The sequence below is a fragment of the Prionailurus bengalensis genome, chromosome E1, assembly GCF_016509475.1.
Source record: "Prionailurus bengalensis isolate Pbe53 chromosome E1, Fcat_Pben_1.1_paternal_pri, whole genome shotgun sequence".
NCBI classification, from domain to species: Eukaryota; Metazoa; Chordata; class Mammalia; order Carnivora; family Felidae; genus Prionailurus; species Prionailurus bengalensis.
Genome location: NC_057347.1, coordinates 38,387,700 through 38,453,963, shown reverse-complemented (window position 1 = coordinate 38,453,963; position 66,264 = coordinate 38,387,700). Strand labels below are relative to the sequence as shown.

Genomic DNA, 66,264 nt, shown 5'->3' with positions numbered 1-66,264 from the left:
CTCTGGGGGGTGCTCTCCAGAAGGTTCTGCCCTCCCTGCCGCACTTCAGCCCCAGCTGCTTCTCTTGCTCACCAGCAAGAGATACTTCCTTTGGTTTCCATGAACACTACCTGCATCCCCAAAACTCAACTCCCCCAGACCTACAGGTTAAGAGCCCATTCTAGTGATGCCCAGAACTCACCCACCATACATACATGGTATCAGGTCCCATATCAGACCAGGGCCTGGGCTCAGGATCATTAAACCAGAACCCTAGCTGGACTGCTCATGTGTGACCTTGAGCAAGTCAAAGGACCTCTGGGGGCAGAGGCCATATCAGATTCATCTCTATGCCCAGCAGTGCCTGTGACTTAGTAGGCGCTCAATGACTATTTAGTGACCTGAACTTGGCTGTGAGGATGGGATAATAAAACACTAACAACTCTTACTTTCTGCAGAGAAGTTAAATGAGAGTTAAATGAGATAATGAATCAAAAAAGCAGCCTGTAAACATGAAAAGGCTTTGTAAATAGAACTGAGGCAACACAAACATTGGCTATAATAATTCTCCCACTCCTAGAGAGCACACACCCGTCGCCCTACATGGGCTCTCTTCCCAAGGGTGAGAAGGAAAGGTAGCTTAGCAAGAGATGGAGATGTCACCCCATAAGGGCTTCCCACAGGCAGAGGCAGAGAGGGGGAATCTCTTTCCAGATCATTTCAGCTCCCAGGGGCAGGCACAACTACTGGGGCTTTACTCTAGCCCCCCACTGATGGTTCCTCCATACTGGTTCCTCTTCTTCCAGTCCAGCTGTATCCCTCATTCCAGCCCTGCAGGGCCCCCTGACTTCCACCCTGTCCCTGCCCTCAGTCCCTTGCCATGCTTGGAGGGCCCAAGAGGAAGGCAGGCATGGGCTGGACAGGGAGGGAGAGGACCTCAGTGGGCCCCAGCTCACTCCACTTTCTATAGGCTAGATAAGGGAACTCACTTACCTGAATAACAGAGTAGCACCTCTACCCCAGTCTGGCCACCTGGCTGCCCCTGAGGGTTTGCTGACCCCATTCCTGTTGAATAGGATATGACTTTGACCAACTCTTAATGCCTCCTCATTAGACATTATTTTTGGGTCTACTAGACATATTGGGGTCACTAGGAAGCCTTGGATAAATCACTTCACTTCTTTGAACTGTGTGTACCCACTTCCTTGGATTGTTGCAGAGATGAAATGAAACCGTCGATGGAAAAGAACCTGGCACACAGGAAGCACACTGGACATTTTTCAAAAGTTCAGGCAAGGTGTGGGAGGGGAGATGGGCTAAATGGGTAAGGGCATTAAGGAACCTACTCCTGAAATCATTGTTGGACCATATGCTAACTTAGATGTAAATTTAAAAAATAAAGTAAATAAAAAAAGTTTTTCAAAAGTTCAGGCAAGGGAAGTTCATATAGCTGGAGTGTGGGTAATTCCAAACCAAGAGAAAATGAAAGATGACTTTGTATTTGGAATGAGATGTATTTTCCCTTTTCACACTTCATCCTATCGTTTCATTTGTTGCTTTTTTCCCCCTTGAGTATTAGAATGAAGTTACTTTCCTCAAGTAAGGTAAAAAGGAAGGAGGTTGTTAGAAGAATCGCTTGGGAATTAAAACAGGACCTCTGCAAGATAAGGATGTGTTTGCTACACTTGACAAAAGTTTGACCTCTAACAATGGATCCTAGCAAAATCCTGACCCTCTGGATCCTCCCTGTCTCCCCTTTCCCCCAAATTCCTGCCCTAGCCCTCAGCCCTGGGATATAATGGGGGTGCTAGAGGCAGCCGGGCGGTGCCCTGCCATTGCAACCATTCTCTGCCCGACACACCCAACATCTGTCTTTGCACCCAGCAGTGCAGATCGAGGGGTGAGATAGGCCTGAGGAGGCCCCAGTCATCGCTGAGAGAACTGACCCCTCCGTATCCCAGCACCGCAGCAACCCCGGCCACCCCCACCTGCTCAACTTACAGGCCCAGCTGAGGGGGGCAGCAGCTCGGCCTGACAGCGCAGCCTGGCCTCACCCATCGCAGCAGAAGGTCAGGGCTGCAGACAAGACGCCCACCTGGGAAACAGGGAGACGTATGGGCTCCCAGGAAAGTGGAACCTCCTTTGTCAGAGAGAAGGCGTGGGGCCACCTCCTGCTGTTTACAGCAGATCTGACCCAGCACCTTGAGGGAGTTCCTTGAGAGGGCAGAGTTCAGTCAAGTCCCTAAGCCAGCAGGGAGACTGCTGTTTGGCAACACAAAGCCCAGACACGCAAACACAGACCACACAACGCAGGAACACCCTAGCATAGACGCCCCTCAGAGAATACTGCAACGCTCTGACAGAGAGGCCCTCGGGCAACACACAGACGGGATGACCCCCACCCCTTCTCCAGACTCCCTGACCGATGGAGACCACCCACTACTCCCCAGAACACTCCCATTTTGTCTTCCCTACAGCACAGTGATGCCAGCAGCAGTGTCACCCATTGTTCAAGGTGGATTAATACAGTGATTTCGAATGTGTGGCTGGGGGTCGCACCGTCTGGGGGGGGTCCCATCTTGGACCCACTACTTCCTTGATGCGATGTAACCTCTTTAAGCCCAGGTGTTTACCTGGAAATGGGAATACTAGTAGGATTTCTCTTGTGGGGTTGGTCTGAGGATTTAGAGGGCGTGCATGCAAACCACCGCGCACCATGCCTAGCCCAAAGTATATCTCCAGCACACGGTGGCTTTAATTGTTAGTGCCTAGATGGGCCAATGGGGCAGAACCGGCACTACCCCCACCACCGTGCCTCCCCACACACAGCATGAAGAAAAAGGCAGGACAACCCAGCCCTCTGCAAACCCACATCTGGCCCTCTGTCTTTACCTTTCCTTCCCGCCCCCCACCCACCCCGCAGGACTGCCCAGGAATCCCCCGCTGGGAAATCTCCCACTCGATGCCCCAGACCAGGAAACCTACCACCGCCCCTCCGTGGCCCGTGCTCTCCAGAAGTCACAAAGCACACAGTCCCCGGGCTGGCCCTGAAGAAACTTGCTCAAAACAAACGTCTCCCCCTCCCCCCACCCCAGACTCCAGCATGAGGCAACTCTGCAGTCCGACCGGCCACCCTCTCCAGCCCGGCTCTGGCCGGACAGGTTACTTTCCCCACCACCCCCCTCCACACCGCGATCCTGCCTGAAGCTGGAGGAACTAAACCCAATCGGCTGCGGGGGGGGGGATGGGGGGGGATGGGACAGGGGGAGGGGCAACAGAAGGGACCCCCGAGGAATCCAGCTCAGTCCAGTCTGGAGGCGGAGGCTGCCAACTGGAAAGTCTTTGAGAAAGCTTGAAGGGGCTCAAGAAAGGGGAACACACACACACACACACACACACACATCATGCAGTACACCCTTTGATGGCAAACTTTCCGAACAATTTCAGAGAACTTTTTTGACAAGTTCCCATTGCCGTCGCCGAGTCTGGAAAGCGCCAGTCTTTTGCCTGGGACATCTAGAGCGGCTTGGGCGTCATCGCCCCCCTGCCCCACCTTCCTTTGCCCCCACCCCGGCGAGGCCGGCTGCTCGGGAGCGCCGACACCGTCCGAAACTTCGGACCGGGAAGTTCGTGTGGCCCCCCCTCTGCCCCCGCCAGCCCGGGGACCTTCGGCGGGGGCCCCAGGCTGCAGGGTCGCGTCTCTGCTTCGTGCCCTCCCCACACCAGACCTACCTTGGGTGCCCGTGGCTCCGGAGGGCAGGAGGGCGAGGAGGAGCCCCCAGCGGCACCAGGCCGCCAGCTCCATGGTGCTCACTGCGGCTCCGGCCCCATGGCTCGGGCTGGACCGGGCTGCGAAGGGCCGGGCGGCTGCCTGGGAGCTCTGCTCGGCTCTCGGGGCACGACGCAGGGGACTCTCAGCTCCACAACTTCATTCTTGTACTTCCTCAAGGCAGCCCTCCTCCTCCACCTCCTCCTCCTCCCGTGATTGGGAGCGAGCGTGCTCACGGCTCGCCCCCCCACCCCCTCCACCGCATTCCAGCGAGTCCCTGGGAGTGGCAACTCCCAGCTTCACTTTCTCCCTCGGCGCGCAGGCCTGGGGTGCGCCCCTCCCGGCGCCCGGACGCCGGGGTTGCCTGCGCACTTCTGGCGCGTTCCCATGGAGAACCCCTAAAGCAGGGGACGGCGATCGGCACCCCCTCCTCCACCACCGGGTGGAGTCTGGGGCAAATGCTTTAGGCTGCCATCCTTAACTTTCCTTGAAGTCGCAGGTTTTATCTTAGACATTCCTGGCGAGTTTGCACCCCTACTCCATCACATGCCTGTTTTTAAAAATATCTAATGATGGTTCTCCCACCACATCCTCAAATCAAATTGATAGTAAAGGAGGTGGATGTGTTGTGTTTTTAACTTGTGGCTTCCAGGACTCCCTGGCATAGCTTCTGGAATCTTTTAAGTATCTTTTTCCAGTCTGAAAAGCACAGTTTTAATCGGGAGAACCTACAAGTTTGGGGAGAGAGTCAAATTAGAGGGACTTCCACCTCAGTCTTTCCAAGAACATCCATTCGTCTGTTTCTTCACAGGGCCACTCAGCACTCAATTCATCCAAAGTTCCTTTTCTGTCCCTTGCTTTTTACTAGCCTGTTCGATTCTGCCTCCCCACCCTGCATTCCTTCTGGAGCCCCTGGCCCTGTTCTTAAGGCCCAGTGGGGGATGGAAGGGGGGGGGGGGGTGGAAGGAAGGTGTGTCTTTGTTGGAAATTGCAACCAAAAATGCAGGGGACATACTTAACTAACAAATTATTCGTTGTTTATCTGAAATTCAAATTTAACTGGGCATCCTTATTTTTATTTGCTAAGTCTGGCAACTCTAGTTGGAATGTCCCAGCCAAGAGCAGAGCATGCCTGTGCTGGTCAAGAGGGGATCAGAGGCATCTACTGAGCACTGAAGAATGAAGGACACTGGCATTTCTTAAACTGCTTTCATGTTCCTAGCATGGTTGTTGGTAGGCATTTTCACAGTAGAGGGGTTGGAATCAGAATGACCTGGGTTCAAAGTTCCAGTCTGCCATGTATTAGCTGTGCAACCCAAGGCAAGTGAGCAAGCCTCTCTGAGTCTCAGTTTGCTCACTACTGAAATAGGATCTGGCATGCTCTACCAGGGATTAAAGAAGATAATGCTCCTGAAGCACTACTCAGAACAGTGCGTAGCACATAGTAATTGCTCAATAAGTGGTCTCAGGTTTATGGATACTGGGGTAGATCCAGGTTTGGTGGTACCTGAACTTATGAAATTGAGGGGGGGACTCTCTTCAAGATAAGGAATACAAAGTTATGAGCACGAAATTAGACACATATATGCAAATGAAGGGCCTGAAGCTTACCCTTCTTTAACAGCATGGTGAGTCCACCTCTGGCTCTAACCAGCAATGTGCAAACTACAGGTTAAGTTCATTTGGAAGTTTGTTCATCGAGCCAATTTAGATGATCAAGACAAGTCTTTTTTTTTTTTTAAGAAATAGAATGCAATACGGGGTGCCTGGGTGGCTCAGTCAGTTAAGCAGTTGACTCTTAGTTTCATGATCTCACGGTTTGTGACTTTGAGCCCAGACTCGGGCTTCGTGCCATCAGTGCAGAACCTGCTTGGGATTCTCTCTCTCCCTCTCTCTGCCCCTCCCCCACTTGTGCTCTAAACAAATGAATAAATAAATAAAACTTTAAGAAAAAAGAAATAGAATGCAATGGAAATGATCTGTGTACATCGCATGTTAATGTGGGTAAGGGTATGTGTGTGTGATGGGTGATGATATACAATGGATTTATCCCTTGGATAATAGTCACAAACGTTCAAGAAATACCGCTGAGTATGGGGACACAGCGGCCCTTTGGGATGGGCATTAATATCTCTATTTTCTCTAGCATTAGAGTTGGAGTTGATTAAGGTGAGGGCAAGATCAAGGAAAAGAGGCTCAGATGAGTTAACCAATTTGCCCAGGAGCATCTGTCTCAGAGCTAATGAGGGAAAAGGTGAACACCTAGCCAAAACTAGTCCCTCACCCTCACTCATCACAAACCCAAATCCAGGGACCTGGTCAAGATGCCTCTCGGCCCTCAGGGAAAGGAGACACTAGACCTAGTCCCAAGAGTCACTTGTGGGTCATGCACTGGAGCACTTGCTCTTCAAGAGACCATCAGGGTGTTAGGATCAGCATCAGAGATGTCCCTTCCCACCCTCCCCTGCCCTGGTGTTAAGAGGGTTTGTCCAGCCAAGAAAGCTGCTGTGCAACCGTCCTTTACTGGACCCTTCCTCCATGTCCCTGTCTGTCCTAGAGCCACATCCCTCATCTCGCAGAGTCCTGGGTTGTCAGAAGGCAGATGTTCTCTTTCCCCATTTTGCAGAAGAGGAACACTGAAACTCCAAGGGAACGAAGAGAAACTGAGCCAGGAGTTTGGCTTCATGCGCTCTGCTCCAGGACTGGGAATCAAGGGTACCATGAACTCTCCCTCCCCCAGGGTGTAGTGGAGCCAGAAAGGCTCTCCAAGATATCTGAGTAACTACCAGTATTCTCCTACAAAGATCCCATGTCCCCCCACTGCCTCACTCCCACCCAGTCAACAAGTGCACCCTCTCGGCATCCCAGATTCCAGGGGAAAAAAAACCCAGACTGGGGACAATGCTCAGTCCCAGTGGGCTGCCCAGAGAAGGCGGGGCCAGAGGGAGTGGACCGGGAGTAGGGTTGGGGGAGGAGCGGGGTCAGAACTCACGCCCGGGGAGGAGGCTCGAGAGGGGCCAGTCTTCCAAAGAGAATGAGCCCATTCAGAGCTGGGAAGGAAGGGGAAAAAACCTTGTCTGGTGTTTGACAAGAGGAGAGGAAGGGGGGCAGGGGTGGGCGCTGCTGATTCGCTTCTCCCCTCAATTGCCTCTCCAGCAGGGCCTGGCAGGAGAGCCAAGGAAAGAGGATGTCTAAGGGACAGAGGTTGAAGGGGGGCCTGGGGTTGGTGGGGGGGAGGGGGAGCTGCTGGAGGAGCCTGAGAGTTTGCCAGCAGGGTCCAGTGAGGGGCCTGGGGAGAGGGAGACAGCTTCAGGGGAGAGGGGTGACTGCAGGGGAGAGGGGTGACTGCAGGGCAGAGGAGAGCCAAGAGAAGGGCAGAGGGCAGACATATGAGATCTGCCAGAGGAGGTGCTGGCCTGCGGGCAGTGGAGGTATCCACTGGCACTGAGGTGGCACGATGGGGCTCTGGCTTAGAGAGGTGACCTCTAAGGATCAACAGGCTGGGGTCTGGACCCAGCAGCCTGTGAAATGCCAGTCAATCATTGACCAGCCACTGAGACTGGGGAACACAGGAGGCCATGTGTGTGTGTGTGTGTGTGTGTGTGTGTGTGTGTGTGTCTGTTTGTTGGCACCAGAGTCTCCTCCCTTCTGCCTACCTCACCAGCCAGCCAGCCTGGGGTCAGAGGACTGAAAATAAACAGAAAAAGGGAGGAGACGGTCCACAGTCCGAGGTTCAGGCCACAAACTGGTGCCTACCCCATAGGGCCTTGAGTCTGGGGCATGAGTTGCTGGGGAAGTGTCTATGAATTAGTTATTTGGAAGGAGTCCCCCAAGAGTGGGCACAAAGCCTCCCTGGGGCCATAGGAAAGTAATCTGAAAGCTTCTGATGAGAAAATCTTCCCTTCTAAAGTGGCCCTTTAAGAACACTTGCTACCTAGCCACTGGGAGCCCAGGGTTAGGCGTAGGCCCTAGGTAGCAAAGAGCAGAGCCTAAATTGACATACCAGACACGCTACCCCTGGGCCTGCTGATCACCTCCCTCAACCCTTGTCACCCCATGTCAGGAATGCAGGCCCAAGGCCTGAGGAATCTGCCTTTCTCTCTCTCTAGGTTGCTTTGCTAAGACAGAATGCATTCTTGCGCCCTCAGCCTTCCCTGGCTTTAATGCCTATAGGAGAAGTACACGTGGTTTCCATCTTGGCCCATGGATTGTGCTCCCGTATCCTGTGCTGTGTGTTTGTGCTGGCCATCTAACGTGCGTCTCGGTTTATCTAGGGATCCTTTCTCAGATAGTAGCTGGGCTGTGTGGGCTTGAATAAGGCTTTCATTTTGCTGTGTGAAATATGAGAGTTGGACTGAAGAGTTCCTGGTTGCAGTGTTTTAGACGTCGTGTGGGGGCAGCGACTCCTTCAACCCCGTGCTTATTCCCTGAAAGCCCCCCTGAGCCGCCCCTCTGCCAGATTCCAGGTTCCAGATTCTTTGTTTCACAAACACTGAGTTTGCCTGCTCTACTCAACCCTTCAGAACTCGGAACTCACCTGGCTTGCTGCTAGAGATCCAGACTACTGGGATGTGACTGAGGACATTTTTGCCTCTGGCTTTTGGTTTGGGGAAGAGGAGGTTAGGAAGCTTCCAGAAGCACAAAACTGTGGCAATCATGAAGTCCTGATTTGGTGAGGCAGTGTCAGTTTCAGATGATTTCATTCACTGGACCCACGTTGTTGATTCTTCTTTTGTTGTTATTTTTCTGTTTTTGTTTTCGTTTTGTTTTTGGGTTTTTTTTGCCCTTTACGTCCAGTAGCTCTTTGAGATCTATCGAGTGATTTCACCTCTATCAGGTGAAAGCACTAGCCTTTGACCTCCCCGAATGCTGCTCTTGCCCTCTTTTAATCCTACCCCCTGCCCTCTTCACAGAATAAATGTTTTACTTTTTAACTTAATTTTTTTTTTTAAGTAACCTCTACACCCAACATGGGGCTCAAACTCACAACCCCAAGATCAAGAGCTGCATGCTCTACCAACTGAGCCCTCCAGGCACCCCTAAGGTAAATGTTTTCAACATAAATTTCATTTGTTCCAGCGCTAAAACATCTCCCAATGGCTTTCCGTTGCCTAAGCTCTTCACTGTGACCCAAGACCTGACAGAATCTGGTCTCTGGCCTTCCAGCCACATAGGCTTCCTTTCTGTTTTTCAAAGATGCCAAAATTAGTTCCTGCCTTAGGGCCTTTGCACTGACCATTCCCTCAGCCTAGAACAATCTGCCCCCAGGTGTTAACAGGGCTGGCTCCTTCTGGTCACCTAGGTTTCAGCTCCAACGTCACATTTTCAAAAAGGCCTTCTCTGATCACCCAATCCAAAGTAGCTTTCTGCTCCCTCCCCATTCCCTTACAACTTTTCCCGATTTACATTATCCAATTCTATAACTCCACACATGTCACTACATGAAGCTGTTTGTTTTGTTTTGTTTTGTTAACATTTTCCCTTTGTTTTTAACGGTTCACGTAATATAGGATGAGGCCTCCAAAATCGGAAGTGTAAAGGTTTTAAAAGAGCCCTATCTCTAGCTCGGATTACTCTCAAAGGGAGAATCCTGCTTTGTTAGGATTTCATCCTCTTTTCTAAATTTCCTATCTTATTTTTTTTTAAGACTTTATTTTTAAGTAATCGCTACACCCAACAGGGGCTCAGACTTACAACCCCGATATCAAGAGTTGCCGGGTGCCTGGTTGGCTAAGTTGTTACAGTGTACCACTCTTGATCTAGGAGTTGTGAGTTCGAACCCTAGCCCAACGTTGGGTGTAGAGATTACTTAAAAATAAAATCTTAGGGGCACCTGGGTGGCTCAGTCAGTTAAGCGTCCGACTCGGTTTCAGCTCAGGTTATGATCTCACAGTTTTGTGAGTTTGAGTCCCTTGTCAGGCTCCGTGCTGATTGTGCAGCGCCTGCTAGGGATTCTATGTCTGCCTCTCTCTGCCCCTCCCCTGCTGTCTCTCTCTCTCTCTCTCAAAAATAAATAAACATTAAAAAAAAATTAAGACTTAAAAAAATAAAATAAAATCTTAAAAAAAAAAAAAAAGAGTCGCATGCGCCACCAACTGAGCCAGCCACGCAACTTAAAATTTCCTCGTCTTTAAATGGACGTGCTCATTAAAAGATTCATCCCAGAATCATATTAAGGACAAAATGAAATAAGGTAGTAGGAAAGGACTGGTCTATCAGACGCAAAGTAGTATCAGTACTAGATTGTTTCCCTGTCAGCTCCTGGAGGGCTGAGTAGTTGTTTTGTTCTTTTTAGTTTCCCAATCCGTATCAACTGGGTGCTCAACTCCAGGGGGCACTATTCATGTTGTACTTAACTTGAAGAGGCACTAATCACAGAAAATACAATGTGAATGGTTCACCCCTGAGCGCCATTCACAGTAAATACAATGTGAATGGTGCCTCCTGGAGTTGTGCCTTGCCTAGCCTGGTGCTAGAGCTAAGAACTCAGGAAATGTTTACTAAATGAATAAGTGAATGGAATACAATTTTACTTCATGTTCATTTCACTTCTCAATCAATATAAAAAGTTGACCCGGGGTGGAGAGTGGGAGAGGAGGAAAGGCTGTCATTAATCTACACACACTAATTACGCATCTAGGCTACAAGGCTTCCATGCTTCAATGAGATGGGCATATTTGTGTGTGCTGTGGTGGTGTAGGCAGGAGGAGTGAATGTTAAAGCAAGTATCCTATTCCCAAAAGTCCTTCTCTTGATTTTCCTTGAAATGTTACACCTCTTGGATCTCAGCCTCATCTAAATCACGCTGATGGATTTAGCACCCAATTTTTCAACGTTGAATTATATTGTTCATTCATTTAAAAAGGAAGGAAGGAAGGAAGGAAGGAAGGAAGGAAGGAAGGAAGGAAGGAAGGAAGGAAGGAAAGAAAGAAGAGATGCGTTCTTAGCGCCTAACATGATACAAATTGTGTACTAGTGCTGGAAGTAGAGTAGTAAACAAGACAGCAGAGGTCCCCACCCTGCCTGGGGAAAACATACCACTGTATTTTATATCATCCTCCAGGTGTTACCGCCCTCGGAAGTGGTGTTTAAACTGAGCCTAGAAGGGGCGCCTGGGTGGCTCAGTCGGTTAAGCGTCCGACTTCGGATCAGGTCATGATCTCGTGGCCTGTGAGTTCGAGCCCCGCGTTGGGCTCTGTGCTGACAGCTTAGAGCCTGGAGCCTGTTTCAGATTCTGTGTCTTCCTCTCTCTGACCCTCGCCTGTTCATGCTCTGTCTCTCCCTGTCTCAAAAATAAAACGTTAAAAAAAAAATTTTTTTTTAACTGAGCCTAGAAGAATAAGCACGCCTGAGACTACAAATGATACAGATAAGGCAAGGCCGGGAGGGTTGAGAAACATGGCCCCTTGGCTCTGGCGCAGGGGCCAGATCGTACAGGGTTTGTGGAGTCATGATTTTATCCTGAGGTACTTGGGAGCCAGTAAAGAATTTTAACAAAAGTGGCAGGGTCAAATTTGAATTTGGAAACGGAACGCGGACTGGAGAGGACAAAGGTAGGAGGAGACAAAAGCCTCCCTTCCGGGAGACTCGGAAAGGGACTACTGCGGCAGTCTCGGCGACAGATGATGGTGATGTCTTTAACCAGGGTGGTGCCAGGGGAGATGGGGAAAGACATGGGCAGTTCCAGGTGCACTAGGAAGCGAAACCCGACAGGGGGGGCTGGTGAAAGAATAATAACCGTACTTCAAATACAGAGACCATGGAGAAGAAACAAGACGTATATTGATAGAAAAAAGAAAAAAAAAAACAACTATTTTGCTCCTTAAGCCACCTGGCGTCCCCCTTCTCTTAACCCTGCCGCCTCGATATATGCAGATGACAGTAAGATGAGGGGCGGGGCAGGCGCCCACAGCAATCCGGGAACTTTTATTTAAAGTGCGTGGACGTCACCGGAGAGCAGAATAAAGAACACAAGGCACTTCCTGTTACTCCGGAAGTGAAGGCTCTTAAGCTGCTCCGCCGGCGGAGGGCCAGATTGAAGGGATGGCCGGGCGGACCGCGCGGCTGGTGCTGCTGGCTGGGGCAGCCGCACTAGCAAGCGGCTCCCAGGGCGACCGCGAGCCGGTGTACCGCGACTGCGTGCACCGGTGCGAGGAGCGGAACTGCTCAGGGGGCGCACTGAGGCACTTCCGCTCCCGCCAGCCAATCTACATGAGTCTAGCAGGTAAGCCCCTCCCCGCATCAAGCCCCGCCCCTCGCCTTGGCTCCGCCCCTTGCGCCCCCAAACCACCTTTGAGCCTTACCTTCTTCCCCCGGGGTCCGTTGTTGTGTGTGTGAATGGAGCCCCAGGGTGGTTAGAGCTTCATCAGACGGTCTTACTTTCCCAGAAGCTTTCATGTTTCACTTTATTTATTCAGTCAAATGGGAAGTTATTTAATACTCCTGGGTACAGGCCCTAGAATGACACTGAAATCAGACCAGCATCCTGCCGTTCGGGGTCACAGTCTGCACAGGGACGTTAGCCTTCTCCAGTGCAAGGTAAAGGATGATTTGAGCACTAGAGGACCCTAGGGCAAGCAGTGGGAGCATATGGCAGGAAGGAATCGTTTCTTGCTTTGAGAGGGTAGGGACCGTGATCATCTTGGAACGTTCTGTGATGGAAGGGCTTCAAGATGGATACATTAAATTTGGACCTGTGGCCATAATGGTCACCTGTCGTGTGACAGGTGTCACAATAGGTCAGTTAATTTTCACAGCCCTATAAGGTAGTTTCTCTTAACCCAGTTTTACAATGGGGAAATTCGGAGAGGTTAAGTTCCCTGCCCAAAGTCACACAGCCAGTAAGTGGTAAAGTGGAATTTCCAGTTGCGGCCTGTCCGACTACAAGTTTGTTCTCTTTACTATCCCTTTGCGTTCCAGAGCGAACGGAGAGAGTGGAGGCCCTGGGCAGATGTGGGCATATCCAGTAGCTTGGTTTACTCAGGGAGCAGGGTGCGGGGTGCCTGAAAAGGAGTATAGAAAATAAAGCTGGGAAAGGAATTTGGGGACTCAAAAGTCAGAGTGAAGAATTTGGGCTTCATTTTCATAGGACGGGGGTAAGATGGCAAGAGTTCTTCCCTGGCAAGTGCGAGCAAAGCCTGAATTCAGAAAGAGAAAACATAAACCCACCTGTCCACTAATTAGTCCACCAGATGCCGAAGTTCCCTTCTTGGTGAAAGGAGAAGAGAAAAAACATCTCTGTTTGCTCATTGCACATCCCCGTCCCCTAAAACACATGCACACAAACACATACTTTTCTACCGTCTCTCGTACATCCTAGCGGAAAGCCAGCATTTTGAGACTTCTTCCGGTCCTCTCCACCCTGCAGGCCCTCTTAGCCTGCCTTTGAGCTTGAGTCCCATCTGCACTCTCTGTGCCTCCCGTGATAAGGAGTTCACCAGGTCACATTTCTCTGTTTCAGGCTGGACCTGTCAGGACGACTGTAAGTATGAGTGTATGTGGGTCACTGTTGGCCTCTACCTCAAGGAAGGTCACAAAGTGCCTCAGTTCCATGGCAAGGTGAGTTGGAGGGTCAGGAGAAGTGGATGGTGGCAGCGTGGGAGGAGTAAGACACCCCCCAGTTAGACCACACCATCCAAGCAGTCCGAGCTGTGGGGTGATGGGCGTGTGTTTGGGGCGGGTACCTGTCCTCAAAATCTGCGGGTTTTCGTATAATCAGATGGAACCAATGTATCCTGGCTCTAGATTTGGAATAACAAGGTCTGGGAAGCTTTGTGGTCTCAGCCATGCTGGAGTTCTTAGGGTGGCTGAATGTCCTTGCTACGAGGACAAATTTTCTGACCCTCCACAGCATGCTTTCTTTTGCTTTTTCAGTAGAAGTTCAGATTAAAATAGTAATACCCCCTCAGATTGCCCAGTGAGTCATGGTTTGCTCGTGCTTTTTCATCCACTGTGATTTTGTTCTGGACTATTGAGGTTGGCAAGAATTATTTTCCCCAATTTGTCAGAGTAAGCGGAGGCTCAGAGGCCTGTGGCCAGTGGTAGAGAAGGAGTATATTGGGATCTCTGTCTTCCTGATGGCAAGTCTAGGCTGTTTCTACCAGACCATACTGAGCCGTCTACACTGGCCCATCTGTTCTTCCCAGAGACCAGGCTTATAGTGCTGTGAGTGGTGGCCAAGATAGAGGGATGACCTTCAGCTAAGGACTGGAGGAGAGCTCATTGACCCAAAGAGGGACTATACGTGAGGCTTTGGCCGAGGACCAGAGCTAAGGAGCCAACTGAGGACCTGTTGATGTGGCATGTCAAGGAAAAGCATGTTGGGCTAGCGGGGGGTTGCTTGCTGCTCAGGCCCCCTCCATGTGCTCCCTTTTCAGTGGCCCTTCTCCCGGTTCCTGTTCTTCCAAGAGCCAGCTTCTGCCATGGCCTCTTTCCTCAACGGCTTGGCCAGCCTGGTGATGCTCTGCCGCTACCATACCTCCGTGCCAGCCTCCTCCCCCATGTATCCCACCTGCGTGGCCTTCGCCTGGGTAGGTAACTTGGCAGTATTCCTGCTGTACGCCATCATCTAGGAAGGAGGAACTCTTAGATCCCCATTCTCACGCAACAGGAGCTTCCCTTCACCTACCTTCCCCTCTGATTTCCAGGTCTAAAATTGCAGCTGTGGGGTGGTCAGGCCTAGGGAGAACACAGGGAAGGTGCTGAATCAGACTTTACCTTTCTAGCAGAGTCCTAGGCCAGGATATTTGGAAGGGAGGGAGGAGGCCACTAAGAGACCCCATAGGGCAATTTACAAGCACAGAAGGGAGATGGGTGCTAGGGAGCATGCTGGGACCACAGGTCTTTCCGGGCCCCCCCCACCCCGAAGACTCAAAGCAATCTCAATCCTAGTCCAGGTCTGGAGGTACGGCAGTCACAGTACTCTATGTAGAGCTCAGCCTGGTCTTAGACCATCCCTGAGAAGCCGAAATATGTTCCATGTGAGTATCCAGAGAGGGCTCTGAGCTTTACAGGTGACTGGTCAGAGAAGCCTGGAATTGTGTGAGAAACATGGACTAGGGTACACATATGAACTGTGACAACCTTGGGGGGTGGGTATGAGAGTAAGAGGTTGCAATCAGAGACCCCACTGTAAGCCTTAGGGAAACAGTCTGCTCATTTACCTTCCTGCCACCAAAGCAGCCATTAATTCATGTATTGAGCCTACTATGTGCTCGGCACTTTGCTGGGTGCTGGAGATCCAAAAGTATATAAAAACAGACAGGGGGCACCTGGCTGGCTCACTCATAGAGTGTGTAACTCTTTTTTTTTTTTTTTTTTTTTTTTAAGTTTATTTATTTTGAGAGACACAGAGAGCAGAGGAGGGGCAGAGAGAGAGGGAGAGACAGAATCCCAGGCAGGCTCCGTACTGTCAGCACAGAGCCCGGTGTGGGGCTTGAACTCATGAACCATGAGATCATGACCTGAGCCGAAACCAAGAGTCGGATGCTTAACCAACTGAGCCACCCAGGTGCCCCTCTTTTTTTTTTTTAATAGGCTTCACACCCAGCATGGAACCCAGTGAGGGGCTTGAACTCACAACCCCGAGATCAAGACCTGAGCTGAAATCAAGAGTCAGATGCTTAACCGACTGAGCTACCCAGGCGCCCTATAGAACATGCAACTCTTGATATCAGGGTCGTGAGTTCAAGTTCCACATTGGAGGTGGAGCTTACTTGAACAAAACAAAACAAAACAAAACAAAGACAAAAACAAAAACAAAAACAAAAAGGTTCCTCCAGTAGTAACCACACAAGCACACAATTGAACGTAAAAGTACAGTTCTGGGGAAAGTGCAGTGGAGATGTGTTGCAGGGGTGTGTGATGGGGTACTAGACCAGTACAGGGCAATCAGGGAAGGCTTCCCTGAGGAAGGGGCCTCTGAGGTAAGATTGGAATGATGAATGAATGTTAGCTAGGTGAATGCAGGGAGAGTAGGAGGAGTCATCTACATAGAAGACATAGAATGTGGACAGGCAGAAGAGAGTGAGAACCTGAAAGGCTAGGGGGTCGGCCATACAGGAAGCCAGGGAGTAGGTACGACAGGTAAGCAGGTAGGCAGTGAATGGGGCTAGCCCATGGAGAGCCTGGGGGGCACATTAACACTTTAGATCTGGACTTTCAAAGCATCAGGAAGCAATGAGGGTCGGAGAGAAGAGGTTTCATGAATAGATTTGCTTGGAAAACTCATTCTGGCTACTGTGTAGCAAACAGATTAGAGGGGTAAGAGTGGATGCAGGCAGCTAGTTAGTTTTCGCATAGGGCACAGTAGCTAGACTGGTGGGGGGGGGAGGGGGGGTTATTGAAGAGAACTATGTTTGAGCTATGTTTTGAGTTGACTTTAAAATTTTTAATTTATTTTATTTATTTAACAAGCCCATGCATAGCTCTTACTGTACGTCAGGCACCATTCTAAGCATTTTCTAAATATTAACCTTGTTAATCGCATAAATAGCTTATGAGATAGGTAGTATTATTATCCCGAGTTTACAGATGGAAACCAAGGGCTGGAAAGGTTAAGTAACCTGCCCTAGGAGCCAGAGTTTGAACCCAGGCATCTGGTTCCAGAGTCTGCACTTTTTTTTTTTTTTTAAGTAGACACCATGCCCAGCGTGGGGCTTGGACTCACTCATATCCCTGAGATCAAGGGTCACATGCTCTACTGACTGAGCCAGCCAGGTGCCCCCGGAGTCTGCACTCTTACTATCTTAGCTGTGTTGACAAGCCTCAGTCGTAGGTTAGATGAGGAAAGAGGAATCAGGAATAACCCGGTGTTCCCACTTATGAGAGAGTGATAGAAGCCATGAGTGTGCATGAGATCACCGAGGGGAGCTTAGCAAGAAGAGAAGGGATCTAGGATGGAGCCCTGAGGAGCCCCAAACATAATGATTAGATCAAGAAGGATGGGCCAGCGACAGAGTCAGGAGTGGCTGGAGGGGTAGGTGGAAAACTAGGATCCCGTGTGGTTGGGAAGCCCTGGGACAAGAACAGGGAGGAGAGGGTAGGCCGTCCTCTTGAATTCTGCTGGACAATCAAGAGAACTTTAGGACACCCTGGATCTGGCCACCCTGAGGTCTCTGAGGACCTTAGGAAAACTGGTAGTGTGGGGGTGCTAAGAAGTCCAGGCCAAGCCTCAGACTTAGGAGCTGGGGATTGGAAGGAGGGCAGGGGCGGGGAGGCTGTTAAGCCTCTGGGAAATGTTGATCCTTCGTAATCTTTTCTATTTAACAAATATTAATAATAAGTGTTATATGAATTGTGTAACAGGCATTGTCCTAAGTCCTTTACATATATTTTTCTCATTCAATCCTCATAATACCACCGTGAGCTCTGAGTAAGGCTCAGAGAGGGAAAACCTTGTCAAAGTCACCAGCTCACAAGTTGGTGACGGGTGGAGACAGGACTGACTCCAGGGCTGTCAGAGCACTTAGCCCCTCTCCTGGGCTGTCTCCATGATAAATGTCTGTTGAGCATTTGCTGTGGGTAGAGGCAGGAGTTAGCACTTGTGGGAACTGAGGCACCTGCCTCAAGAAGCTAAGCCTGGTGGGAAGCGCTGGTCCAGCTGGCCCAGGAGGCAGAATGCAGGCAGAGCCGAGGAGGGCTCTGGTAGAGAGCCCTCGAAGTAGTAAGGTGGGGAGATGTGTCCTCTAAGTGGAGAAGTCTTCCAGGGAAGCCCAGAGAGGGAGAGAGCCTCCATCGGGGACTCACAGGCCCGATAAGGCCTAGACGCATACAGATGAGGGGAGAAGAGGTTGGATTTCTGCATTCCAGGCTGGTGGCCCAGCAGCAGCAATGGGATGGAAGCTGGAGGATGTGGGCACCGGGATAGGCAGCCTTGGAAAGGTCAGCCTGGCTGTGGTGTGGCTGAGTGCAAGGCGGTGGAGGGAGGTGAGGTGGCACAGAGAGGGCCCTGAGTGCTGAGGCAGGAGCTCTCGCATAGGCAGGGGGCTGGCATCCGCATGTCCTGTCACCGGCCCGGGAGGGATAGAACCACCACTTCCTGTTTAGGCCTCTCTCAGAGGAAAGAATTTGGTCCTGGCCAAGAAAGCAGGAAGGGCAGAGAAGCTGAGGAGAGTACACCTGTCCCTTGGGGTTCTTCCAGGGGTCGCTGCTTTCTGGGCCCACAGCCTGTACCCCCCGCCCCCAGCCCTGCCTGAGAGCACTGGACAGCCCTGCCTGCCTGAACTCCCTGAACAAAGCTTAGAGCCTCCTTGGAGAGATACACAGGTCTGAGGGACCTCAGAGGGTCGCAGCCCTTGCCAGTGGTCACGTCACAACGCTCGTCTTGATCTCCCTGATTCGTGGGTCTTTCATTTCACTGGCATGTGCCACTCAGCTTCCTTCTTGGTGAGGGTCACGCCTCCCAGTACCCTTGTAGTCCAGTGTGACCGAGGACCCTGAGGGACAGAGCAGGAGAAGTTAGATTGAGAGAGGGCAGATACCTGGGGCCCGTGTCTTAGGACATCCTACAGAATATGGGGCTCTGGGACATAGAACCTCCTCATGCTATCACTAGGTCCTTGAGGGACAGAGTCTCAGTGTCCACACTCCCTCTGATGACCCAGTCTGGATTGTACACTTGATCTTTAGTCCTGTGCGCCTGTGTTTATAGGAGGGAGGGATCCTGAGCTGAATGGAGGGTGTGGCAGTGGACTTTGTCTTGGGCTGGGTCTTCTGGAGGAGTGGGGCTCCTGATTTCTGTTGGGATAGGACGGGAAGGCCTTTTCTAGGTTCAGTCTTGGGCAGTGGGGTGGGCAGGGGGTTCTCTCAGTCTTTTTTCCTGGGAAACGAGGAGACCCTGCCCCAGCAGGGCTGATGAAGCTGGCACCAGAAGGGAGCCTCTGCCTTGACATTTGGATCTGGGCTTGGGCTGGGAAGCTGCCAAAGCTCTGCACATCACAGACCTTTGACTTCAGGGAGCTGGGGGCCCCTGCTGTCTGTAGAGCCAGGAGGCCAAACCAGTTCCCCTCCCCTTTGCCCAGTGAAGAAAGGTCCTGAGAAGTAGAGGTGAGAGAATGAGAGTGCCAGCAAAGCCCAAACCGTCTCTGCAGGATGCTTGGTGGAGGTGGGGACTGACTGTGCTCTACCTCTGCTGAGGAAACTACCAGAAGAGACAGGTTGAGTCTGCAGCAGAAGGATGGTTAGACTTCAGGAAGGACTTCCCATTGGTCCGAGAATGGCAGGAAATCAAGGAATCTCTTTTGATGGTGGAAGAAGCCATCTTTCCCCCAACTCCATCTGCCTCTTCCCCTCTTCTCTCTCAGGAGTGAAGCGGAGCAGGGTTGCCCTGACTGAGGCAGGGGATGAGACACTGTGGCCTCTGGGAGGGGGGCAGGGTGGCAGCAGGCGTCATATTTAACATTCTGCCTCCCCCACTTCTGAGACACTGAGCTATTTAAAGACCCACATGTCCCCACCACCACGGTGTCAATGACAGCCCCGAGCACTGGGGCTTAGCACTGGGGTCGAATTCCTGACAGATCTGGCTCATTTGGCATCCAACCAGTTTCACGGCTGTGATATTTTTGTCTCAATTTTCTTATTTTCCAACAGACTGAAACAGCCTCCCGCTCTCCCTCACCCAGCCTTCCCTGTCCCCTTCCATTTCCACCCTGTTGGCACCCTGCCCCTGGCCTCCCCCTTTCCTCAGTGTTTACACAAAGCTCCTGGGGCCCTGCTGGGCAGCCCAGCACCCTCCTGGCCTGTCTGATTGGCCAGCTACCATCTACCTCCCCCCATTCTGCTCAAGCTTGGCTGAGGAGTCTGGGAGCAGCCATACACTTGAGGCTTGGAACCTTTCCCTTCCTTCCCCGTCTGTCTGTCCCCTTTGCTTGAGTCTTGGTTACAAACTCTGAGTGAAGAGAAACAGTATCTCTTCTGTGACTCCTGGGGGGAGACTGACATTTATGGGAATGCCTACTATGTGCCAGGCAGCCGTGTTTATTGAGTGGCTTCTTTGTGCCAGACGTTCTACAGACATCATCTTCAGGACCCTCTTATGCAGTGGGTATTATTATTATTAACCCCATTTGCTAGATGAGACAACTGAGACTCAGAGATGTTATTGGTTCAAGATCATACAGCTATTTAGGGGCTGAGGCAGAACTTGAATCCAGGGTCCGTCTTATTATGGAGGCTCTGGAAATTCTGCCTCTAGCACGAACAGTGGGGTGGGCCAAGGCAGCCGTGGGGAGACTACCTCTTCTCCCCCTGGACTCCTTTGGCCTTCAGGGAGAGTGGGAGGCAGAGTTGGCCTCTTTAGCTTCAGGTCTGTGGAGAGATGTGAGAGTCCCATTCTGCTCAACAAACTGGGAACAAATAACACCTAATGGTTTACCCTGTCCTGGGCACTGTGCTATACATTGTGTTTGTATTGCTCATTAAATCCTTGTCAATACTATGATTATTCCCATTTTACAGAGGAGAAAACCAAGGCACAGCAAGGCTAAATAACTTGCCCAAGGACACACGGGAAATGCAGAGCTAGGATTCGAACCCTGGTAGTCTGACCCTTGGCCCTGCATTCTTAATGACACTATCTCCCAAGTCTGAGGAGAGGGCCAGAAGAGGAGTCCCTCATAATGGGACACTTCCCAGGGGAGAGGGGACATTTCAGGGGTGCAGAGTCCAGGCTTCAGGTGGGTCTCTATAAGTGGGAGGCACCCTGGGGAGGCAGTTGGACAGGGGACCAAGCAGTTCCCATTCCATCCTGTAGAGCTAAGCCCTGACCCTGTGCTCCCTCTCCCCCGCTTCCAGTGTTCCAGCCACCACTTAGCTCAGTCCTCTTGTCACCTCTCCCTTCCTGCTGTGGGTGACAAGGAGGCCTGGTTGGCTGCCAGTCCCTGCTGCCTTTCCCTCCACCTCCCTCTCATACTGGCTCTGGGGCCATTCTCCTCCCCAAGAGTGTCCCTGTTCCTGGCCTTCCCTGGAGACCTGGCCCATGTGATCTCCTGGGCTCTGTCTCCAGCCCCAAGTCTGCTCCTCTCTCCATGCTGACCCTGAGCGTCACAGACCTCGTGGGAGCAGTGTCTGAGAAGCCACCCTGTTCTGTCCCATTTTCCAGCTTCCAGACCATGCCTCATATACCATCTCTGGGGAAGACCCAGGGATGGGACTGGATGGCCATCTTCAAAAGAGCAAGCAACCAGACTTAGAATAATCACCTGATGTCAGGGCTGGAAAGGGACAAAGGATCACTTAGGCTAGCTCCTGACTAGTCACAGGGGAAAGCTCAGGCCCAGAGGGCAGGGCCTTTGTCCAGGTCATGAGGAACATAAGCCGAGAGATTCAGCCTAGGACCCAGGCCAGACAGGCTTGCATGGGGCTACCTGAGCTTCCAGAGACCTCTAGTGCTGACTGGCTTTGCACAGAGTCTTGCCTGCCTCCACCCCTTTGCACTTCCCATTCTCTCATAAGCCCCTTCAGGCCTGCGATAGGGAACCCATCCCACTGTCTGACCCTGCTGCAGGACTGGATAGAGAGGCCTCTTCCCTGCTTCTTCTGTCCTGTGCCTGGCCAGTCTTCCTGCTGTCCTGGACCCAAGTGAGCAGCTCCTGGCCTTTACCTGTCTTTGGCAGGCCTGTCCCACCCTAGGGCATCCCTCTCTATCTCTAGGGCATTCTAGGGCGGACCTCAGGCTGCCGGTTTTTTTCCTCTGACCAGTTGTCACTAGTTTCCCGGCCCAATGTAGGGAACCTCCACCTTAGCCCGCCCTTCTTTCAGTGATTTGGGCTCTACCATGGATACAGCGCTGACTCCCACAAGGTCTAGGACTCATTTGCAAGATGTTTTGTACTGTCTCCTTGCAGTTAATTTCCAGGGAAAAGGCCTCGAATGGTCTCCTGGGCCCTTGCCCACCACAGCCCCTTCAACCTTCTGTTCCTCCCAGAGCCTCAGAGCAGCAGCCACTGGTCTGGCAGGTTGGGCTGGGCCACCCAGGAGGAAGCTGGGCTCAGTTGGCCAGCCTCCTCCATAGAGACTTGGCCCCAGTGGGATCTGCTTGATCTCCCTCCCTTGCTTGCTTTCCTCGGGACACACCCCAAGCTGGCTCAAGCCCCTCCACCCCACCCACTTCATTCCCGCCCCCAGAGGCTGAGGTCACTGGCTCCCCTGGCCAGGGTGGGGCTGTCATCACCTGCCAGTTGGGGGAGGAGGCAAGGTCCCCCCAGGGGCTGTTGTCTTAGCGATTGAGTAAGCAGGGAACTTGGATGTGCCGGAACTGGGAACTGGTTCCCAGGCCAGGCCGGAACCTGTGGAGGCTGCAGCCCCCATGGCCCAGGGGGTTCAGGGTTCTGGGAAGCTGAGGGCACGGGTTTGTTCTGTGGGCTTCAGGGGCAAGGGAAAGCATGTTTCTCTGCTCCAAAGAGCCCCTTCCCCAAAGAGAGACTCCTGTGAATGCTCTAGGGGTCCTCCCCACGTCGAGACACCATGCTTACCAGCCCCTCCCTACAGGTCTCCCTCAATGCTTGGTTCTGGTCCACAGTCTTCCACACCAAGGACACCGACCTCACAGAGGTGAGCACCCCTTCAGCCCCTCTCCTGCTTGGGACAGTCCCACAGGAGCCCAGAAGAGGTGGGGGTCAGCTCTTCAGTTTCATAGGGACTCCATTGACAGAGCACTCGCTATGTGCTAGGCATTTTTAACCTATTTGTGCCCTTGAGCGTCACTTGACCCTGGTGAGGTAGGTGTGATTATTGGCTCTTCTTAACTGATGAGGCAGCTGAACCTTGGAAAGGCAGAACTACTCACCCCCCCAAGGGTGCAGCCGGTTCTTGGGCGCAGGGCTGTGGGACTCGAGGCTGCGCTCCAGATTCTGTGGTGTGCTCATGTATTTTGGAGTCTTGGCAGGCACCTCCACCGATGCCTCCAAAGCCTCACTGCTGAATGCATTTTAAAAAGTTGTAGAATATGAATACAAGGGTCCGACTGTTAAATTCAGGAGTGAACCAGCAACAGGCAGAAGGGGCACGAGACATGGACCCCCATGTTAGAGTACGGCTGTGCCTCTGCCCCCCCCCTTTGCCCCCACCTCTGGTGGGTCCTCTGGGGGCCCTGCCCATACAAAACCTTTTCCGCCTCCCCTCCCCTCACACTGGCCCCTCACCCAGCTCTCCCCGTCCTCAGAAAATGGATTACTTCTGTGCGTCCACCGTCATCCTACACTCTGTCTATCTGTGCTGCGTCAGGTGAGCCCATCTTGGCCTCTGTGGGGGCAAAATCAGGCACTGGGGGCAGAAAGGGGTCACCTTACCCACCTTGGGGGTGCTGTCCTCAGGGTCTTGCACCCCAACACACACACACACCCTCCAGGCTGTTCTGAATGGGGAATCGGGGGGTAGAATTGGCTCTTTCCAAGGAGCAGAGGCACTTGATCCCAGGCCCCTGGAGGTGGATTGGAGGCCTGCCCAGCTGGCTTGTTTTGGTGGGGGGAGGAGGGCAGTGGCTTCCACATACTGATGTCGGGGTGAAGGGATGTTTAGGAAATGCTGCCCTGGGCACGGGCCGCCCTCCACCTGAGCAGCTCTGGATGGTGGGGCAGGACCGTGGGGCTGCAGCACCCGGCTGTGGCCAGTGCGTTTCGGGCCCTCCTGCTGCTAATGCTGACCGCGCATGTCTCCTACCTGAGCCTCGTCCATTTCGACTATGGCTACAACCTGGCGGCCAATGTGGCTATTGGTGAGGCACGGGGAGGGACCTGAGGCTCCTGGGGTTATGGGGGAGTGGGGGACCCAGCCCATCTGTAGAACTGCTGGCCTGGGGTGGAGGTACGGATTTGGTGCTGTTCCTGGAGAAGGTTCTAGAGAGCCCCTTAGGGTGGGGGAAGGGGAAAGAATTTGGGGTGGGAGAGAGGGGAGGGTGGCAGGAGAGTCTGAAGGTGGTCCTGGGGTCAAAGAGCATGAGGATGGTGGAGGTTTTGTTGGGGGGAGAAGGAGGTCCAGGGAGTGAGCCTCTCCCCACCCCCCGCCCGCACCCAGGCCTGGTGAACGTGGTGTGGTGGCTGGCCTGGTGCCTGCGGAACCAGCGGCGGCTGCCTCACGTGCGCAAGTGCATGGTGGTGGTCCTGCTGCTTCAGGGGCTGTCCCTGCTTGAGCTGCTCGACTTCCCACCTTTCTTCTGGGTCCTGGACGCCCACGCCATCTGGCACATCAGCACCATCCCGGTCCACGTCCTGTTCTTCAGGTGGGTGCTGCTCCCTGCCCAGTGTGCACCTTCTTTGTGCCCATCCTCACCCGCTCCTTTGAGGAGACTGAGGCCTCTGTGCACACTGGCCCCCCCTGCCTATACTCACCCCCACGGGGTGCTCTCAAAGCCATACCTCAGTGGGCTCCTCCCTCTGCCCACAGCTTTCTGGAAGATGACAGCCTGTATCTGCTGAAGGAATCAGAAGCCAAGTTCAAGCTGGACTGAAGGCCCTGGGAGCGTGTCTGCCCCACTGGGGGTCCTGCCCTCTCCCCGCTGCTCCCCTTCTCCTCATAATCCTTGAGATGATTAATTTTTTTTTTCCTTTTAGCATCTTGAACTTGGACATGAAGGGTGTGGGCCCAGAATCATGTAACTGCCCATCCCCTTGCTTGCTCCCACATGGCCCTCCCAGGCCTTGGAGTCTGTTCAGGCTTGGCCTCTCAGCATCTGGGGTTAGAGAATGGGCAGCCTCTCTGGTTCCTGGAACAGAACTGGAGTAGAACTGTGTTCTTAGCTCCACCAAGAGGAGAGCTGCCTCTGCCTCCCCATCAGCCTCTTCCCCACATCCCCTCAGTGCCTGGGTGGTTCCCACAGCTGTTTGTCTATCTGGGAAACCAGGTACCACAGGCCTTTGGGGACAGTGGGGTCCCCTCCTGTTACCCCCCTGCCCTCCTCCAGGGCACCACTAGGTGGCACTAGACTCTTGCTCTTTGGCTACCCAAGTTCCAAGGTTGGTCCCATTCTCCCTATGGGATCTTGAGGGACTAAGCCCCTGGGACTGGGGAGTGGTCTTACCCTGACTGTTGCTTCAGCCAGACCCCCAAGAGGCCTCACTATGTTCCTTCCCCCTTCAAGGCCAGAACCCCACCGAGCCCAGGACGGGAATCCCTCTGGCTCTTCTGCTGCTGTTCTGGTTGAGAGCCTGCACATGAATGTGTACGGGAGTGTGAACCAGACTGAGTGCATAGGTGACAGAGTGGTGGGCACAGGCCTGAGGTGTGTGGGATGCTGGGTGGGACAGTGTGCATGAGCGTGGGTGGAGAGTGGGGTGGGGTGTGAGTGGTTTTAAAGTGTGTGCTGCAGGACAGGTGGGTGACTGTGAGTGCCATGAGTGTACCACACAGTGGGGGCAGGTTGGAGAAATATGGGTATCGAGTTACCGCCAACAAGTACCTATTGAGTGCTAGCTCTGCACAAGGCCCCAGGCCAGGCAGAGAGCCAGGATATCCTCAAAGTCTGGCTGGGGGTACGAGTGTCCAGGCTGCATGTGTGTGTTTCTGTCCATTGCCCCCACTTTACAGCCCTCCAAATCTCGGAGGGCCCACACACAACTCAAGATCACCCTCCAGAACCAGCCTCTTGGGAGTCAGAGGGAGGTGGGGAAATGGAGATCCTCTGCGCCTCTCCAGCCTTCTGTCTCCTTGCCTAGGCTTGGTTGGCCTTCCCTTCCCGGAGTAACCTACCTGCTAAGCCCCTTTGTCACAGCCTGGACCCTGGGAAGGGGGGCAATCTGAGGGAGTAGGGGAGGAGGATTGTGGCTGGCTCTGGTTTCTGGCCTTCCCAGAGACAGGCAGGGGCCACGCTCTACCTGCACCCCAGTAAAGGTGACCCCTGCTAGTTGCCAGCAGCCCTGGCACATTTGTGCTCCGCAAGGATAGGACGTGAAGCTCCAGAAACTTTCCATCCAAAGGCAGTCTGTGTGATTGGAGCAGGGAGTCTGGATGCTTGTTCTTTCCCAGCCCTCTTGCCCTCCCTGGAGTCGGGGCACTGTACTAGGACTCCAACCTTAGACTTGGGTGACCTGTGGTTTGTTTTTTGTTTTTTTCTTTTTTTATATTGAGAACTATTTTAAGGTGAGAGAGAGGGTAGCAAGGAACATTCTTAATAAACGAATTCTCAGCCTCACCTACCCTTGTTCAGCTCATTTGTGTGAGTAGTGTGGGCATGGAGGGAGGGAGAAGACACCTGGCTGGAGGCAATAGGCAGGTGGGGTCTCTACCTAGGCACTGGGGGTGGGGATGGCAGGGACCAGATGCAGAGCAGCAGCAGAGCTGGGCGGAGCTCCAGTCCAGGGGGAGTGGGCTCTGGGAGAGGGAACTGGTGCCTGCATTGTAACTCCTTCCCCCTGCACTGTCCACTTCAGTCTCCTGATTATCTCCCCACTCCTCCCCTTCTGGCCTGAACTAGGCTCTACTACTGTTTGTTACTTAACCTTCCTGAGTTTCACCTGCAAACAGGACAATTGGACCTGCTGAATGTGAGGGCTGAAAGGACCTAATAGGTGCCTGGCACATAGCAGATGCTGAATGAATACCTGCTGACCTTGGCTTTCCTTAGTTTGGGAAGAATGAGTGGTAAAGAAACCTACCTTCATGGAAGCTTCTGGAAAAAAAAAAAAAAGGCTAGGGTTGGTGGCTTTCACACCCCCACAACCCTAGAGAGAGCTCTGGGCCCTTGTTTCCCAGAAGAGCCACACACAGCTGACACTCAGCAGGAGGAACTGATTTCTTTATTAGGCGCCACCACAGATGACAGGGAATCTGGATATATGAGAGCCATCAGCGCAGGGTGCACTGGGCCATCACACCCCACCTTCTTCTGGGCCCAGGCGAAGAAGATGCCCTTGACATCGTCTACACCTGTCTGAAGGCAGGCAGGCATGACGTAAGTGCGCAGGTCCCGCACCTCATAGCCGCTACGAACCAAGGCCTCCACCACCTTCTCCTTACACATGGGTACCACCACCAGCCGGGCCTCCCCAGCCAGGTACCATGACTCCTCTAGGGCCCCGATGAGGAGGAGGTGCCCCCCAGGCCTCAGCAGAGTGGTGATGTGGTCCAGGGCCCTCTGGAAGCTGGCAAGGTCTGGGCTTACAGCCTCCAGGCAGAAGGCAGAGACCAGGGCATCGGCAGGCAGGGGCGCCAGGCTCCCAGCACCCAGGGGCTGGGGCTGATGCACATCGATGTGCAAGACCCGCTTCACCCTGGCTCGCAGCTGGCGCTCCTTTTCCTGCCAGGGCTCGCTGTGCAGGGGCAGAAGGCAGGGTCAGGACCAGGGCTCAGGGCTGCCCCAGGTTCAGTCCTCTGTTGCCCCCCTGCCAGCCACTCCATGGGAAGCTCCCTTACCCCTTGCCCTCAATGAGGCAGACGTGCTGGCTGTACATGCTCCAGTCGAAGGCCCCGGGCTCCTCCCGAAGCCAGAGCCCCAGCTCCCGGCGGTTCACCTCCAGAAAATCTGTCATGGTGATGTCCTCAAAGTGGGTGCAGGCGCTGAGCAGCTGGTATATGGTGGGGCCTGAACCAATGTCGATGAGGGTGTGTCCAGACACCTCACCTGGGAGGGCGCAGGGGAAGAGGGTCCTGGTGCCGGCCCTGTCCAAGCATCCCCTGCCTCGGTCACTCTCTCCCTTACCTGCTTCTCCCTCCCTCATTCCCTTCCTCCTCTGTAAAGTGTATCTCCATCTGGAAGACACATTAGCTAACCTGGATCTGAGTCCCCCCACCCCGTCCAACACAGACTGACTTGCCTTGGGAAAGGAACTTAGACAATCTGAGATTCAAGTCCCACATCTGCGGAACTGTCCCTACAGTGAGACTTAAGTGGGGAAATCCTACAGTGACGGGCAGTCCCCCGCCAGTTGCCTCTTCCCTCCCCAATCTCTGCTTCCATCTCTTTTCTTGGCGTCTTTCTTCATCTGGGGCCCTTTCCTGCATCCCCCACTTCACCTCTCAATTGTGAAGGATCTGCACCCCCCCCCCATGCCCTCCTCACAGGTCTCTCTATGCCCCCCCGCCCCCGCAAAGGGATATTGCTTCTCTTCCTCTTCTATTTTCACTCCTACCTATCTGTGCTCCTTGGCCCCCCTCGGGCTCTGGCGTATGCCCCTTTAGCTCCCTGATGACTTCTTCTTGTCCTCTCGGCCTCAGTTTCCCCCGCGCTCACCAGTGGCGAAGGTCTGTGCCAAGCAGCTCAGCTTCCAAGGCCCGACGCCATCCGGGCTGCTCAGGTCGCCCCGAGGGGGCGCGTAGTTGTTGCGGAGGTAGGCGCGGGGCTCGAAGCGCTGGTAGGCGGAGGCGACCGCCGCCCGGCCCGGGTGCGGGTCCGAGTCGGGGACTGCGCCCGCAGCGGGATTCGGGTCTGCCGCACTCATGCTGCCGCCGCCGCCCGCCGGGTCCTCGCGCTTCGCGGTCCCTTTATGTGCCGCCCAAGTCCCGGCCCGACCCTCCGCTGCGGGGGCGGCGGCTGCGCCAGGAACCGCCCGGGGCCCCGCGTTGCATTTCCCCCACCCCATCCATCTCCTTTAGTGTCCGAGCGGCAGACACTCGGGGCGCGTGTGGGGCGGCCCGGGCACGTGTGACCCCCACCCCCGCCCCGCTCCTCCGCTGCGCCCGCGCCCCGCCACTCTGCCTCACCGGGCCTGGCCCCAGGCAGCCAGCTTCGTGCCCCCAAGACCCTTAGATCCCCCGCCCCGCCAGCCCCTAGCTCTTCCCGTCGCTCTCCTCCAGCTCCCCGGCCATTCACCCCCTTCGCCCGGCACCCCATTCCTTCTCTTTGGCCCATGGTCCAGTCGGCGCTGTCCCACTGCCCACCTCCCAGCGCTCTCGTCCCAACCCCGGGCCCGGCCCCCTGCGGGCTCTCCTTCCTCTGAGACACCGCGTCCCACATCCACCCCTTTCCTTGGTTTGGTCACCCCAGCTCCCCCTTCCCTCCTCCAGCCCTCTTTCGTCCTTTCCTCCCAACCCTCGTTCCCCAGCGCCCCCCACACCCACTCCGGAAAGGACAGTCCGTTCTGGCCTCCGCCACCGTCGCGGTCGCCCCGGGGCCCTAGAGCGGAGCTCCGGCCCCGCCCGTCCGATGGCAGCAGCGATAGGGGATGTGAGCGGGGCTAATGCACTTAGCCTTCCAAACAGCGGGGCCTCCCTGCGGGCCCTGCAGGCTCTGAGCCGCTTATCTGCGGGCTTCTGAAGGCAGAAGGTCGGAACATCCTAGCCATGTCGGGCACGCGGGTCCCTGGTGAGGGCGGAAGGACGCAGGTGTTCCCCGGCCTGCCGCGGTCGCCAGGGGGCGCGGGCTGGGCCTTCGGTGCCAAGGGATTTGGGGTTGCACCAGTCTGGGGTCTCTGACCCCTCTCCTTCCCCAGCCCACACTGCATTCCCCTTTCTTGGGGAGGGGGTCAGGCCAGGCCTGTAGGTCCTGCTTGGCACTCCAGGTCAAGATGCCAGGGTCTCCCCTCCTTTCTCCTCCAAATGGGAAGTGGATTCCATGGAGCTATCTCCATGGTCTTCCTGGAGTGGACCCCTTTGGGCCAGTCCAGTGCACCTCTGCCCTAGGTAGGCTACGAGCCCCTGTCCAGATGGGCCCCTAGCCTCCTCTGTGCCCTCACCTCTGTGCCCTCACCGGTCCCCACCTTGTCCCAAGAGGAACATGTCTCCTTGTTGGGCCAGGCAATCAGGTTGGGACATGAGTCACAACAGCTGCAGCGGTCACAGACAAGAACCCGACCCTCCACTCCCCACAGCCCACCCTGGGCTCCCTGGGCAGGGTGGGTAGAGCGGCTGACCGGAGCCAAGGACTGATCCTGTCTGGATTCAGAACTAAGAGGTAGGTCAGCCTCCGGGTCAGTGACCCCATCCACACCCTTAGGTACAGCCAAGGACAATCCTGGTGCCAGCCCCCTCCCTATTCTCCATGAGATCATTTAAACACACCCTGGATGCCAGCTGGCCTGCTGGGCACTGCCCAGTGCCAGGGGACTGGACACAGAGTCCAGGAACTGCACAGCAGAGCCAGGGCATGGAAGGGGGCCTGGACAGACAGCCACCCTGTTTACAGCTCTGTTCCTGTCTCCTCTGCCCCCACCACCAAGCATGGAGCGTACCCACTAGCTCTGCCATATTTAGCCCAGATGCAAGGCCTATTCCCAGAAGTGAGCATGGGGGGACACCAATGGGCTGGCCCCCACAAGGAAAGAGACGAAAAGTCTGGAACACAATTGAGCATTTATTGCAGCACTAACAGAGGATGCTGGGGGCCCCACTCTGCCTCTGCCTTCTTCACGTCCCCCTCACGCCAGTCTTCTCCAAGCCTCTTCTCAGAGCATTCCAGATCCCCTTAACACTTTTCCTCATCTTTCTCTGAAGCTGAAGCCTGGACCAGGGTCATTCCTCTCAGGGACCTCTTGTCCTCACCAGCATCTTTTGTCCCTTCTCCTGGGGCTGGGGGTACTCGGCTGTGCTGGCCCCCAGCTCTCTACCCTTAGTGTCCACTGTCTTTGCCCCCCTCCCTTTGGGAACTCAGGGGACCCAGGCATCCTGGCCTCTGGTTCCCTCCTCCCCTAGCCCCCAACTCTGGGCAAACTACAAAGCATCCATGGCCAGCAGCTGCCCTCCATGGTCCTAGCCAGGAAGGGCCCAGCCCACAGTGGGCACAGTGGAGCCCGAGTCACCGTCCCTCTCAGCCTCTCTGTGCTTCCTGGGACATGGAGCGGGACAGGGAGCGACGAAGGGCACCGGGCTTGCTGACAGGCACCACAGGGGGCAGCTGCTTGGTGATCTCGGCCACGTCCTGGCGCTCCACACACTGGCCCCCCAGGGCTGTCTCCAGTGCCAGCAGCTCCCGCAGCTGGAGGGGGGTGTCCTCGCGTTCCTCCTTGGCGGCACCCATCTTGGCGGGGGTGAAGATGGGCAGTGGCAGCACCCGCTGGTAGGGCAGCTGGTACTCCTGCAGCCCGCGGCCGAGGATGCCCATACGCATCACCAACCAGGGGGAACGCTGCACCAGCGCCTGGCACTGTCCCTGCCGGTGGTAGGTCTCATGCCGCTGGGTGTCCTCCTCGTGCAGAGAGCAACTGGGGAGGAGAGGGGAGGGGGGTACCCAGCTCCTGAAATCTGCTACCCTCCAGTCACGAGCTGGGTAGGGGGCTCCCTGGGGCTGCCAGGACTTGGGGTGCGGAAGGGGTGACTCCACTCTCCCCAGTGGGCCCTCTCCTTGTCCCTACCCCCAGAAACTTCTGCAGGGCTTTGTGCTCTGGCCTCCTGAGCCTCAGGAGGGGTGTTGTAGGGGAGAGGAGGAACTCCCAGCTGGCTGGCACTCACCCCTCCTCAGGCCGTGTGGACAGCGTCAGATCCTTCCATTCAGCCCAGAAGGCTTCTCGCCGCTCACAGTCCTCCTCGGACACCTGGCAGCTCAGCTCTGCGGTCGCCATGATCAGTGCTCACTCCCTCTCAGCTCTGCTCCTCCCAGGCCCTTTAAATAGCCCCCTCCTCCACCTCCTCCAGGGGCTATTTTCAGCCCCTCTGGCGTCAGATGCTATAAGCAGAGCCAAGGCTCACTGATGGGGGACTCTGGGCCCAGGGTGGGGGTTGGGGTACCTGGATTCCAGCTGCCCCCGCCGGGTCAGCAGTCAGCTTCCAAAGAGATCAAGATGCTCCAGAGGAGGGCAGAAGTCCTCAGAGTGACACCTCCAGGTGTCTGACACTCCTTTGACACTGTCTGAGACCAGGCACGTGCCCAGCCTCGTGCCACCTTGGCACTTGCCCTCTGCCCCACCCCTTTCCTCTTGCCCAGGGAAGACAGCAGCCTGTCTGTAAACAGAGCAGGAAATGGCAGGAATCGAGGCCCATTCTGGGCTCTGTACCAGGCCATCAGGTCCTACCCCCACTCCTCTCCTCTGCCTGGGATCAAGGGCATAGCCCCTGGCCATGCCCCTTGACAGGAAGGGACAGTGCAACCACATCCTCAGGTGTCTGCACCCAGAGTCCTGGTCCCCAACTGCCACCACCACACTGGCAGGAAATTACTTGGTTAATTCCATACCTGGGACCCTGGGCATGAACCTTTGCCAGAGGTTTTCCTTTCTCGTGGCCAGTGGTCAGAGAAGTGGCTTCCCAAGTCAGGCCAGTCAGGTCGTAAAGAGCAGATGTGGGTGGCCGCCCCTATCACCAACACCCCCAAGCAGGTGAGATGGGTATTCAGGGGCTCTGATGAGTGGTACAATCAGATCTGGCTCTAACTCCAACTCAGCCATAAACAGGCTGAGCATGGGGCAGTCCCTGCCCCTCTCTGGGCCTCGTTCTCTGGTCTCAACAGCCTGACCAGTTCTACTATGCCATCTGGGAGGGGCCTGGCTCTCCTTCAAGGGGAGCTGGATGGCTGCTGGGGAAGCCGAGCACCCAAGGGGAGCAACTCACGGTGCAGGAATATACGTGGCACAGAGCACAGGAGTGGGAGTGAGGAATGAGGGCATCACTGAGTGGACACAGCAAAGGGCACGGGAAGAGGCCACACAGGAGCAGAGGGCCTTGCCGGGACAGCACAGCGCCCAGCAGCTGGAGAGGCCCATGGGCACCCACCTGGGGCAGAACTGCACACTCCTGATTACCAAAGCAGCAGGCCTGATTCTCGTTTTCTTCTAATGACAGCCCCATGATCTAACGAGTCTCATTTTTACAAAGCAGGAAATGGAGGCTCAGAGAGGTAGATTTACCCAGGGTCACACACCTAACAAGGCCCAAGATAGTACCCTTCTGGCCGTATGCTAGTTGCCCCATGGGAAGCCTGCGGGCAGGGAGGGAGGAAGGAGGGCAGGTGTGGCAGTGGCCCCTGTTAGCCGCCCCCCCCTCCCCTCGGAGCTGACTCTATGCTGCCCCTAGTGAGTGCGCTGGGAGCGGATAGGGTAGGTGAGTGCAGCAAGACAGACCCAGGGAGACCTGAGATGCCTCGTTGACCCAGGAGCCCGGGCCCCACCCCAGGCCGGCTGTGGGAGCCCAAGGACAGTCAAGGCCTGCCATGCTTGCTGCTGGAGTCTCTCCTACCTCCCCCCAGATCCTGGGCAGGAGATTTTCCCCTGACTTTCCCTCAGAGGAGGCCTGGCTGGTGGGGGGGGGGGGGGCATTTTTCTGTGACCAATCATCTGTCCAGCTGGACCGGTCAGGAAAGTGGGGGTGTTCAGGAACTGAGTCCCCATTGGCTCCACACTCCCTCTGGTCCTGCAAGGGTGTGAGAGGGTGTTGTCCACAGTGCTGCACTTCTCTTCCTTCAGGAGGCCAGGCAGGAGGGGCTGCTTTTTCTTTTCTTTTTTTTTTTTTTTTGAGTTTGTTTTTAATAATTGGCTCAAATTACAAAGGTCCCCAAGGAACCCTGGGGGAGGGAGAGAAACTGGGAGTGGCAGAAGTTCACTGCCAGCACCCACCCCCCTACCTGCCACCCGCTCCCCAACAAGTGCATATGGAAAAAGGTCCCAGACCCTTTAAATAATCCTAAAAAACCGTGGTGAGAAAGCAGGCAGATGAAGGGGCTCCTGCACCTTAACACTGGCGCCAAGGCCCACCCTGACCTCTGTCCTGCTCAGGGCCGTGGCCCTCCCCCATCAAGTCTGAGGCTCCCATTCCAGATCCTGCCCCTGGCTAGGTAGGGGAGCGCAGGTATCTTCCTCCAGGAGGCAGGGACAGTCACTGTGTAAACATCAGCGGGACAGACCCCACTCGCCTCAGCAGCAGGGCCCTGGAGTCCAGATGCTTGACCTCACAACCTGCTCACAGCCATGGCTCCCAGGTCCAGTGAAGCTGAAGCACGGTGGAGGGTGGTAGCTTGGGGCCAAGGTGCTGCCACAGGAGGAAACCTCTTCCCGCTGCTTGAGGCCAGGTCTTCTGTGGGCAGCGGGAAGCTCCACTGGCCCCCTCTCTGGCTCTGAAGGCTGTGGTGACAGGACCCTGGCCTGCAGGGTGGCGAGGGGCATGGTTACGCCCGGGCGCCCAGCTCTCCGATGCGCTGCCGCAGGTGAAAGGCAAATTCAAACATGGTGGCTGCGAGGCTCTGGTGGATGAGGTACCGGGGCAGGCGGCCCTGCGGGGAGGTGGGAAGAAGTTCCAGGATGGCCTGTTTCGCAGCAGGGGCTCCCCTCTCAACAACATGCGCCAGTGGGGGGGGGGGTACCCTGGGCCAGAGCAGCAGGTGCAGGTGCAGCTCTGGAACACAGCCTAAGCCACCCTCTACCCCTCACCCCCGGCAGGAAGAACACGCTGTGCCGGGTCCTGGCACCAATCACACAAACAGACCTAGGAGGGGCTGGCTTGGCAGGCAGCCACTGCTCCTTGGGGCCTCTGGAGTCAGAGGTAAGGGAGGTACAGGCCCTCCAGCGACTCAGGACGAGACCATCTTGATCCTGCCCCAAATTTTAGCTTAAGGAGGCAGTGTAGGTGAGGCCTTGAGCAGGATGGGAGACCCCAACGTCCCCCACCAAAGTCCCCTCTACTGTACCCTAGCCAGCCTTGCAGCCTCAGCAACCCCACCTTGAGATCTGTATTAAGGATCCAGATGAAGGTGCAGACTCGGGGGTTACTGGCCGACTTGAGCACGATGAAGCCCCCAGGACCATTCTCTCCCCTAAGAGAAAAGCACCATTGGGGGGGAACCTTGGAGCCAGGCAAGGCCTCTGACCCCACTCCACACTCCATTCCTGGCCCATCCTGGACTGGGGTGAAAGAGGGAAGGAGGCTATTGGTCTAGCAACTGCCACTCTGCCTGAGCAGGGCCCAGAACGGGTGTCCCAGAGGCTACAGAATACAGCCCTCTACCCCACCAGGTGACACTTGAATCCTCCTGCAGCGTGCTGATGTTGTGCACCCCCAGTGGCAGTGGTCATTTTCTCTGTCCAGGGATTCTCGGTCAGCTCCGGCTGTGAGGGGTGGGCTGTGCTCGCATTTCTCACCCCTGCCCAACTCAGGGAGCAATGCGGTGGTGTCAGGAGGGGGTGCTCTGGGAGGGGGTGCCCTCCCTGGCAGTGGGCAGGGCATGTCCTGTCACCAGTCACTTCCCTCACAGCTCCACTGAGAACTCCCAAGCTCACTCCGCGTACAAGGAAGTCAGCACCCAGAGAGGAAATAAGCCTGTTCATCACCCAGGAGTCTGGTGTGCCAAACCTCATACTCCACCAACAGTGCTCTCTGTGGAAGCCCAGGAAAGATGGGGAGAGTGGAGAATCGGGGAGGAGGCCACCTGCAGCACTGGGGTCTAAGGATAGACAGCAGGAGAACTGGAGGATGCCTTGGAACAGGCAGCAGGAAGACTGAAACTCCTCTTCCTCTGGGGGCACTTCCGAGCACTCTGGGGACCGGCAAGGCAGCGGGGACCAACTCTACTCAGGTAGGAAGGTCAAGCTCCAGAACACAGAACCTTCTGCTCAGGTCACCCGGACCGGCGCGACCTCATGGCTCCCAGCTCCCTTCCCCCGGACTGGTCCCTATCCCCGGAGCTGCCCTCCAGCCTGGGTGGTGTACTTCCAGCCATTAATCGCCCCCCCCCCGCCCAGATTAGCAGGACTAGGGGCTGAGTGGGGCAAAGCCCAGCAGGACAGGGGATAGGAAGGCGGCCTCGGCAGGAGAAAGCACCCAGCTGTACACACTGTACCCTCCCCTGTCCTCACAGTCACCAGGGGAGGGGCCAGCTGGGGTGACCCTGGGCAAGGCAAGGCTCACCTGACATATTTGTGTGTAGGGGGCTTGGCGCAGTGGGTGGTGGCGATGCCCGACGACAGGTATCGGTCTCTGCGCCGCTCAATGCGCCGCACGTTCACGAAGTCCCTGGGGAGCAGGAGTGTTAGACTGGAAGCAGGGAGCCAAGCCCAAGATCCAAGGGCAAGAGGTCTGCCTTAGAGGAGGGGCTTGGTGGTGCTCACCTCGGGGAGACCACCCCGCCCGCGGCCCCCGAAGAGACATCGTAGGAGATGAGGGTGTTGTCCTCTACTCGCTGCAGGATCTAAAGGCCGTGAGGGGAGATGTGAAGTATGGCCCAGCCCAGAAAAATCCCAGTACCTCAGGGAACCCCCACACCAGCCTCCTCTCTGCCCAGGCCCTTTACGGAGAGCCACTTCCAGGCCCTGGGCTGGGCTTTCTCTGCATGCTCCCTCTCCATCTTCCTGACCCTCACCAGGAGGCACCGTTACCATCATACCCATTTTAAAGACCGGGATGCTGAGGCACAGAGCAGTTCATGACATGACCCAGGTCCCCTGGGGTAACTGGTCGTGCTGGGGTATGACCGCACCCTAATCTGCCGTGTTGCTCTGCCCCTGCCCTGAGAGGTAGCCAGGCCAGGCCCCCCGGTTCTTCGGCTCACCTGGCAGGCAGTCACCGTCTTGTTCCACAGCACCATCCTCTCGGGCTGCAGGATCACCTCCTGGTACACCAGTTCCGCTGGGCAGGGCAGGAAGGTCTGGGGCAGGGCGGGCAGAGGGCTGGGTGGCGCCAGATGTGCTTGGACACATCAGCCCCTCCCTCTTGGTGGAGAGAAACCTGCCAGAAGGCAGGAAGCCCCTTCTTAGAGCAGGAGGCTCCAGGACACTCCAGCACACCTGCTTCCCTCACTCACCTTCAGGATGAATGTCTTCCCATGAAAGGGAACCTCAATGGTATACACAGTGTCCCCATATTCCTGTGGGAGTGACAGAAGCGTGACAGGGAGGTGGGTGGAGGGCATGGGGGAGGGCACGGGGGGGTGGGCTACCGGCAAAAGAATGGGCGACAGGGCAGGTTTTTAACAGCTTAGGGTAGAAAACTCCGGGAGTTTGGGGACATTCAAGTAGCCACTAAAAACAGTGGTTCTGACAAATGTCCAGCAATGAGCAGAGTAAGGCTTTTGATATCAAGTTAAAGGACAGAAGCACAGCTACAGCCGTGTCTCCAGGCTGGCCAGGGCTGTTGAGAGGGACTGGCCAGAGAGAGGGACGGGGACGTGTCCCCCTTTTCCCAAGCTCCCTGCCATCTCTTCAGATAATGTTGTTTTGATCATGAAACAAAACACCAGACATAGGGCAGAAGCCTGGCTTCCCCTTCAAAGCCAGAGCTGAGTGAGGAGAGCAGCAGGGAGCTGAGGATGGGCGTGGGGCCACGAGCAGGGGGAGGGGGCAGTGGAAACATCCAACCCAGCCCAACCTCCTGCCAGGTGGTGACCCCAGGGCCCAGCCCCCACTCCTGATGCAGGAATACGGTTCCAAACTGTGCAATTCTGAGGGCTTCTCAGGCCTCAGAAAAGCAAGCAAAACTCTCAACACACATGAGCAGGTTAGGTGGGAGAGAAGTTTCTTACATTGTTCTTCTCAAACTTCCAGTTCTCCTCCTGGGCCAAGATCTGGTCCACCACCGCCATGGCCTCCTTGCCCTGATGGATGTACTCCCGTTCCTGGCCAGGGATGAAAGGCATGGAGGGGTCAGCCTGAGGCCCATACCCTACCTTGTTCGTGGCCAGTTCTTTCTCTAGATACTCCACACACATGGAGTCTGGGTGGTCTCTCGGGCCCTGTGGGGTCCCCCAGGTGCTGTGGCTGCTCGCCTCCGGGCCCCAGGTATGAGGCAGACCGGTGGGCCTGACTGACGGTGAGCCAGACACGCAGGTGCACGACGACCGGCATTCGGGCTGCCTGAGGTCCATGCTCTGCTGGGAAGGCCCCGCCCACCCTGGCTGAGCCCAGCACTGGCCCTTCTCCGAGGTGCCCACTCCAAAGGTCAGGCGAGGTGGGCAGCCAAATACCTGGGCAGAGAAGATTTTCTTCCCAAGGTCTTCATCTGATTCATTGTCAGACCCTGCAGAAAACAAGCACAGAGACATTAAGAAGGTGTGGGGACAGACTGTGGGGACATAGTGGGGTTCGGGCATAAGTGCAATGTTGCGGGGAGGACAGAAGTATGTGTAGAAGAAGGTTGCTCACTTTCCCCGGAGAGCCAACAGAAGGAACAGAAGGAACCCAGCCAACCCACTCCTCATAAAGACCCTCCCTGAAAGCAGTTCCCCATCCACCAGCCCTCACCTGCAAAGGATTCTGGGGGTGAATAGAACTGGCCCTCGGATAGAGCGCCAGAGAAGAGCAGGGGTCCTCGGGCGACAGCAGCCTGGGCAGCAAGATACCCTGGGGGAGCAGACATGGGCAGCCATTGTCCCAAAACAAGGGCAGTCATGCCTTAGCAGCCTGGGGTCCCCCCAACTCCACGCTCATCTTTAGGCTCTTGGAGGCTGTTCAGAGCTGGCAAGATAGCTCAGAACTGGCTCTCATGCCTGAAAGTCTCCTCTCTTAGGGCTATGATGACCCTCACTGCACCCCTTCCCCCAGCACTCACATCGCTCCTCCTCAGCCTCCTGTGGTAGGACTTTGAAGTCAAGGAACCAGGTCTCCAACCAGGCAAGGACAAAGGAGACGATAGGGAGCAGGTAGCCGAATGCCCCTTTGCTGAGCAGCTGTGGAAGGACGGGGCTGAGCTCCACGGTAGGGGGGTCGCCCAAAGCCCAGAGTCCCCTCTTGGGGCTAGTAACTCTGGCATACACCCCATTCCTGGACCAGCTGCTTGGGGACCTCTGCGGCACACACCTCTGAGACAGATTAATGAATTCTGCAGCAGGATAAACTGAGGTTAGGCTGGCAGAAGGACTTTTTGTTCTTGGGGTTGTAGAGGGGCAGGTGGAAGAAGCCAGTGATGAGGATCCCTTGGAACTATCAAAGGACAGGATTCCCCCTCACCCCACCCTGACAACAGAGACAGACACCCAAAATCAGAGAAAGGGTCCCTTCTTAGGAGAAGCCCATCCCCCAGGCTAGAAACCCACCAGACCAGCCAGACCCCTGAGCCACTAACCTCAGAGAGGATGACCTTGACAATGAGGAATGCACTGGACACCAGTGTGGTGACCTGCCCAGGGGAGGAAGGAGGGAGAGAGGGCAAACAGGCTGGGGGGTGAGTCCTCCTCCACACCATCCCTTGCACCAGCCCCACCAGAGCCTGAAAGCTGCGGGGAAAGTGGCGTCTTACCGCAATCACCCACCAGTGCCGGAGCCTCAGCACAGCATAGCCCAGGAGCAGTCCCGAGAAGCGGAAGAAGGCCAGAACCTGGTTGGGGGCGGGGGGGAGGGGGGCAGGACACAAGCCATCACAGGCAAGCCACTGCCCTTCCCCCTGCCCAAGGCTGACCTCCCCCAGGTTCCCTCTACATGGGCATGCATGCCGTGGCAGAGAATGGTTGAGTCAGTGTTTCTCTGGGGACGACTTGGATGTGACCTTCTTAGACAGGGGTCTACTCTTCCCCTTTACGCTTGGGGCTCTCTGAAGGGAGAGCCTTGTTTAGGAACTTTCTGAATATTGAGAGCTCCCTGAGGATGGGAGCCAAGTCTCCTTGCTCAGATTAGGGTGTGTGTTGCAGAGAGAAGAGAAGCCAGCCAGGGAGTCCTGTCCCTGTGTCATCTCTGCCCCCAGGACCCCCTAAGTCCACTCACAAAGATGTCAAAGAAGGAAGTTTTAAAGTTGTAGTGGATGATCTCCTGCTCCAGGTTCTTCTGGATGCCTGTGTTGGTCTGGAAGAGGGAGATATGAACAGCTCTACAGGCAGAAACAAGTCCCCAGGGGTGCCCTCACCTCTGAGGATGGGGAGGAGACAGGGGGAGTGTGGAACCTGGAGATGCTGAGCCACTGCCCAAGGAGGGCCCCGAAACACCAAGGGAGCTCAGCCAAACTAACATCATTCATTCCTCCAAGCACCAGGCAACCTAGATAGGCAGGGCCTGGCTCCAGCAACGACATTCGAGGGCACAGTGCGCAGGGAGGGGGAGTCTTGGAGGCTCCAGGGCTGTGTAGGGGAGGCTACTGGCCCTGTGCAGGCAGGTAGGGCTGGTAGACTGGGCGCTGGGAGCCTGCCTCTCACAGAATCTCATCTCCCTCTCACCATTATGGGGCTCCATCTTCCCAGGCAACCATCCATCTGGGGCGGTGGGGAACGGGGGTGAGCAGCGGTGTCAGACGGAGCCCCAGGTGGCAAATCAACTGATTAGGTTTGTGCTTAATGGGCAAAATCCATCATGGTGCTGGAGAGGATGCCCAGCAACGGAGACGGGAGTGAGCAGACTTGTCCTCACCCCTGTCCCTGCCCTAGTCACCCACACATTTTCAAGGGGAATCCTGATACTTTGGCTGGGGAGGGAGAGGATGTGGATGGACACTGAGAGCCAGACCACAGCCCAACTTCTCAGGAGGAATGGGGTGCCAGCCCCCTGGAGGACAGAGGACAGAAGGGGACTCCGGGGAGTGGAACCCAAGAGCCTGGAAGGTGAAGACCCTTCATGACCACCTAGACTGGAGTTCCTAATCTCTGGCAGATGATCCAAATTGAAGTAGGGAGGCTTATTAAAGATACAGATGTTCAGGCCACTGAATCTCAGATTTAGCTGAGCATCTGGAATTTTCATACAGTTCCCAGGTGACTCTGATGCTTAGAGCAGGAGCCAGTAGTCTGGGCAGCCGCCTCAATAACACCTGAAGGCCCCTACACGTCTCCACCATGTGCCTCTACCTCAAGACCACCCTGAGCCTCATGGAGTCTCACACACCACCCCTCACACCTGACACCCCACCCAACCCCACCCCAGCTTGGTCTTCCTCTTCCTCCTCAGACTGCTCCCTCTTGGGCCCCATAGCCCCTCTGACCCCTAACAGTCGCCGTCCCTCACAGCTCTCCCTCTGCCTGGGCACGCGCAGAAGCTGAGGGCATCCTGACCCGGGGGACCTGAGTTCCAGCCCCTGCCAGTCTCTGGCTACGAGACCTCGCATGGGTGTTGCAACCCTCCTGGGGTCCTTACATCCAACGCGCAACACGGAGTCTGTTAGAAAACTAAAAATATATATGCTCTAAACCAGGAAAATAAAACTACAAAACCGAAAATTATCCCATTTTTAAATAAGTGTCTTCCAAGTGAAACATTACGGCTAACTCCACTAATGGTTACAGTCCAGCATTCTGAACTTTTCATTATGTTTGAAAACAATTTTGAGATTAGATTTTTTTTCTTGTTCTGCAAGAATTCCCAAGTATGTATAATGACTGCTGAGCTATTATAGCCAGTACATCTAGGTGATTTCAAAAGTAAAATTACAAAAAAATTTTTGGCTGTTTTCCGGAAAAAAAAAAAATATTTTGAATGAAGGCTGTGGGTGAATTTTAGTGCTTGCTTTGATGCTGGATGGGACCTTCAAAAAGAAGAATGCCTAAGACCTCAGAAGCTCTTCAAATGGCTCTGGACCTTGCTGGCCTCTGCTTTTTCATTGGCAGGATGGTCCTTAAGGTCCCCCAGGGCTCAATCTTGTTGAAGGTGCCAGTTCATCTCTGTGCACAAAGGACAGTCACCCTCAGAGCCCTCCACCTCCACACGCCCAGAATCATATTTGTCCTCTCCACCCGTAAACCAGCCCCTTCCCCAAACTCCTCACTTCTATCAACAGTCATCCTTTTTCTGTCACTGAGCCTGAGACCTGGAGAAAGGGCACCTGCCATCCTGAACTCTGACCCATTCTGCAGAAGGAAAACAAGGGAAGGCTCAGAGAGGCAGAGTCCCCTGCTGAGGTCCCACAGTGAATACAGAGGAGGAGCCAGGACTGACTGAGCCTGGGATGCTTTGCTCCCACAGCTCCTGCCTCTGTGGTTAGGGCCTGCTCTACCCTGTTGGTGCCTGGAGATCAGGTCCCACAAAGCTGGCCAAGCACTGCCCAGGGGGAGGAGGGTAAGGACCCGGCACTGAGAGGCAGCTCCATCTCTAGGCTGCTAAATGGCATCTCACCAGCCGGGAGAGGCCAAACTGGGGGGCACTGGAGGAGTGTCCAAAATGGAGAAAGAGAGAGCTAGGAACCATTGAGAACTGGGAGTTTTTACTGGTTTGTTCCCCCACCGTACCCCCTGCCTTCAGCACAGTGCCTAGGATACAACAGGGCTTTGAAAAATGTTTGTTGAATGAATGAATGAATGAATGAATGAATGGAGCAAGAGAGCAACATAGCACAAAAAAAGGACAAAGGTTTCAATAGTCCAACCAGAGTCCACTGGGCTGTCTCCTCCTTTCTCAAGAGTGTCCACTAGAGGGCAGGTTGGCACGGAGGTCCAGAGTGTGAACTCTGCAGCCTGAGGGTCTGGGTTCAAACGCTGCCCTCCTTCGCATACTTGCCGAGAGAGCCTAGACAAATGACTCAAGCCCTCTGAGCTCCCAGCTATTCTGATCTTCCTGTTCTTCATCTTACCTGGAAATCTGTCCTGCCAGAGAGGCAACCCTCCCAGACAGCTGGTGCAGCAGCTAAGGCTCGGATGACCCCCGCCCCAGCCTTGGCCCCACTCACGTTCAGTTCAATGATCCAGAGCAGGGAGATGAAGAGCAGGTCGAAGGTGACAAAGAGACAGAAGGTGCGGCGGACATCAGAGATGGCTCGGCGCTTCTCTGGAGGTGGGGGGAGGAAGTGGGAGGAGAGGCCCTGGGAGTGGGACAGTGATGAGCTGAGGGAGGCCACGGCCGGCAGGCTGCGCTCCAAGTCACGGGCCAGCTCCCCAGACAGTCTGTTCATCCTGGTGGGCCCCCACCTCAAGGTGGGGAAGGCGGGGCCTCAGCTGCAAGGCTGGGGAGAAGCAGGGCAGCTGGGTCAGGTCACGCGTGTCTCGTGTCAGGGGCGTGGAGGTCCCATTAACCTCCTTCATCCCTTCACACACAGCCCCAGGGACCCCGTTTGCTCCCAAACACATCTGCCCCCTCTCACATCTCAACCCCCTAGCAGCCCAAGGCCCTTCCAGCCCAAATTCTCTCCTGCAGCCCCACTTCTGGGCTGGAGGGGTTTGAGCATCCCTCTCTCTCGGCCCTCCTCACCAACCCCCGGTAAAGCCCAGCGGCCCCACGGTTCACCCTTGGAGGGCTCTGGGGTCCTCCCCGCTGCTTGAGGGCACAGCCTGCTCCTGCCAAGCCCAGCCCTGTGGTTCAGCCTCCGGTCCTGTCAACAGCCTCTCGGCCTGCCCCCACCCCCAGGAGAAGAGGGCCCCAAGCTCTGTTCTTTGTTTGCCAAGCACAAAGCCACATTCCCTCCCAGCAGCCAGCCCTACCCTCCCACCCCCTAATCCATGGCAACTGGGAGGGACTTCCTAGAGCAGTGTCTCCGTCTCCGAGTGCTCTGCACTGGGACAGCGGGTATGGAGAAAGGACATCTTGGTCCCTTCTCTCTAGCTCCGCCCCGCCACCCCCATGTCAGGCCCAACACCATCCTCTGGCCTGGCCATTACAACTAGCCTAGCGGGCGAGTCTCCAGGCTGCCTCTCTCACCCTGTAACAACACTTCTTGCACAGCCAGAGAAAGGCTTTCCAAACACTGATCATACCCTGCCATTCCCCGAGCCCTCCAGTCCAGGCCCTGCCAGCTCTTCCAACGGCTCCTCGCACAAGGCAGGCAGGGCTCACCCCCAGCGCCACCCTGGCCTTCTTTTAGGTCCCTCCATGTGGCAGCCTGGTCCTGCCTGGGGCCTTGGACCTAGCTCTCCCTTCCCCGGTCCTTCCAAGAAGCAGCTCAAAAGTCCTCTCCTCAGAGCCCGCACCCTCCTGCCCCCAGTCACAGTGTCTTGTCCTGTTACGGGGCTTCACATTCTTCCCTCTGTGAACTCGTCACTACCCAAAATAGTCTTATTGTTTTACAAACCCTACAGGTACGGGGCTTTCACCTGACTGGTAATTGCTGTCTCCTGGCGCCCAGCACGATGCCTGGCACCTAGTGGATGCTGGACTGGCTGCTGAACAAATGGGGGCTCCAGGGGGTCTCCTGGTCCTCAGCTCCATGCTACGCAGCAGAGAAATGGGGCAAATCCTGAAGAGGGGAAGAGCCAGCCACTGCCCGAGGCTAGGCCAGAGCTCCACTGCCTACAGAACACTGTGCCCTCGGTTGTGTTTCATGCTCACACGGGGCAGGATGGGTCCTTCCACATTACAGGTAAGGCAGCCAAGACTGAAGGGTGAATGGACCCACCCCTTACCTGTCTGTGAGACCATGGAGCTGAAATTCTTATGAATGCTAGAGGCAGAGGGCCTCGGAGCACTCCCTCCCTGCCACACGGCCCCCAGACCCAAGGTCTCTACTCCACCACCGTGCTGGCAAGGAGCCTGAAGAGGTCCTGTTGCCTGGGCAGGGCGCACAGCATGGCCGGGGCCTTACACTTCTGCTGCTCCATCAGAGTCTCCCTGAATCTTCTCTCATGCCAGCACCAGGGGGCAGGTTTGGGGGCCAGCGAGAGGGGAACCCTAGATATTGGTCTCTGATCCTGGGACGGCAAGATCTAACCAGTCTCCCCCTAATCTGTTATCATTTCATACCTTTGTTATGTCTACTACTGGCCGGGGCCCTCAATCTATCAGGTTCCAAACAAGCTCCCCATTTGCGACAGGGAGGAGACTCTGACCAAGCCAGTTTGTCCATCCCTCTGCCTCTGCACAAGCCCCAATGGACAGGAGCTGACTGTTCTCAGCAGAGGCACCCGGCCCAAGGCCACCCCTAATACCACACTACTGGGGTTGCCGTGCCCAGCTCATCTGGTACTGAAGGAAAGCTGGGCCTAGCTCTGGCAGGACGCAGTAAGAGAGGGATGTGACAGGCCGCCGGCAATGACACCTATCCCCAACATCCATCCACCGGACCTGGTGCCAGACGGAATGCTCAGCGCATCTCTCACCATGACAGGGCCGCAGCTCCAGGGCAGGTGACATTTCCTGGTGTCTAATAGCCCTCTTGTCTGCTGCCAGACCTGTCTCCATCTCTCTTCCTCCTTCCTTCCTGTCTCTCTCATAAACTACTTTTCTGTTTTTGTGTCTCTGTGCCAGCCCCCATCTCCCCACTTCATGTCTATCTTTCTGGGTCTTCCTAAGTCTCTCCCCTCTCTCTCCACCACCATCACCTCAGTCTCCCTTGAAAGTCTCCCTTTCCACCTGTGTGTGTGTGTGTGTGTGTGTGTGTGTGTGTGTGTGTGTGTGTCTCGTCTTCCCTATCTGCTCCTCTCCCTCTTCTTGAGTCACTGCAGGGTGCTGTGGCTTCCCTATTCCCAGCTGCTCCCGAGTCTGTCTGGCATCCCCCCGGCTTTCTCCCTCCCTCCCTGGGGACAGGACTCGGGTGGTGGCAGCGTGGTGTGAGATGCCACTGGAGCGGCAACAGCACCGACACTCACACACGCAGACATCCTTGTTGAAGCAAGAGACACAGATGGGGGAGAGCACAGGTGTTGGGGGAGGCCGGAAGAGCTGCAGACACAGGGGAGTGTGGGAGCCACGCACGGGGCCTCTGAAGCAGGGCTGGGGGCAGCCGGCCAAGAGGCAGAGACAGGGGGCTTCTACATCACCCTCCCCTACGAAAGCTGCTCAGAGTCCAAAGTAGAGCAGAAGGAGCACCAGTCGGGAATGAGGACCTGAGCCCCACTCTTGGGACAGCCATTGACCCCGAGTAACTGAGCAAGTCCTCACAAGCCCCTGCTGCGTTACCTGGGGGAAAAAGTCAGTGATTTTTTTAAACCCCCTTCTTCAAGCAAGAGAAACTTAAGAAAAAAAGAAAAAAGAAAAGAAAACCCTACTTGGAACCTTAATAAACAAAAAAGATAAAAACAGACTGTTACAGGTCCTGCCACAGAAGGTGCCACAGACAGCCTCACTTGGCAGCCTTTCCTGGGTCACCCTGGAGGCACCTCCTTGGGCGCAGTTTGAAAACCGCCCACTCAGATGACTTCAAAAGATCTTTGAGCTCCGTCAGACTGCCTGCCAGTCCAAGAGGTGAAAACCATCTTGGCCTGGAACTGCCCTTAACGGTCCCCAAAGCACTGTTCTCTGCCCCCCTGGCCCTGCGGGTGGAAGGTGGCAGCTGCGAGCGGAACAGTGAGGCCTGGCCTCCCCCACACCGCCGAGCCCACGTCCTGATGAGGGGGAGGCAGGAATGAGTGCTGTGGGCCAGAGACAGCACGGCTGCCGCCCAGGCCCATGGGAGCAGCAGCCCCTGCCGAGCCCAGCCTCCAAGGTCCACCTCTGCTGTCCTTGCTCCCTGCCCCGCCCACGTGCCTGCACAGGTGTCTGGAGTGGAGCGGCACGTTATGGCGTGAAGAAGTCCGTCCGGGACGGACAGAGCAGACTTGACACTCACCCATTGTGTTTTAGGGGAAGCGGAGCTGCTATGGCTTGGGCACGGGGGCAAGGAAATGGGAGGCTTCATCATCCCCGGTAAGGGAAGGAGGGGTGAGGGGAAGAGGCAGGCCACTGGGCACAGTGGATTACTCCAGTTCTTGCAGCTCCTGAGGCAAAGGGGAGGGGCAGGCACGGCCCCCAGGGCCTGCCAGGCCTTCTCTTACCCTAGGAAATGCCAGTATTGGCCAGACTGAACGAGGAGCTTTTGGGTAGGGTCCCAGACTCAGGACAGACAACGGCAGGCAGCTGACATCATGGAAAGAAAGCTGGACCCTGAGGTCAGGGTTCAAATCTCAGTCTGCCTTTAGAAGCTGTGCAACCTGGAGCAAACGTAACCGTCCTGACACTCCGTTTCTTCAGCTGCGTTAAATAAAGGCAATGTTAATATATTTAATGCCTTAGAACTATATCCTAAAATGATTCAAATGGTAGATTTTATGTTATGTCTATTTTACCACAATAAAAAAAAGCAACGATAATTACTACCTAGTCCTAGGGCTGGCATTTCTAGAAGTGTCAGAAGTATGGTACGTGCTTGGTCAGTGGTGGCTGAGACAGAACAAGTAGCTGGCAAGGTCGTTCAGGTAAGAGGAAAAGTGGGGGGGGGGGGGGGGGGGGGAGGGTGCTTATACACTACAGCGACATGCAATGAAATCACCCAAAAGGCCTGGGTTCAAATGTGAGCTCTACAAGTCCTCTCAAAGGTGACCCAGAGCAAGCTCTCTTAAGCCTAAAGTCTGGGTCCCCTACCTGTGCATAGAATGGGCCAAGTCATTCCAGCTCCAGGCAAAGGTGAACTCCCAGGCTGGGGGTGGGGGTAGGAAGCGGGGGACTGTCCTTGCTCCCTGCACAGGCTCTCTGAGGAAGTGCCAGTGGTGCCCAGTCCCCCCTGCAGTTCCAAGCTCCGTCCCTTCAGTCACCCCCAGATCCCCATTTCCATAGCTCTTAGGGGACAGAGGCACAGATGAGGTCCTTGCCAGCTCTCAGTCACAGCCCAGACTACAAGCTCCAGCCACCTCTCTGCAGCTCGAAACCCGGACTGCCTGCAGTTCCTGGCTGGCGTTTCCTGGCCAAGGCAAGTCTTCAATTTGAGCAATGCCACTTATTCACTGTACAAGCCTCAGAGGCTACATCTGGAAACTGGGGACAATGGTCTTGACCCTGGGCTATCGGGGGCATCAAAGGACACAGTGATGCACATGAAGTGCCCAGAACGGTGTCTGGCTCCACAGAGTAAATGCTCATTAGACGTTAGCCACTGCCACCACTGCCATCTGAGTTTCCTTGCCCTTTCCCAAGCCCTGACCTCCAACAGTGGCCTGGCCAAGCTGTACCAGGCCCAGTGAGAGCTTATTCCACAAAGCTATGCTCTGTGGCCCCAGGGAAGGAAGACCAAGTCTCATCTCTATCCAGAAACGACCCACATTTCTGGGCAGTGTGGCTTCTCCAAACCTTCTCTTGAGGCCGATGGGACAGTGGACACAGGCTCTCAACACCTCCCTCACCCCATATTCCTCAGGAAATATGAGCACTAGCCCCCACTGGCCACGGAGGCTTCCCAGTGGAGTCCCTTTCTCCATACAAATCAGGAGGAATCAGTAAGGCTGAGAAAGGACTGGACTCCAAGCTTAGAGAAGTTTCAAACCCTGGACTCCGGCTTTACTACCCCGGACTTCTCTGCGCCTTAGTTTTCTCCTATGTGAAGTGGGGATAACAACAGCACCTACTTCTTACAGGTATTAAAAGGATTACATGACTTGTTCAATGCAATGGCCTAGGACAATGCCTGACACAGAAAGATCACTGCATAAGGATTAACTAGTATGACATCCCTGCCTCTTCTTTAGAGGAAGACAGTCTTGAGCTCTGACAGCCTCCATGAGATGGCTTTAAGCCGGAACTGGGGCTGTTCTGGGTCAAGTTCCCCATGTAATGCCCAGGTTAGTGGAGAATCCATAGACAGGCAGGAGGCCAAGGCTCTGGGTGTGGAAGAGAGTTGCCCTAGCCTGTGTCCTGCCACTGGCCAGCCTGGGAGGGAGCTGGTTCAGGGAGGCCAGGATAGCAGATCAAACAGGACTGCAGACTATCCTGATGAGCCAGCACATAAGAAATAAATCTGGCCTAGCACTGGCCTGTGATGGCACCCTGCAGCCACCCCTCCTTTACTCGTCACACTCCCCACCAGGAGCTGTAAAGATGAGGAGTTGGAGGAGGCAGAAGGTTGCAGAGGCCTGCCCACAGTCCCCCAGCCAGGATGGGGTAGAGCTGACCCCGGGGTCTCTGCTGGCCGGGAAGCCAGGTGTCAAAAGACCCCGAAGAACTTTATGGCCAACCAGTGAGGGCTTGTGGAGAACCCGGCACCCTCCCCTCCACATCCAAACCATCAGCAAATCCTATTGGCTCTTCCTTCAAAATCCATCCAGTATCTGCCCACTGTTCACCACTACCACTACTGTCACCCTGTCCTAACCATCACCCCTCATCTGCCACAGCTTCCTGACCACTTCCTTGTCCTCATCCCAGGTCTCTTCTCAACACAGCAGCCAGAGGGATCGTGGTAAAAGTCAGACCAGACCTCCCCAATGCCCCAAACCTTTGATGGCTTCCAGTTCACCCTGAGTAAAGGCCAAAGTCTCCATCCTGGCCTACAAGTTCCCTCTTCCCCTGGTCTATTCCCCTGAACCCTCTGGTCCAGCCACACTGGCCCCTCTCTGTTCCTTGGATACCTCAAGCATGCTCGCACCCCAGAATCCTTGCACCTGCTGTCCTGTCTGAAGCTCCTCCCCTATAGCCCCCACCCTTCATCCTCTTACCCTAATTTACTCTTCTTCACAGCGCTTATCACCCTAGACATGTTCTAGGTTTACTGGTCTGGGTTCACTGCCTGTCTCCTCCCACCAGAATACAAACTGCACAAGGGCAGAAACTCTCCATACTTTGCTCAATGCTGTGTGCCCAGCACCCAGAATGGCACCAGGCTCACAGAAGATATTCAGGAAACGTGCTGAACAGCTATTTACACCTTTCCCTACAGGGGTGTGAGCACAGGTGCACAGGTACACAGTCACACCCAGCCCTGAAGGAGCAGCCCCTTCTGGTCCAGACTGTTTCTCCTGGAGCTGGACTCCACCCTCTGCTGGTGTCTCACCCCACTTAAGAGTCCAGGCACCCTCTCCACCAGCAGGCAAGGGGAACTGGCACCCTGGACACCAACTTTCAGGGAAAAGGCTGGAGGTGAGCTAAGTTCCTTGGATAGTAAAGGTCAAGAAGAAAGGATGTGCTCCCTTAGAAAGACTCCAGTCCTCCTCTCTTGCTATGGGGGTTGATCCCTGTCCCCTTCCCCTGACACTTTCCTGACCACTGGCTGCTCCCAGGACACACCATGGCCGGCAGGTCTCCCTTCCGTGTTTTCTCATTCTGGAATGACCTCACCCCTGGGCTTTCCCACCCCAGCTCTCCCTCACCCTCCAGGCTTCCCCAACCCCAGCTCTCAGGACTCTGGTTCAGTACTTTCCTTATCAAACAGCTAGACTTGAGCCTCAAAGTCATTTTTCTTGAATGCTTTAGGCCTGGGTCACAGTGTTTTGCCATGGTACATGTCTAAGAAGTTAACGGATCTGTGGGTCTGTAATGCCCACCCTGGAACAGGTGAAAGGGCATGAGTCTGGGGACTGAGCATCAGACCTGGAGTCAAAAGCCCAAGGCCATTCTTGGGGCACCTGAGTGGCTCAGTCAGTTGAGCGTCTGACCCTTGATTTCAGCTCAGGTCTTGATCCCAGGGTCATTAGATCAAGTCCTGCCTCGGGCTCTGTACTGTGCATGGAGCCTGCTTAAGATTCTCTCTCCCTCTCCCTCCCTCCCTCTCTCTCTCTCTCTCTCTCGCTCTCGCTCTCGCTCTCTTTCTCTCTCTCGGGGAGCCTGAGTGGCTCAGTCAGTTGAGTGTCTGGCTTCAGCTCAAGATCTTACGGTTGACAGGTTCGAGTCCCGCATTGGGCTCTGTGCTGACAGCTGGGAGCCTAGAGCCTGCTTTGGATTCTGCGTCTCCCTCTTTCTCTGCCCCTCCCCCACTCATGCTCTGTCTCTCTCTGTCTCAAAAATAAATATTAAATTTTAAAAAATGAAAAAAAAAAAAAAAAGATTCTCTCTCACCTCCTCTGCGCCTCTCCCCTGCTTGCTCATGCTCTCAAGGAAAAAAAAAAAAAAAGCCCAAAGCCATTCTTCATTAGGCTGTGAGCCCTTGAGTAAATCACTCAGTCTCTCTAAACCTCAGTTTCCTCATCTATAAAATGGGGATAGTATAGAGACCACTTCACAGAGGTACTGAAAGGATTAGAAATAACACACGCAAAGTGTCTATGCTTAATTAACAGCAGCTATTACTACTACTAGGAGCCATGAGACAGTGTTAGAGGCAGGGTCCTGGGCCAGGCATGTACACACGGCACTCTGCCCAGACTGAGTGTCCCATCTGTGCTGCTGGATGGAAGGATGAGCCTGGCCGCAGAGAGCTGACCCAGGATGGCACATATTAGGCTCTACTGTACTTCAGGGCTCAGTGGCCTGTGCCATCAGCCCTGGCACAGTTGGCTTATTGGCCCCCACTCTGTCCCACCACTAGAGAGTTTGCGAAGTTTTCTAGAGAAGGAAGAGTTTAAGGAGAGGAGGACACAAACCAGGCTCCATTTCTCCTTTCCTTCTGGGGAAGTGGAAAGGGGAAGAGTCAGGCCAAAACAGAAACTACATTCATCACTTTACAGTGCCCCCTCCAGCCCGGACATTCTGATGGTACACTTTACTGGAAAACCTTAGCAGGCTAAGATCTACTCAGCTGTCCTGCCCCGTCCACATGCCCTGGCCTACTCAGGGGCTGGTGAGTCAGGCCCTACCACACCCTTAGTGCTACTGGATAAAACTTGGGAGCTAATGAGGTCAAGTTCTCAAGGTCAGCCTGGAAAGGGCCAGTCATCTTCCGGGAGAGATCTCAGTCCTATCAGTCCACTCAAGGGAAGGTCCTACAGGCAGAAAGGTATTCAGCACAGACCCCTCCCAGCACCAGCTCTGACCAGACAAAAGCCAGGGTCAGCCTTTCCCTCTCCAGAAAAGGTTCACAGGGATACACAACTGGTCAGATGGGATGCCTTGCTTGTCCCCTGTCCTATAGACACGGCAGCTGCCCCTTTGGGGGCTGGGACCTGGAGGCAGCTTCTCAGAGACAGCTGTAGACCTGGAGTCAAGAGACAGTTCTTGAAGTTCCTGCTGAGTGACTTCCCCTGAGTCTCAGCTTCCTCATCTGTTAAATGGAGCCAACAGTCTCTACCACTCAATGGAACAAGTATGAGCTGCCAAATACACAGGACTTTTGGTCTCGCCCACACCTCCTCCCCAGTTTGGTGTGCAAGAGCTCAGTCTAATGCAGCATATGAACTGAGAACCTATAACATGCCAGATACTGTGCTAGTCCCTGGAGATGTTTAGGGGTTCTGGGTCTGGTGAGAGAGGCTAACATAAATAAAACACGGTGCCATACTGTAATCAGCACTTTCAGTGAGGAACAAACAATGGACTGTGGGCTCTCAGAGAAGCATCTGACCCAGGTTGGAGTGGGTGAGGTTGGGAAAGCCACAAAGAGAGGAGCCATCTGACCCAGGCCTTGAAGAATCCGCATCTACCAACCACAGGCAAGGAAGATGAGTATTCCAGGTAGGCAAAGGCCCAGACTCAGGTCTAAAGCATAGGCCCAGCCCACAGGCTTTCAAGCTGACTACCCCAGGGGGCCTGCCCCAAACACCAGGCACCAGGCCTTCACACCTCTCCTGGGCGTGGTCCCCACAGGCTCCTAAATCCAGGAGACACTTCTTCGTGGTCAAGCAAGAACAGGAATCCCCAACCTCAGCAGAGGAGGCTGCCTCTGCCCTCTTGCCCACCTTAGCCCTCCCCCTGAAAGGGAGCCAGGTGCCCATTCTCTGAGTCCACCCTGGTCTCTACCTCCCTTTGGTAATTTCATCCTCTTGCTCTAAGGTCCCTCACTAATTGTCTGCTCCTCTGGGAAGCCATTCTTGGCCCTCCTCCCCATGGGTTCCCAGAGCTCTGTGTACATTTCTCTAGAATTAATGCTTGCCATGTAACAGTCATTCACTTCCCGAGTCATTTCCTGAGCAGACTAACATCAGGTCTGGGTTTTTTCCATTCTTGAATCCTCACTCAATAAATCCAGATCCTGCCCCCAATGCCCTCCACCCCAGCATTTTATTTATTGACAAAAGGCCAGGCTTTGGAGTTCTGGGACAGAATGAGAAGTAAGCCACATCAACTGTTCTCAAGCAATTTAAGAAATTAAAAATGATAACCACCGCTCTAGAATGTTCTTATATAAGCAGTAACGGTTAAGGTTTATTTATTGAGCATTCACATGCTATTTTAAGCTCTACACATAATTTCATTTAATCCTCACGGTAACTCTATGAGGTAGGCACACTGCTATCTCCATTTTACAAATTAGGAAACTGGGGCGCTTTCTTCATCTAAGTCATAAAATAGTGTCAGAACCCACAAGGTCTGATTCGAGAGTCTGTTTGCTCAACCACTGTTCCACTACGGACAGGGTGTTGTAGGGACACAGGGGGTTGGTGTTAAGTCTTGGACAGGGTAGATGGAAGGAAGTCTACCTAGAGGTGGTACTGTCTGAGCTGAGCACTGAGAAGGACAAGTAGAAGGTAGCCTGGCAGAGAAGAGAAGGGGCTTCCCAGACAGAGGGGCTGGTGTGCAAAGGCAAGGAGACACAAAATTGCAAGGTGTGGGCAGGCAGCTGCATGTTATTGGACTTTAGGGTGCACATAGGAGACTGGCAGGAAAGAGGTCAGAACCCAGAGAGCTCTGTAAATAGTGCTAGGGAATCAGCCTTTCCCCCACAGCAATGAGAAGCCAACAAAGGGTTTTAAGCAAGGAAGTAACACTATGAGACTTGTGTTTTAAAAGGATCACAAGAGTTAGTTTGGAGTCTGGGTTGCAGGCAGCCACGACTGGAGGTTGCTAGCAAGCCACTGCGGTTATCCTGGTGACAAACACATCAAGGTGGTCACAGAAGAGATGGAGGCCCAGGATCAGGTTTGAAGCATGTTCAGGAAGTTGGCCGGACTGGGTCACCCCACTGATGTGGGAATTGAGGGAGAAGAGGAACCGTAAGATAATTTCCCGTTTCTCGCTGGGATGGGATGGCAGAGGAAGAACGCGCTTGCAGGGAAGGAGACCAGTTGAAGTGAGCTCCAGCCGAAGTGGAGCTGTCCAACTGGTAGCTGGATGGCCAAGTCTGGGGCGCCAAGGAGGGGCTGCGCTGAAGAAAGAAGTCGATCTGAGCGCCTGTTGGGCCTTTAGGTGGTGTAAAGCTGAAGCCATGAGAGTGGATGAGACCATCAAAATTCAGTGTATAGTGGGGGCTAGGCAGGAGAAGAGAATGTGAAACGGTACTTCTGTCAGAACAGTAGGAAGAAAATAAGGAGATGCTGACGCGGAGGACGCCAAAGGGGGCGGGGTGTCAATTATATCAATTAGGAACGAGTGTCACTGGTGTTATGCACCTCTAAGAACTCAAGAAAGATTCTTTAAAGGGCCCTTTTGATGTCAGTTAGGAAGTCATACACTGCCGTTTTCAAAGGAAGTTGGGGTAGACCGGATGACAGCGAGACGCATACCTGCTGGAATGTATATTTTCTTCCGCTTTCAAAGACCCTGACCCCTGCCCACATCCAACTCCTGCCCCCTAAAACCCAGATTTCGTCCCTCGCCCCTCCCTTCACAGTGGAGAGCGAGGCTCGGGAGGACAATCGCGGACGCCCTCCCCGGGCGCTCTCGGGTGGGCGGGGCCGAGGAGGGTCGGCGTCGGAGCCCCCAGAACCCCGCGTGGGGCGGAGCGAGGCCGAGCAGAGGAAGGGGGCGGAACCTGGGACGCCGAGGGTGTGGGAAGGGTCGGACGGAACCAACAACGGACACTAGGCAGAGAGGTGGAATCCGCTGGCAAGACACAGCCCTCGTACCACCCGACCCCAGTGACCTCCCCCGGACCCACCTGCTCCATGTCAGCCACCGACCGTGCTCCTCCAGCCCCAGCCGCAGCCAACCCCGCAGCCCGGGCCGGGCCTCCGAGCGGAACAGGATCTCCCGGCGGTGGCGCCGCTTCCGCCGCTGAGCCCGCCCCACAGAGCGAACAGGGACGTGCGTAGACGTGCAGCCCCGCCCCTTCGCCTCAGTCTCCGCCCCCAAGCCCTGGGGCCCTGTCCCGAGAGCCGGAAGCGGGGACTGCTTAAGAGGTCTCAACGGTTGGGGAAATGGGAAAGAAGCCCAGGGGCATCATCATTGTTGGGCCCCAGAGGCCTGGTACTGTGGGGAAAAAAGGGGAACTTCCTGAGGGAAGGTCTTTGGGGCTAGGGGACAGGTCCTTTGGAGGAACCCACTTACTCTTGAAAGTTCTTTCTCTCCCTGCCTCTTTCAGCGATCCCTAGCAGGATCTAGTACTTCTGTGGTCCTTCGTAACAATGCTCCTAGCTTGTCTGCAGGAAAGACTTCTAGACTAGAGGGCTGGACACTAGGATCGAGATGGCCACCAACCAGGTCTTCCACATACGGGAACCCGTTATCTCCTCCTCCCTCTCCTTTCCCCTGAAAGAGGAGTCTCAGCACAGTTATTTACAAAGATTTATTACGGCACAGGAGTGGTTCAGGCCTGGAGTCAGGGAAGAGGGGAAGGGGGCAGAGCAGCTGGAGGACAAGGAGAACCTGGCTTCCCCACCGTGTGCCCCCCTAAGGACGTATACTAGGCGGCATTCCTGGCATCAAAGCATAAACAAAACGCAACAAAGCAGCCTCTGCTAGTCCATCTTCCAGGCACCCAGGCTGGGGAGCAGGAGTGATAAGGGGAAGATTTCCAAAATGTTGAAGCTGAGGAGAAGGATGCCTGAATCCTGGGCCCTGGGAGAAGCCAGAGAGAGGGGTGGTAACTTGAAATCCCCCATAGGAGAGGGGATGGAGAAGGATCTAAGGGTACCTACAATTTCTCAGTACCCTCTTTCCCCAGATCTTAGGGTCCTGCCCTGTGGGTTTCCTGTGCCCAGGGGAGAGGGTCTGGGGAGTGGAATTGTGAAGGATAAACCTTTGCCCCCCCACACACACCCTTACTGGATTATCTGATGCAAAGTCTCTCACATCCCGCCTCCCTCTGGGTAAATGGGGGAATGACTGGCAGGGGTAGGCATCAGGCAGCAAGTACCCAGGAACTCTGGGCATCAGCCAAAGGTGGGCAAACAAGCAAACACAGACCAGCCTTAAGTCTTCTAGAAGTCAGAAGCCACAGCCCTAGCGAGTGAGGGGGAGGGGTACAAAATAGGGTGGGGACAGAGTGGGTTTCTGGGGAACAGCAATGCCCCCTCCACTTCCTTCTGAGAGATGCAAGGCCGGACGCCTATGTGCCAGGCTCAGGGTGGGCAGGGCGCTGTGGCTCCTCCCCAGACTCTGCAAGGCAAGCAGAGGGACTCAGGGCTTGGCCACGCTCATGAGAAATCCCAACCCACCTCCCCACCTCCCCACCTCCCCATTCCCCACCACCAAGCCTCACCATTTAGTGCCAGATCTTCCACTTGGCCCTTGGAGCTTCCATCTCTCTGGGGCTCATCCAGAGGGGGTGGGCGCTCCCAGGGTCCCTCCAGACCCTGGCCACAAGTTATCTTCTCCCCAGCTGGGGATGGGGTAGAAGGGATAAAAACGCAGGCTCTTAGGTATCCATTCAGTGGTCCTGGAGCATGAGCTGAGTTTCTGTAATAGCTAAAGGCTAAGCTTTCTGAGGGCATCCTGGTATAATAGACAGAACACTGGCCCAAGACAGCTCTTCCGGTGAATAGTTATATGACTTAGATGAGTCAGTTATTACCTCTCTGAAGGGGATAGTAAGAGGGAAATTATGTAGATTGCCTTAAATAAGACAACAGTTACTACCCTGACCAGCCCAGCACCAGCACTCCAGGAGCGGTGGCAACTGATATTGGTCCTTGGTAGTCTTGTCATTTGCCCCTCTGCCCTACTGCTTCTCCTGAGAAAACATTCTCCTCTCACCTCCTCTTTACCTGTCCTAAGGGTCTCAGTGAGAGTGGACTCAATTTCCAACAGGAGCTTTTGCTCCAGAGATGCAGAGAAGAGGTCCAAGCCATTTTGTTTGGATCTGAGGGATGGACGCTACAAGCAGGGGTGGTCAACTGTTTTTCATCCCCATAAAATGAAGGACCAGAAAGTTTAATGTGCACTGGGAGGGATAGATATGGCACAATCTACTATAGCTAAGCATGGAAAAAACAGCCATGGGAGTGACAGAGATCTTTCTGCCTAGGAATTCTCTGGGCCTTGGGTCCTTTTGTGGAGATTTCTAGATCTGGGGTCTCCAGCTCTGAGGCCTTCTGTGTCGGTCTTAGGCCCCTCCTTGGCAGGTCTCTTCCCAGGCAGTTGGGGTTGGAGGTGCAGAGGACCAGGTTGGTTCTTGAATCCTAGATTCTCCATTTAGACACTAGAGGGCACCCTCTCACCTCCAGCCCAGGAAACAAAAAAAAGGGGAGACACAGCCACAGGGTCCTGGGGAGGACTTAGAAACCAGCTCTCAGCCTCCTAGCTGAAGACCACATCCTACGTTCAGAAGTGCAGGTAAAGGGAGCATTGGGCCCTCTTAGTTGTCTATCCCTGCGTTTCCTTGTACCCCCTCACTGCCATGGCGAAGAAGTCTTTTCTTGGGTCTAGCCTGAAACCTCAAGTGGAAGAGAGGAATTATCAGGGACAACCTGATTGGGAGAGGGACAGGGTCAGGATGAGAGCAGCCCCAGTAAGCCCAGCAAGGCACATATGGGTGGGAGGACAGGCAGGCCCTCACTGTATGACCGCAGCTTACGTGTGTCAAAAAAACTCCCAGGCCTCTCAGGGAGGAACCCACCTAACCCATACTCGTGGAACCCAGGCATCTTGGCCCCGTCAGCTTACCAGGCCCCCTCCTGCCCTTCAGAACTTCAGCCTGGCTATCCTCCTCCTCCTCTTCCTCTTCCTCTTCCTCCTCGTCTTCCTCGTCTTCCTCTCTAGGGTAGCCCAGCTCCCTCAGCTCCCCCAGCTCATCCTCCTCCTCTGAGGCCTGGTTCTCGCTCAGGTTGCTGATGGACTGGAGATGCGACTCGGCAATGCGCTGCACAGCTGGCATGGGGGAGGCAGGAAGGCAAGGGTCAGCCAGACCAAGAAGCAGCCCAAGAAGCTGGAGAGGCATGTGGCCCAGCCTCCAGTCTCCTTCCCATGGCTAACCCCCTCAGGGGTATAGTTCAAAAGCTAAAGGTCCCAGATCAGTTTGCTGGGGGGCCAGACAAGGGCAAAAGCAGCAGGCGTTAGATCCTTGATCATGTGTGACTCCTAAGCTGTCCAAAGATGCAGCCCCCCCACCAAGGCTGGCACTGGGCAGCTCCCCCAAACTATAGGGTGTCAAGCTAGACAAGACCAGGCAGGTACAGCAGCAGCTTAACATTCCGTGGCTAGGGAACTTGTTTCTCCAAGGACCCAGTACTGGAGACAGTGTCCACCAGTTATAGCCCTGGACAGAAGGCACAGGACCCATGGGCCAGGGCCTGGGGGATCTGTCCCTTTTAGTTTCTCTCAGAGTGCCCAAACTGCCTAGGGCCCATTGCTTATCCCAATCCTGCACACACCCCCTCCAATTCCGGTCTTGGTCCCCACTCCCTGGCACTGCCCACGTCATAAATGCCACTCCACACATCTCTGCCCCGGGTCCTGGGGTAGGAACAGTTTGGAGACTGAGGATATAATAGTCTACAGCCAGTGAAGCCTGTGCCTGGGGATGTGGAGTGCTCAGACGCAGCCCCCACAATCTTGACCCACATCCCCAAGCTTCCAGCTCCCTCTGTGGTGACCTAGAAAGCAGCAAACACCACCCACCCCCCCAACACCACCAAGGCCTGCTGGGATAGGGCCCAGGAAAGGAACAGTGTGGGCAGCTGAGGAGACGTTTCTAAAAGATGGGAAGGACTGTGTTAGGAGAAAGGGGCCAGGGCTGGGGGATCCTGGGGCAGAGGCAGGGGTTGAGGGGAGGCTGTGAGGTGTGGCTGGGGCAGAGGCAGCAGGGAGACCAGGAGCTGGTGGGAGTTTAGAGCACTGGAGTCACTGAACTCACAGCTCACAGAGAAGATGCTGACAAGCTAGGTGCTGGGGTTCTCCAGCTCCTTCTCCGTGGCAGGCAGCCCCTCCCCTTAGAAAGCCCAGAGGGGTAGATCCAGGCTGGAAACCTCCGGTGCAGTGAACAGGGCACCACGCTCCTGCCAACTCGGGACTGGCATAGAGGGTGCATTGTGTGTGCCCACTACCCCACCCTGCCCCAAGTTCCCAGCCCAGTGCCTCCTGCTGGCTCTGGGCAAGCTACTCAGACAATAAAAATGCAATAAATCGCCCTGCCCTGGCCTTGGGGACGCAGCAGCACTTCACCTTGAGCCAAGTGTGAGAGCTTGGCCTTGGAGAGTACCCTTCAAGCCAAAACTCAGTGTTGTCCACCCTCCCCCGGAGGTCCCTGGCTTCTCCCCCTACAAACACCACCCCCCCCCCCCCGACCCCGCCAGGTGCGCTCCCTTGGCCAGAAAGGGGCTGAAGCCTGCAACACAGTGCCCTCCAGGTACAGAAGTGTCCTCTGAGGGTTAGGGGGAAGGGAGGAGAGGAAGGAGGTGGCTGCTTGAGCAACCACCCTCTCCCCTAGTCGGGGGAGTACAGTTCAGCTCCTGAGCTGCAATGCCGATAGGTGTGCAGTGCCTGTGCTGGCGCCCCGGGAGCCTCCCGTGCACGTGCCTCCCCTTGTGCCTCTCGGGGCTCCCTGAGGGTCCCCCCCCAGCCCTCTCAGCTGTCTTCTTCTCTATCTGTCCTCATGTCTGGGACCCTGGACCACCCCCCCAACCCAAGTCTCCCTTTTGAAAGGTCCCCAGCACAGCCCCCAGACTGCCCTGCCTCTCCCAACTCAGACCCTCCTAAGGTGCAGCCCGAAGGGGCAGTGGCGGTGGGACCACATTTCTAGCCATTGCAGGATGCCCAGAAGCACTTGGGCCCTATTCTCCTCACCCCTGCCTTCTTCCCCATGCTCATAACCAAGAATCCAAGGGACGGTTCTTGTCCCTCACGTCCATTCAGCCCTCCCCAGCCCAGAGTTGAAAGGAGAGAGGTCCCGTGTTCTCTCTTGAGAAGATGCCACCCCCCCACCATTTCTACTGCAGGGGCTTGGCCTTCCTCCATATCTCTACAGGTGGGAAGTCCTTCCAGGTGCTGAACCCACTGCCCACATGCTATCCCTTCCTCTTTCTATCCTGGGGGGGGGGGGCGGGGGAGAAAATGCCCTTGCCCTTCTCTCCTCTCTTCCCAGCCTCTCCTCTCTGCTCCCAACCCTGGCAGGCAGGCTGACAGGTAGGTGACAGGTGTGCCTGTTGACCTTGGCCAGTGCTGGGAACTCATTAAACCCGCCCCAGAGGGAGCTCTCAGCACACCCATCCAGCCATCCGGTCCTCCCTCCACGGGAGGAGGGGGCTGGCCAGGCAGGAAGAGCCTCAGGCCTGGAGCTGCAGTGGGGGTGGGAAGGCATTCTTTAGCTCAGTTAGGAAGTCTCCACACCTTCTCCTCCAGGTGTATCTCCCCCAGCTTCCCTGCAGATAGCCAAGTCTCCAGGCTGACTCTAGAGGCTCTCTCTGATTTCACACCTCCTCCCCCATGTACGTTTCCTGTCCTCATCCTGGAATGCCCTTCCATGCCTTGCCTGCCTGTTGAATTCCGACTTATCCTTCAAATCCAGGCTTAACCATCCTCTCCTCGGTAGCTCGCCCATGACCCTTTGAGGCCAAAGGCCCCAAGAGGGCAGGAGCCAAATCTTACTCCCCTGATTTTGCCCAATGCTACCAGTGAGGCCTGGCATACACTAGGTGCTCTATAAGTGTGTACTATAAAAATGACTTGTGTTTGGAGCACTTGGGTGGCTCTGTAGGTTAAGCATTCGACTTTGGCTCCGGTCTTGATCTCACTGTTCATGAGTTCAAGCCCCGTGTCAGGCTCTGTGCCGACAGCTCAGAGCCTGGAGCCTGCTTCGGATTTCATGTCTCCCTCTCTCTGTCCCTCCCGTGCTCTCTCTCTCTCTCTCTCAAAAATAAATAATAAAACATTTTTAAAAATTAAAAAAAATAGACATTAAAAATTTTTAATAAACAAATTAAGAAAAAAGAGTGATTTGTGTTTTAATACAGAAAGGAGAAGCAGGACCAAGAAGCATCCAGTTTGCTGACCTCTGCAAATGTTATGCAACTGGGAGAGGGGAGTAAAGGCTGCACCAGAAGAAGGTGCTCCTTGGAGAGCAGGGGACCAAAAGGTGGCCTGGGACACACTTGCAAAGAGGAGGTACAGTACTGAATCACTTTATGTTGATGATACTTGTCATTTTAGGCCAGCTATCTCTTTTCTTTCAATCCCACCACCTTATTTTAAGACCCACAGCCACCTCTTTCAGCCCCTGGGCCCCTTCATTACAAGGCCAAATTAAGAAAGATCTGGTCCCTAAGTAGTGGTTGGGGTACACAAGACAATCCCTCCCCTTTGACAAAAGCTCAACATTTCACCTCCCTCCCCCAGTGTCAGCCCTGCTCCAGGGGCCGAGGGGACAGCCAGACTAACACACGGCGGGGGGGGGGGGGGGGGGGCGGTGAGGTGGAACAGTACCTTTCAGCGAGGGGGGTGTGTAGGCACATGGGTTGGGTCTCTTCGATTTGAGGTGATGCCCCTCTCCTGAGGCTCTCTGCCAGGGTAAGCACCAGGTTAAATAGACTCACCGAGGCCCCTTCCCTCCACCCTTCCCCCATTCCACCCCACCCTTGGCAACCCAGGCCAACTGCCCTAGCCTCTGCGGATGGGTCCAGGCGCCGCTGCCCCTCTGGTCCTGCTAGGACTTAGGCTTTGGAAGGGTCTCCATACGCCATAGCCTGGCTCAAGGTAGAACCCCAGCCCAAGTCTGAGCAGGGGAAAGACAAGGGCAGAGGAGTATGTGCTGGTAGAGCCCTGGCACCGGGCACTCTTATCTAGGTGCCAGTTGATACGCTCATGTGTCCTTCAAGTGGCATCCTGTGTTAGCCAAGAATGATCCTGTCCAGCCCACTGCAAAGGGGCCCCCCGCATTCCTCCTTCCAGCTGCCCCTAGAAACTCACCTGGTGAGGGGAGGCCTCCTCCTCTGAGGGTGTCCACCAATGAACCAAGGGAAACGGAGGGAAGGAGAGAGAAGAGGGGGGAGAAAAGAGAAGAGAGAAAGAGAGAATTACTTTCCCCAAAGGCTCAATCTCTGGGGAAAGGGAATGTGTGCCCTTTCCTTCTGGGTATTCGGAAGTGCCTGGTCAACAGATAAACCCAAAAGAGTTTGACTCCCAGACCTTACCCACTCTGCCCCATTTTCTGCTCAGTTTCCTACTCATGGGACTTAAGGAAGGGCCCCAAGAAGGCATCAGAGTTAGGGTGGGGCCAGGGCTGGGGCAGCAGGGAAGGGGCCCACCTGGCGAGGAGTGCTCTGAGAGCCGGAACAGCATGGCAGGGGTTGGTCTCCTGCGCCGGATCTAAGGAGATGGAGAAAGAAGTGGGGGGGGGGGGGGGTGCAGGATAGACACCTGCACCCCCCCCCCCAAGGCAGCAGAGAACAAACAGTGCTTTGAAATCCCCAGGGAACCTTTGAATCAAAGACTGTCAGAGCTGAAAGGAACTCTATAGCTCATCCAACCCCCTCATTTTACTGAGGTGAAAACCCAGGACTCAAGGAAGTTCAGCACAGAGCTCAAGGCCACACAGCTCACCATGGCAGAGAAAGGAGGAGAAAAGCCCATCACTGACTTCTAGCCCACGCCCACCCCACTCCATGGCTCCTCCAGAATGGGCATCTCCCTTTCTACCTTTCCTTATCCAGGAAGCCCATCCTCTCCAGCTTTTGCAGATACCAGACCTCCAGAGCTGAAGCTGGCTCTGGAAGATGCCCCATGGGCCACGGCGCCCACGTGGCCCTGCCCACTTAAGGTCAGCTCAAGGGCTTCAAAGAAACTGGATCTAGCTGCAGAGGGAGGCTGAGCCAGGGCACTGCAGACACCTGCAACCCCACACTGAGACTCAGGGGTGGGCCTGAGCCCCAGACCCACAGGGTCCTGGAGGTGTCCCTGGAGGCCTGTGTCTGGGTCCCTCTAGCAGTCTCTCTCAGGCTGTAACTCTTGGCCCAGTGCTCATAAAAAAACAAAAAGTTGTCCTCCTTGGTATGTGAGCCAAGCTAAACAGTGAGGGGGGGGGCGGGCACTGGGCACTCCCAGTCACTGCTCCCCACCCCCTCCCCCCCCCAGCTCTCAATCAGACCAACTGTCAGTTAATTAGGTCCCCTCTGAGCTCCAGGGAAATGCACAAAGAGAACCAGGTGAATTAAGCTGAAACTGCCACCTCCCCCTGCCAAGCTCTCCAAACTGCCCTCCAGACCCAAAGCTGCTTAGGCCCTGGACCTCCCCCTCCCCCCATGCCTCCCCTACCTCCCCCCAAAAAGACTTGGCCCACTCTCACTGCTCTGCTGGGTGCCAGCTGCAGCTCAGCAACAAGTGAACACGCTACTTTGTGGGGGGCGGAGCCCTCTTCTCCTCTCCCTCCGTCCACCTCTACCACCTTTGGAGATCTCTGGACCCCCTCCGCCCCCCCCCCCCCGCCCGCCCGCCAAGGCTCTCCAAAGAACTCAGTACTCTGTGAAGAGGTCTGACTCCTGGGACCACCGGTCGCCCCCACCCCCATGTTGTGGCTCTGTGTAGGGCCTGGCAGGGAAGGAGGTCAGCACAAGGCTCTGGTGGCCGGGCCCAGGCATACACGGTGGCACCAGAGAGGGGCAGAGCCCGGGGCCGCGAGGCGGAGGCCTGTTCTGTACAATGGGTCAGTGCACCGCGTTTCTCACTTCCGACCGGCTCCGGCTGGGGCCAGGGCGCAGCGGTCCCGGCGGGAGCCTAGAGAAGGAGGACACCGAGCAGGGTCCAGAGCACAGTCTCCCCGCCCGCGGCCGCTCCCAACGGTCCTGCCCCGGACGCTCGCCGCCTGAACGGGAAAAAGTTGCCGGAGTCTGCAGCGAACTTCACGCGCTGCCCCGCGCCCCCGCGTGTCCGAGGCGGCCCGAGACTCTAGGTCGCCCCCACCCAGCCACCCCCGCCCCGGGCCGGGCCGGCCCCGGCAGCGCCCCGCCGCGGGAGGAGCTGCCGGGGGTGGTGCGCGGCCCCCTTACCATCTCCACCTGGCGGGGGTCGAGCTGGCTCGGGGGCGCGGGCACCGAGAACTGGATCTTCTTGCGGTCCTTGGGGTCCATGGCGGGCGGGGTGGCCGGCGGGGCCGGGGTGGGGGGGTGGCGCGCGTCTCGGGGTCCCGGGCTGCGGTCCCGGCTCGGCTTCCCGGCGCTGCTCGGGGCGCGGCGGCGACCGCTGGCTGTGCGCGGCGAGGGGGAGGCGAGCGGCTCACGCTCAGATAAAAATACCGCGCGCGGAGAGGGGAGGGCGCGCGAGCGGGAGGGGGTCGCGCCGGCTCGGAGCGCCCCCGGCTCTCGGCTCCCGGCTCTCGCGCTCGCCCGCCGCGCCCGCTGCGCGGGTCTTCCGGCGCTTGCGGCCTCGGCTTCGGGCTCGCCGGCTCGGGGTCGGTGTCTTTCCCTGAGTCTCGCCTCTCCCTCCTTTCCTCGCTCTCTCCGAGGGTCTCTGTGGGTGTCTCCGCCTTCCTCTCTCTCCCTCCCTTCCTCTCCTCGCGCCTCCGTCTGTCTGTGCCTTTCCCCGTCCCTCCAGGTCTCACCCTCTGGCCCCAGCCTCGGGGTCCCCGGCCCGTCCCCTCGGCCTGGGACTGGCGCCCGGGGGCTTGGTGGGAGGGCTCAGGGGGAAGTGGCCAATGAGCACCGAGAACCGTGTTCTCCCCGGGCCGGGAGGAGGGTGCGGAGTGTGAGCCAGGACCGGGGAGCGGGCTGGGGGCCCCCTGCCGTCTCCCGAGAACTTGAAGCTGCATTATTGATGGAGTCCAGCAGGGAGCATAATGGGGGGAGGCCGGCGGGGCGGGGGGGGGGGGGGGGGAGGGGGGGGGAGAGCAGGGAGAGGGGCAGCAGGGAGACGGGACTCTGACTTTAACCCCTTCGTGGCCTGGGTCCTTGGAGTTTCACGGGGAGGACTGCGAGGTCCTGGAGAAACTACCACCAGCATGTCACGCTGTGAATGGGGGTGTCCTAGAGAGCCAGCGAGTGTGAAAGAGCTGGTGTGCGTGGGAGGACACGTGTCAGTCATCATGGCAGGGAGTGTGTGTGAGTGCCAGGGGCCCTGTGGTGCCTGTAGCTACGGAGTGTGTGTGTGGGGGGGGGGGTCGGTGTGCATGAGTGTGTGTGAGTCTGTGTGAGTAAGTGTGTCAGAGTGTCAAAGATGCGGGTGTGAGTGGCAGGGTGTGGGAAGACTGTGTGCTGGGGGAGGGTGTGGGTGTGGGGGAGGATGTCAGAGACTGTCAAGGTGATGGGCTGGCGTGTGGCAGCTTGCAGAGGGTGGGGGCACTGTATCCACAGCTCTAGCCGGTGCAGAAGAAGGAGATGAAGTTGTGATGGGGGGCGGGGGGATGTGTCCCTGCCCTGATGCACCCTGGGTTCACGTGTCTCCTCCTTTCTCCCCAGCTCTGAAGCGGGGGAGACTGAGCCAGCCCAGGGGGACAGAGTTGGGGGGCTGCCTGTACCAGTACACGTGCCATCACGTGTGTGAGCTTGGTGCATTCAGGAACAGAGCTGGGGGGAGAGGTGTGTGTGCTCATTTCTGAGGTGTGAGCCTCTCTCTTTGCAGAGGTGTTTGTGTGCGTCTCTGGAGGGGAAAAGGGAGGGGCCGGCCCACTGGGTTGGAGTGTCCCTGTTTATCTGTCCAGGCCCTGGGTATCTGTACAGGTCTATGGGTGAGGGTCTGAAAGCTTCTCTGTAGCACTGAGAGGGTGCATGTGTAGATGTGTACATAAGAGTGTGTCTTCCTTCGGGCTCTGTTTGTGTTGGCTGTCTTCTCTCCCGGTCACACTCAGACCTGGAACAGTCAGAAGCACTCCCCAACCCCCCACGCCCCGCCTCCTCCAGCAACTTTTCCACTCCCAGCCCCAGCATGCTGGGTCCTTGGCAGAAGGGTGCAAGAGACCAGAGGAGTCTTGTGAAAGGGGGTCTGCACCCCAGAGTCACCCAGAAGGTGGCAGGAGAGCAGAGTTTTGCTTATGGGAGCTGGAGGTCCTGGCCATTCAGCTCCACTCCCTGCAACCTCAGGCCTGGTTCAAATCCTGCTATGTTTGTTGGCTTACATGCTTGTCGGGGAAACAATCAGATGCCGGGTTGTGGGCCAGGGGTGTGGGCATCTCCGGCAGCCCATGGTTTGGCCTAGGCCCCTCTTCCAGGTGGGATGTGCTGGGGAGTGGCAAAGGCCAGTTTGGCAATTCCTTAAGAGGGTGAATAAGGAGGTCCTGAAAGTCAGAAGGGGCACAGGAAAGGCACGGCCCAGGCAGTTTACCTGAATGGTCACTGGGCCAAGGTGAAGGTGAGGGGCCTGTGGCTTCCAGTGCTAAAAAGGTGGGAAAATCCTGGAGCAGGATGAAGGGGACAGAGAAGCACTGGGTGGGTGACAAGGGGACAGGGTCAGGGAGACATCACCACCAGTCACACCTCAGAGCCCATCAGAGTGAGAAGGCCTTGGGGAGCACAGTGGCTGAGGCTCCTTTGATGGAGGGAGGACTCATTTATGGAGGTTCTGCAAACAGGACTGGCACTCTGGAAGGCCACGAGGGAAATATTCCCCTGACCCAGGCTGGGGCAGCTGGGAAGGCAGACTCCCCTCTCCCTCTCGGCTAGGCTTGGAAGATGGGGTCTTTGCGGTGGAGGGGAGGGTCTTTACCCTTTTCCCCCAGCCTTTGCCCAGGCCCCCACAGCTCTGAACCTGGGCCAAGAGGGGTGGGGAAGCCTGGCTGACAGAGGAACAGGCACAAGGGACAGACAGAAAGAAAGATGACAGAGACAGAAGGTGAGAGAGAGAAGGTGGGGAGTCAGGAAAAAGTGAAAAGAGACAGAGAAAACACATGTGAGAGATGGAGAGACAAAGGGAGAAAGAAAGCCTCACCATGGAGAGAGGCAGGAGACAGAGAAGGAAAGAGAGTAAAAATAGCTCAGCATTAAGATAATTGCAGCTCACAGCTCTGCCCTCCGTTAGGAATTAAATGAGGTTTTATTACTTTGATTTTTC

At 55.6% G+C, this 66,264-nt stretch overlaps 6 protein-coding genes across 13 annotated transcripts in view; 1 reads left to right on the top strand and 5 right to left on the bottom strand.

The window, feature by feature from the left end:
• The window catches only part of ERBB2 (erb-b2 receptor tyrosine kinase 2), a 23,978-nt gene extending 19,913 nt beyond the window's left edge, over nt 1–4,065 (bottom strand). The window contains exon 1 of one of the 2 annotated variants that reach the window (XM_043584312.1): nt 3,712–4,065. In XM_043584312.1, coding sequence (XP_043440247.1) covers nt 3,712–3,784 — 73 coding nt within the window. In that variant the 5' untranslated portion in view covers nt 3,785–4,065. Of the gene's footprint in view, nt 1–1,980; nt 2,006–3,711 lie in introns of those variants that run through there. The other variant, XM_043584313.1, reaches the window with a different exon arrangement.
• A 7,103-nt stretch (nt 4,066–11,168) lies between these two features.
• On the top strand, nt 11,169–25,874 carry PGAP3 (post-GPI attachment to proteins phospholipase 3). 3 transcript variants are annotated; one of them, XR_006297877.1, is made up of 8 exons: nt 11,169–11,972; nt 13,209–13,306; nt 14,125–14,277; nt 22,238–22,300; nt 22,895–22,972; nt 23,326–23,462; nt 23,762–23,966; nt 24,131–25,874. XR_006297877.1 is itself a non-coding variant. In XM_043584309.1 (8 exons), the coding sequence occupies exons 1-8, from the start codon at nt 11,792–11,794 to the stop codon at nt 24,192–24,194; spliced, it is 963 nt and encodes a 320-aa protein (XP_043440244.1). In that variant the 5' UTR covers nt 11,184–11,791; the 3' UTR covers nt 24,195–25,874. The 3 variants fall into 3 exon arrangements, 2 of the variants coding, with proteins under 2 accessions (XP_043440245.1, XP_043440244.1); XM_043584309.1 differs by having other exon boundaries at nt 11,184–11,972; nt 22,911–22,972; XM_043584310.1 differs by lacking the exon at nt 14,125–14,277 and having other exon boundaries at nt 11,170–11,972; nt 22,911–22,972.
• Nucleotides 25,875–26,450: 576 nt separating this feature from the next.
• Nucleotides 26,451–28,680, bottom strand: PNMT (phenylethanolamine N-methyltransferase). Of its 2 annotated transcripts, none has more exons than XM_043584303.1 (3): nt 27,912–28,680; nt 27,095–27,302; nt 26,451–26,991 (listed from the first exon to the last, which is right to left on the bottom strand). In XM_043584303.1, the coding sequence occupies exons 1-3, from the start codon at nt 28,258–28,260 to the stop codon at nt 26,457–26,459; spliced, it is 1,092 nt and encodes a 363-aa protein (XP_043440238.1). In that variant the 5' UTR covers nt 28,261–28,680; the 3' UTR covers nt 26,451–26,456. The 2 variants fall into 2 exon arrangements, with proteins under 2 accessions (XP_043440238.1, XP_043440239.1); XM_043584304.1 differs by having other exon boundaries at nt 27,095–27,263; nt 27,912–28,342.
• Nucleotides 28,681–29,949: 1,269 nt separating this feature from the next.
• LOC122485479 (titin-cap) lies at nt 29,950–31,374 on the bottom strand. Its single transcript, XM_043584308.1, has 2 exons — nt 31,064–31,374; nt 29,950–30,816 (listed from the first exon to the last, which is right to left on the bottom strand). The coding sequence occupies exons 1-2, from the start codon at nt 31,171–31,173 to the stop codon at nt 30,423–30,425; spliced, it is 504 nt and encodes a 167-aa protein (XP_043440243.1). The 5' UTR covers nt 31,174–31,374; the 3' UTR covers nt 29,950–30,422.
• Nucleotides 31,375–33,042: 1,668 nt separating this feature from the next.
• Nucleotides 33,043–54,159, bottom strand: STARD3 (StAR related lipid transfer domain containing 3). 2 transcript variants are annotated; one of them, XM_043584299.1, is made up of 15 exons: nt 54,017–54,159; nt 42,107–42,379; nt 39,226–39,303; nt 38,765–38,842; nt 38,591–38,644; nt 38,078–38,195; nt 37,771–37,869; nt 37,494–37,546; nt 37,053–37,145; nt 36,336–36,398; nt 36,084–36,179; nt 35,644–35,723; nt 35,444–35,548; nt 34,259–34,352; nt 33,043–33,812 (listed from the first exon to the last, which is right to left on the bottom strand). In XM_043584299.1, the coding sequence occupies exons 2-15, from the start codon at nt 42,326–42,328 to the stop codon at nt 33,708–33,710; spliced, it is 1,338 nt and encodes a 445-aa protein (XP_043440234.1). In that variant the 5' UTR covers nt 42,329–42,379; nt 54,017–54,159; the 3' UTR covers nt 33,043–33,707. The 2 variants fall into 2 exon arrangements, with proteins under 2 accessions (XP_043440234.1, XP_043440235.1); XM_043584300.1 differs by lacking the exon at nt 39,226–39,303 and having other exon boundaries at nt 54,017–54,149.
• A 469-nt stretch (nt 54,160–54,628) lies between these two features.
• Nucleotides 54,629–63,903, bottom strand: PPP1R1B (protein phosphatase 1 regulatory inhibitor subunit 1B). Of its 3 annotated transcripts, none has more exons than XM_043584305.1 (7): nt 63,273–63,903; nt 61,536–61,596; nt 61,198–61,220; nt 60,715–60,790; nt 56,962–57,165; nt 55,559–55,678; nt 54,629–55,455 (listed from the first exon to the last, which is right to left on the bottom strand). In XM_043584305.1, the coding sequence occupies exons 1-7, from the start codon at nt 63,351–63,353 to the stop codon at nt 55,406–55,408; spliced, it is 615 nt and encodes a 204-aa protein (XP_043440240.1). In that variant the 5' UTR covers nt 63,354–63,903; the 3' UTR covers nt 54,629–55,405. The 3 variants fall into 3 exon arrangements, with proteins under 3 accessions (XP_043440240.1, XP_043440241.1, XP_043440242.1); XM_043584306.1 differs by lacking the exon at nt 63,273–63,903 and adding an exon at nt 62,952–63,119; XM_043584307.1 differs by lacking the exon at nt 63,273–63,903 and adding an exon at nt 62,867–62,912.
• Between the last annotated feature and the right edge of the window lie 2,361 nt (nt 63,904–66,264).

Bases quoted from the DNA above. Each gene is read 5' to 3' on its own strand.
- STARD3 (XM_043584299.1), bottom strand. From the start codon at position 42,328: ATGAACAGACTGTCTGGGGAGCTGGCCCGTGACTTGGAGCGCAGCCTG. The intron at 37,547-37,770 runs GTGAGGGCTGGT...TGTTTTCTGCAG, and splicing joins ACCCCCAGAATCCTTTGCAG to GGTCTGACAATGAATCAGAT. The intron at 36,399-37,052 runs GTAAGAAACTTC...TCACTCCCACAG, and splicing joins GGAAGTTTGAGAAGAACAAT to GAATATGGGGACACTGTGTA.
- LOC122485479 (XM_043584308.1), bottom strand. From the start codon at position 31,173: ATGGCGACCGCAGAGCTGAGCTGCCAGGTGTCCGAGGAGGACTGTGAG. The intron at 30,817-31,063 runs GTGAGTGCCAGC...TCTCCTCCCCAG, and splicing joins TCCACACGGCCTGAGGAGGG to TTGCTCTCTGCACGAGGAGG.
- PNMT (XM_043584303.1), bottom strand. From the start codon at position 28,260: ATGGGGTGGGGGAAATGCAACGCGGGGCCCCGGGCGGTTCCTGGCGCA. The intron at 27,303-27,911 runs GTGAGCGCGGGG...GCGCCCTCCCAG, and splicing joins GGCACAGACCTTCGCCACTG to GTGAGGTGTCTGGACACACC. The intron at 26,992-27,094 runs GTAAGGGAGCTT...GCCCCTGCACAG, and splicing joins TGCCTCATTGAGGGCAAGGG to CGAGCCCTGGCAGGAAAAGG.
- PGAP3 (XM_043584309.1), top strand. From the start codon at position 11,792: ATGGCCGGGCGGACCGCGCGGCTGGTGCTGCTGGCTGGGGCAGCCGCA. The intron at 22,973-23,325 runs GTGAGCCCATCT...ATGGTGGGGCAG, and splicing joins GTCTATCTGTGCTGCGTCAG to GACCGTGGGGCTGCAGCACC. The intron at 23,967-24,130 runs GTGGGTGCTGCT...CTCTGCCCACAG, and splicing joins GTCCACGTCCTGTTCTTCAG to CTTTCTGGAAGATGACAGCC.
- PPP1R1B (XM_043584305.1), bottom strand. From the start codon at position 63,353: ATGGACCCCAAGGACCGCAAGAAGATCCAGTTCTCGGTGCCCGCGCCC. The intron at 61,597-63,272 runs GTAAGGGGGCCG...CCATCTCCTTAG, and splicing joins ACCCCCGCCAGGTGGAGATG to ATCCGGCGCAGGAGACCAAC. The intron at 55,679-56,961 runs GTAAGCTGACGG...CCCCATCCCCAG, and splicing joins GAAGGGCAGGAGGGGGCCTG to CTGGGGAGAAGATAACTTGT.